Source organism: Nannobrachium achirus (genome assembly GCF_963921795.1).
Source record: "Nannobrachium achirus genome assembly, chromosome: 8".
Lineage (NCBI taxonomy): Eukaryota > Metazoa > Chordata > Actinopteri > Myctophiformes > Myctophidae > Nannobrachium > Nannobrachium achirus.
The window spans coordinates 13,410,742-13,482,830 of NC_137817.1; the positions used below are offsets into that span (position 1 = coordinate 13,410,742).

A 72,089-nucleotide genomic window follows, 5' to 3' on the forward strand; every position below is an offset into this window, starting at 1 on the left:
TTTTCAGACAACATACATGCGACCTGTTGGTCGCTTATCTCCCGATTAGGGAGTCTTAGTAGTCATTTCTCCTGGATTTGGTATCAAACTCCAAAAAAATCACCAGAACACATGCGATTACAAAATGTCCTGGGGGCTTAGGTGGTGTGAGAAGTGCATGCAACCATACAGAGATATTCACTTACAGTAATATTAGTACAGATGGGCCGAAAATGATTTTCGTTTTCTTGTCCATGTTGTAGAACGTTGGTATCAGGGATTGTGCTGTTTATTGTACTTGAGTGGTGTGTATACACTAACACAACAGTGAATGCGAGTCCTGCAGCTAGGAACCTAGACATAAAACGGAGCGTTTTTTGTGCATAAGGATATAGTGCTGTGAGAGCCTACTTCCTTCATGCATTACGTTCTTGCATTACTGTGACTCCATGAGGGTCGTTCTTAATTAGTGGTAGGGATGTGCTTTTCTTTGTAAATTATGGTCCCATACATCTTTTAATTAATTAATTAAGTATGGCTTCTATTGGTTCTATGAAGACCCGTCCTTGCTGGTGCAAAATGGGGTGCAGCAGCCTCCATACCGCACACCCCAGCACTGTCCATTTCCTACTCTGCAGCACAATATTGTGCCCCTGTTTGGTCCAGGTCATGCCATACATGACAGGCAGTGCAACACAACCATGAGAACCATAACCGGGACTATTCGCTCAACACCACTCGCCTGGCTTCCTGTCTTATTAAACGTTGCTCCTCTACATATCCGGCGAGTAGCATTTACTTAAAAGGATGCTTCAAAAGATCAATAGTCCAGGAATATTATCAGAATACCTGTCAAAGCTGTGAATAAATTCCTTACCAAACGATTTCTTCATCAATGTGTTCGTAAAGGTGTCTAATAACATAACATAACATAACATAACATAACATAACATAACATAACATAACATAACATAACAAAGATTGAAATTCCACATCCCTCCCTAGGGCAATCTTTGACAGCTAGGGTAATTCTGGGGGTGACGTCTCATTCACTTACTATAAGGGAGAAAGATTACTCCCCAAAAATATGCTTAAGTAGCATGTGAGGGGTCTAACCAGGTGTTTTTAATTATTCTGAATCCATTGCAAGCATTTGTTTTGCACGAAAAACATCCCCTTGGCCGAAAATGAACCCCATACAACTGTGAAAAGTCACTAAACCATAGCTTTTGGGTCTGTTTTTAGCCCAATTAATGTTTTTCGTGCAAAACAAATGCTTGCAATGGATTCAGAATGAACAACAGATGATTAGTTGAGGATGTCGTGTCATATATCTGAGCTGGCATCTTTCCTCTAAGGCTTGAAACAGTTCTGATTGATTGTAAGATGATATATTGTAAAGTCAAGCACATTTACCTGAATGTGTGTCCAGAATCAATAGCGATGATGAGAAAAAGCATGGTCTTTCATCTTATCCACTTACACCGGGGGTCAGCAACCCGTGGCTCTAGGGCCGCATGCGGCTCTTTAGCGCCACCCTAGTGGCTCCCTGGAGCTTTTTCAAAGATGTATGAAAATGGAAAAAAGATGGGGGGAAAAAATTTATTTTTTGTTTTAACGATTTTTTTTATCGTCACTGTCGGGCAGAAACCTTGTTATCTCCAAGTTTCAAATTTGTATGTTCTTTTTTTTTTTTTCACAAAGTAAAGCCCTGTTTCATCATACAAGAATGACGCACAAAAGTAGTGAAAACAGCAGATCTACAAGCACACAACGCCTCGCGTGCTTGTAGATCGGCTGTTTTCACTAGTTTAGTTAATTTTTTTTGGAGCTGTGTGGAACACAAGCTCCCTATACGTGGCCGTGTGTGTAGGTATGTGGGTGGGTATGTGGGTGGGTGGGTCTGTGGGTCTGTATGTAGCCTGTATGTAGTAACCCTGGGTGACCAGAGAGGTGCTGTTGAGTCTAGCCTGCCCTGAGCATCAACTGCAATACACACACACACACACACACACACACACACACACACACACACACACACACACACACACACACACACACACACACACACAGCTCCACTTCGAACAGAGGTTCGATTTTTAAATGATAAATACAAAACGAAGTTTTGGACATGCACGGTTTCCACCCGACAACTACGATATATAAGGCTTTTATAATTTTTTGCGGCTCCAGAGAGATTTGTTTTGTTTTTTTTTTGGTCCAATATGGCTCTTTCAACATTTTGGGTTGCCGACCCCTGACTTACACCCAACATACTTCGTTGCCCAGGGAACCCCAGGGGCTGTACATACCCCGCTCCAGCCTACAACAAATCTCTTCATCAACAATTGCCGATCTACAAGCTGCCCCACGCTGTCCCACAACATGACGTACTTCAGATCTACGATTGTCACTGAACCTATTTTTTAAGATTATTTGCCCATTATGACATGCCCAGAAAAGGGACACTAGGGTCAAAGCGGTTAAAGTCGTAAAACTGCTCTGACCGATAATTGTTGGGCCATGCAGTTTAGCATGTTAGTCACATAAACTCAGGCACATTTATCACTGAACAGTGATATACAGTATGTTGAATACAGATGCACAGTAGCTCTATGCTGGATTCATTGCACTCTTCAGGATGCGCGGCAGACAAACCCTACATGCAGTCCCCAGTTATTCAGCACCACCCCATACATCAACAGTAGCTGTACGGGCCAGTCGGCAGCAACACAGAGCCCCCAGTGAGTCAGAGAATAGGGGTTGTTGATTGTACTGCATTCTTAAGTTCTCCCTGTGCTATCCCTCCTCTACTCTCTTTGAATCTTCCTCGAGCTCCATCTTTTTACCGCCTTTGTTTTCTGTTTCGGTTATGCTTTTGCTTTCTTTTCCCCTCGTTCTGTCTCTCTCTTTCTCCCATTTGTTTCTGTTTATTTATACAGTCTCTCTCCATCTTCTAAAACCTTTTCTGTTTGTCTTTCCGAGTGGTGCTAGCCGCTCCAACAACTGACAGCGTGTGTGTACTGTATGCCTGCCTGCCCTGTCCATATGTATGTACAGTATGAGTATGGCCTCAGCAGCTGCAATACCGCTGGGTGACCTATAGTTCAATGCTGGTGTGCAGCCTAAGGCACTGCTCACTTCCACTGGGTGGGATTTTCTCTCCAGTCCACCCCTATTTTGTCCTCTCTCTGTCCATCTTCTATCCATATATCATCTCTCTCTCTCTCTGTCTATGTGTAAGTGGTTCATGCCCGATGCTGTTATGAAAGCATAGGGTGATATTAATTGATGTTTGCAGTATCCCAAACCTGCCATCTTGGCAGCCTCTGTGGTGTGTAACTGGATGTACTGTATTCATATACTTTAGTGTACACTATACGCAGGGTTGGATGAATTTGTGCAAGATACTAAAATAACCATAGCAAAGAGGATGTATTGCTTGCCAGTTCTACGACGAGAAGCATTTTCTGTATATCCGCTGACTTGGACAATAACAGCTAAATCTGAGCCAAAGATGATTGATCTCGATGCCAAGGTCATTGGGTCGTTAACATTCTGTCTGTGATCTTCTGTCATATATCAAAAGGTTAAACCAATTCACGTCATTATCCAAGACATGAAGGCTATTGTGGATAGATAATGTTCAATAATTTTAACCCCTATTCTTTAAATAATCCTACAATGGAATGCAGGATAAAGTCCAAGTAGAAAGTTTAGAGAAGCAGGCAGGACAAGGCAACAGCTCACAGGACAGTGAGCATGTTGAGAAAGGTTTCTTTCAAATTATTTCTGGAAATAATGTTACTGTAATACATTTCACTCAAATAATCTAATAAATGATCAAATTATACTGAAAATGTCACAGCATTTGGTAATGTAATTTGAGTAGTAGGCTACTTTTGGATGATACTTTGGATGACATAAAAATCAGTAGAACATGCTCCAAACTTTTAGAGTATGATTTCAACTATGATTTCAAAATTACATATAGGGTGAGATGTCTCACCAAGTCGTTCAAATAATCTTTGAGTAATCAAAACCATGATGCCATTAGTAACTCCTCAATCTCGCACAGGATTTCTCCTGCAGTTACTTGTTACCAAATCTGCAAAGTAACAACTAAAGTTGTCAAGTTAATGTCAAAAGTACATTACCTCTGAAATGCATTGGAGTATAAGTAAAAGGATCAAGAAATGGAAAGTAAAAGTACCTTGAAATTGTACTTAGGTACAATACTTAACAAAAGTATTGTATAAGTAGGCCTACTGTAAATGGTTAATATAATTAACAACTTACAGTAAACCCCAGCATTCGTATTGTGGGGAAAGCTTTCGCAGAAAAGCCCCGAGGGACTCCAGGCCAACCATATTTTTTAATATAAAAGGTTAATTACTTTACACCACCACTGGTTATTGCCCTGAAGGCAGGTGACATGGTTATTTTTCTCACACAGGGGGTTGTTTGTTAGATTATAGGTCTCATGCAGTACATAACCTTTCTCTCATCAGGCTGCGGTCAATTTCAGGAGATAAGAGTTATGGTTTGAGTTCACAGCTCCGCTCACGAGGCATGTAATGTTCCATTAAACTGCTGGATGCAAGCATGCTGCACAAGTTTGACGTAACACTTTCCCATAGAAAGAGAGAGAGAGGGAGAGAGAGAGAGAGAGGGAGAGGGAGAGAGAGAGAGAGAGAGAGAGAGAGGGAGAGAAAGAGGGAGAGAGAGAGAGAGAGAGAGAGAGAGAGAGAGAGAGAGAGAGAGAGAGAGAGAGAGAGAGAGAAAGAGCAGTGGCGTCAGTTCAGAAAAAGCTAAGGTATGGCAACTTGACTGGTGTCTTGCACGCGTGCCTTTGCACGCGTGCAAGACACCAGTCATGTTGCCATACATTTATTTTAAGAAGTACATTCTATTTTTCCCCTCGTTTTCTACGGTTTCTTGGGCTGGATATGGCAGCCTGGAAAGTGCAGCTAAACTGACCTGCGGAACCTGGGAATATACCATTTTGTCAAGATGGGGAGAATACAAGGGTGGAGAATATAGACCTAATTATAATACCTTGTTAAAGTGACCATTTTGTAAAAATGTTGCATTTGTAGTTATTTTACTGTAATTTAACAACATAATAACCAGAACAGATAGACAAAGAGACATTCATGGATTCATATTTAAAAAGAAACTTTTATTTTCCCTCCCTGGACCCAGGGTATGGCAGCTGCATACCCCTGCCATACCCAATTGACACCCCTGAGAAAGAGGGGGAGAGACATCCAGATATCAGAGCTAGAGGAATGCAGAACACTCAGGAAGCAGCGAGGAAGCAGTCATGCTAAGCACATATGGTTCATCTGAGAAGCCAGACGTGGCAAAAAGACCACTGTCTATCTGTTCTGACCTCACATGTTCAGCACATTGAGCCGGACAGAGAGGAGACAGACAGACAGACAGGCCTCTAGAGACAGAGACATGGATAGTGAGGGTGGACTGCATGAGGGCCATAGTGACATAGAGAGGAAGGGATTATTAATGTCCCGAGCAGGGACGTGCAGAGAATGTTAGAGAGGCATGGGCTGAAATTTCTATAATGGCCTTTTGGTGGAAATATCGACAATAGCAGTCCTCCAAGCTCACAACACGTCGCAGTTGGAGGTCAGCTATTTTCAGTGCTTGATACCACACTGAACTAAGCATAAGCAAGTGAATACCGGATCTATGTGGTGTAACAGCATGGATTTCTACACAGAGAGGACAATTCAAGTTCAGGAGAGTTTGGACAAGGCAATTATTTTGAATGCTGCCTTCAGGTATGGCATGGAAAGAGGGAATATGCATTTCTTTCACCACAGTAACAACTGCATTCGTGGTCTGGAGACGGCACTTTTTACAGACAGATAAAAGGGCAGGGGCTCAAGCCCCCTTTGATGTCTATGTGTGCACGTGCCTGGTCCTGAGTATGTTTTTGTGCTAGAGTGTGTGTCTTTGTGCATGTCTAGATATCTAATGGGGTAACAACATGCATTGTATGAATGTGTGTGTGTGTGTGTGTGTGTGTGTGTGTGTGTGTGTGTGTGTGTGTGTGTGTGTGTGTGTGTGTGTGTGTGTGTGTGTGCGTGCGTGCGTGTGCGCTCGTGTGTGTGTGTGTGGTCAATGCCAAAAGCAGATTAGGGTTCTACTTAGTGGAATCCATAAAACCAATTGACAACATAATAACAAACACTCTCAGCAGGGTTCAACTTTATGTGTTCCTCTCTCAGGGTCATAAAAAATGTGCACGTGTGTGTGTGTGTGTGTGTGTGTGTGTGTGTGTGTGTGTGTGTGTGTGTGTGTGTGTGTGTGTGTGTGTGTGTGTGTGTGTGTGTGTGTGTGTGTGTGTGTGTGTGTGTGTGTGTGTGTGTGTGCTCGCTCGTGCCTGGGGGCAGTGGGGGGTACTTACTACTGTATGTTGAGGTAGATTCATGCTGGGAAACAGAACAGAAGTCCATGTTTTGATACTGAAAATACTATCCTTTTCTCTAATGCCCAGACTTTTAATGACCGTATTTAATGTTCCCTTTTTGACAAAAATGTGAATGGCTCCAATCTGAGAGTCTCTGAGCCAAAATGTAATAGTCCATTCATACTGAGAGCAATAATAATAATAATCCTACTATAAATGGGCAAAATCTCTGTGCGTGTGTCCCTGTGTCCCAAATAGTTCTAAAATAGTTCCTAAACGTATCTCGAGAATCGTCTGACCGACCGACTTCAAACTTGGCGTGTGCATCGCTGATCATCAGAGGGAGTGCAGGGCAAAGGCAGGGGAAGACTTTATTAGAAGGTTGCATAGGAAAAGGTACAGTTTCATGACAGTATAGTTCACTGGTCAACTAAAAGGAGATCCTAGTAAGCTTTTTGGCTTATTTACACAGGAAACCTTTATGTATCTCATATAACATTGAATGACAGACGGATAGAACACAGTACTATGCCGTAGATATTGTCAGAAAAAGAAAAAGAAAAAAAAAGCAGTGCAAAAAAGGGTCAGGGGAGCAGCCACCTGTTAGTGGTTTTTCATGGTGATTTTAAAGGATGTTAGGGATTTACACTCCTTTAAGGCCTTCGGTAAGGCGTTCCACATTTTGGTGGTATAGCAGGAGAACGAGTAGCCCGGTCCTCAACGAGCACCAGTCTAATAATACGGGTAATAATAATAATGTCATATTTTTAATGCCCCAACTTTCATAGAGAGGGTTAGGGTTTGTCTACAGGAAGTACAGTAGTGCATGTGTGAGCGCGTGCGCGTGTGTACATGCGCAAGTGTGGTTGTGTGTATGCGCATGCGCATGTGTGTGCTTACTCACGTGGGTGTGTGCATGTGCGTGTGTTGGGATAGTACATTCTGCGGTGGGGACCCCAGACAGTCAAAGTGTTCCACTCTCTGTGTTTGATTAAGGCCCAGTCTGTGAGAACAAACAGCGCTGTTGTCTGTTCCCATTCCTCATCTCTGTGAACACAAAGAGCCAGAAGGAAACACTTGTTTTGTCGCTTCAGTGCAGTGTACAGTACACAATGATGGGACCATCTTCAGTGCAGTGTACAGTACACAATGATGGGACCATCTCCAGTGCAGTGTACAGTACACAATGATGGGACCATCTTCAGTGCAGTGTACAGTACACAATGATGGGTCCATCTTCAGTGCAGTGTACAGTACACAATGATGGGTCCATCTTCAGTGCAGTGTACAGTACACAATGATGGGACCATCTTCAGTGCAGTGTACAGTACACAATGATGGGACCATCTTCAGTGCAGTGTACAGTACACAATGATGGGACCATCTTCAGTGCAGTGTACAGTACACAATGATGGGACCATCTTCAGTGCAGTGTACAGTACACAATGATGGGACCATCTCCACACCGCTTCAGTGCAGTGTACAGTACACAATGATGGGCCCATCTTCAGTGCAGTGTACAGTACACAATGATGGGACCATCTCCACACCAAGCTGCTTCAGTGCAGTGTACAGTACACAATGATGGGACCATCTTCAGTGCAGTGTACAGTACACAATGATGGGACCATCTCCACACCAAGCTGCTTCAGTGCAGTGTACAGTACACAATGATGGGACCATCTTCAGTGCAGTGTACAGTACACAATGATGGGACCATCTTCAGTGCAGTGTACAGTACACAATGATGGGACCATCTTCAGTGCAGTGTACAGTACACAATGATGGGTCCATCTTCAGTGCAGTGTACAGTACACAATGATGGGACCATCTCCACACCGCTTCAGTGCAGTGTACAGTACACAATGATGGGACCATCTTCAGTGCAGTGTACAGTACACAATGATGGGACCATCTTCAGTGCAGTGTACAGTACACAATGATGGGACCATCTTCAGTGCAGTGTACAGTACACAATGATGGGACCATCTTCAGTGCAGTGTACAGTACACAATGATGGGACCATCTTCAGTGCAGTGTACAGTACACAATGATGGGACCATCTTCAGTGCAGTGTACAGTACACAATGATGGGCCCATCTTCAGTGCAGTGTACAGTACACAATGATGGGCCCATCTTCAGTGCAGTGTACAGTACACAATGATGGGCCCATCTTCAGTGCAGTGTACAGTACACAATGATGGGCCCATCTTCAGTGCAGTGTACAGTACACAATGATGGGACCATCTCCACACCAAGCTGCTGACTGTCAGGGGCGTCACAATGGGCGAAAAGTGGGACTGAGTTACTAGGGCCCAAGGTGGAGGGGCCTTAATTAGTTTATACTTTAGCTATTGAAAAATAGCAGATATATAAGCTCGCAGCGTGGCAAGAAAAGTTGTGAAAATGTGTGCAAATCTTTGAATATATGTATTTTTTAAACAAACATTTGTAACTCGAATTTTGCTTCTGGGGGGGTCCCTGGAACTAAATATTCGAGATGGGAAACATAGGCTTTTCAAAAAACCTTAGAATATCCAAAGACTTGCGCAAATGTTCACGATTCTTCTAAAATAGCAGATCTACAAGCTTGCAGCTTGTAGAGCTGCTATTTTTCAATAGTTAAAGCACAAAATAACGTGTAATAATGCATTCCCAGTCTAAATGGGTTAGACCCCCTCCCCCTATGAAGAACATTCATGGGGGGCCCGCAGTGAATCCTTGTACCCAGGGCCCAGGATTTGGTGCGACACCCCTGCTTGACTGCTGCACCATCCTGTGACCCATCTGACTCAATTAAGGGCTTAATCACTTGAGCCCTATAATAGCCTCCCTATTCTGGGGCAAACATGCAGTCAGCGAAATTGGCCAATCTACGAGCTTGTAGATCGGCTATTTTTGGAAAATATATCTGGTGTAGAGCAGGGGTCTTCATCGTTTTTCAGACCAAAGACCCCTTAGCTGAGAGAGAGAGAGAGAGAGAGAGAGAGAGAGAGAGAGAGAGAGAGAGAGAGAGAGAGAGAGAGAGAGAGAGATGAAGCAGGGACCCCCACTGCATATTTCATAGATAGTTTCATAGACTTGTTTGACAGCAACGGTCAACAGTATTTTGTATATGTTTGCACAAACCTTTCATGTGTATTTTCAGGCATTTAAGCACTCAATGTAAACTTGATTTTGGTTCTGTACTTGGTCTGCTCTTTCCCCCCTCTACACCAAACCTTTTCAGCAAAAATAGCTGATCTACAAGCTCACCTTACGTGATTTTTTTTAGCGAAAGTGGTAAAAAGTGGTAAGAAAAAATAATAATAATTCTATCACACAAAGATTTGGCAGCCACCGTGTAGTAACTCTGTCTCTGAGGACCCCCTGTTGAAGACACATGGGGTGCTTTTTGACCGGCAAAGAACCGGTTTGGGTTCTTTCTCCCGCCTGTGGGATGAACCAGAGGTGAGCTTTTCCACGAGAACCGAGTTGGTTTCCGAACTGTAAAAGTTGGTTCAGAACGGGAACCACAAAATCCTCTGGTTCAATCTGGTTCAATCTGGTGGAAACGCAAGCCGGTTCGCGGTTGGTTCGCAAGAACGAAGCAAGGTTCCAAGAAAGTTGAACAGCACTGGTTCTTGAACCAAGGTTCTTTTGGTGGAAAAGGTCCTTGAGTTCGTTCTTGCGAACCGTTCAGAACCAACTTGGTTCTCAGGGGCCTTTTCCACCAAAGAACCTTGGTTCCAGAACCAGTGCCGGTTCAACTTTCTTGGAACCTTGGTTCATTCTTGAGAACCGGCTTGCGTTTCCACCAGATTGAACCAGAGCCATTGTCCCCCAGTTCAGATGGTGGTTCACTGGAAAAACCAAGGATTTTGTGGTTCCGGTTCGGAACCAACTTTTACGGTTCAGAACCAACTCCGGTTCTCGGTGGAAAAGCACACCTCTGGTTCATCCCATAGGCGGGAGAAAGAACCGGAACCGGTTCTTTGCCGGTGGAAAAGGCCCCTCAGTGGAAAAGCTCATCTCTGGTTCATCTCATAGGCAGGAGAGAGAACCCGAACCGGTTCTTTGCCGGTGGAAAGGTTCAAAGAAAGTTGAACAGCACTGGTTCTTGGAACCAAGACTCTTTTGGTGGAAAAAGGCCCCATGGTGTGGAGGGGAAAACGTAGGGGGCCGAGGATAGACCCCTGGGGGACTCCATTCAATAGGGTTTGAGTGGTTAAAACATCTAGTGATGCTGATGTGGTCACAAGCCCGCTCTCTGAACCCAAATGTAATCTTAGTGGCCTAGGGGTAAAATCCCAGTGTAGAACATCCCATCCCCCACCACCACCGATTTCATTTTCCTGCCATTTATGAGAAAGAAAAGAGTGTAATGACACAGCCTTAAATCAGTAGTTCTCACACTTTTTCGTGCTAAGGACCCAAAAATGTATATATATTTGGCCGTGGACCCCCATTTGAAATTGACCCCCAATTTCAAGATGTACAAGCTGTGACCTTATACATTTATACTTTATCTGCTATTTTCGAAAGTGGTTAAAATAATTGTGATGCTGTATTCACACATTTTGCCGGGGTCCCCCTGGAACCTGGGGGTCCTTGAGCAGAACTTTGAGAACCACCGTCTTAAATAACATGCATGTCTCCCCCCTGTGATACAAATCTGTTCCGATTTGTATCAAATCTATTCAGCTTCCCCTGATAAGCCAACCTCAGGTGACATTATTCTCAAGAGGGAAGGCAATAAGATCTGAGAAACAGGACTCTGGTTTTAAAGAGGCAGCAAAAAAAGAGAGAAAAAAAAAAAAAAGAAAAGAAAAGGAAAAAAAAAGAAAAAGAAAGAAAAAAAATAACAGGTCATCTTCAATTTCAGCAGCACCTATAAGAGGAGTTTTTAGGGCTCTCAAATTCTGTTTATTCTCCCGGGAATGTCCTGGGAATGAAGACAGAATGCTGTTCATAAATCCTGCTAATGTTGTTTCCATATAATCCCAATGATCAAATCTATATTTGAATGTCTGAGAAGTCATTGGCAACTGGCCTAAGTCCTAAATGTGTACTTGCTGATGTGTTTGTCAGTAACTTGTTTCATAACAGAGGGGAGCATGGAATAAACATTTGTTTGCAATAAATCTGCTACCAGACTGGTTCCAGGGTTTGTGTTAGTGTTAGACATGATTTGTACCGAAGCAGGCCTTGTAGAGTCAGAATGCTGGATGAACTACTGTAGCTGTACTCTGAACAATGATAAACGTTTTTATTTTTTTTTATCGATGGCTAACAGCAGGTTATGGTCCACAGGGGTGTCGCACCAAATTCTGGGCCCTGGGTACTTTAACTATTGAAAAATAGCAGATATACAAGCTCACAGGGTGGCACTGCAAGCTTGTAGATCTGCTATTTTTGAAAAGTCTTTGAATATTATATATAAGGTTTTAAAAAAAAAATGTTTCTGTCAGTGGTGCTCAAATGTTTCATGTGAAGGACGCGCGGCACTCGGTGAGCTTGTATATCTGCTATTTTTCAATAGCTAAAGTATAAAATAATTAAGGCCCCTTCCACCTTGGGCCCTAGTAACTCAGTCCCACTTTCCCCCCCTTGTGATGCCCCTGATAGTCCACCTAATGTTCAATATCTAACTCCAATACAGTCGTACCTACTGAAACATTTCCAAACTGTCCGAGAGAGGGCGAGATCATTTAGCGACCTACAACCGGGTCGCAACGTGGTCGGTAGTTTTCAGCGACCGGGTCGCAAAATCGAGCGACCGGGTCGCTAAATGGAGCGACCGGGTCGCTAAATCACCGACCGCGGCACTAAAGCGAGCGACCGGGTCGCTAAATGGAGCGACCGGGTCGCTAAATCACCGACCGCGGCACTATAAAGCGAGCGACCGGGTCGCTAAATCGACCGACTGGGACGCTAATTCCATCGACCGGGACGCTAATTCCACCGACTGGGACGCTAATCCAGCGACCGGGTAGGTAAATCCACCGACCGGTGGTCGCTTCCACCGACCTACTAACCCTAACCCTAACCCTAAACCTAACCTCAGTAACCTTACCTCAGTTAGGCTAACCTGCCACGCAACCTCCCGACCGGGTCGCTAAATCACCGACCGCGTCGCTAAATCACCGACCGCGTCGCTAAATCGACCGACCGGGTCGCTAAATCGACCGACTGGGGCGCAAAATCTCAGTAGGAGCGAGATCATTTAGCGACCTACAACTGGGTTGCAACCTGGTCGGTAGTTTTCACCGACTGGGTCGCTAAATCCACCGACTGGGTTGCTAAATCTACCGACTGGGTCGCTAAATCCACCGACTGGGTTGCTAAATCTACCGACTGGGTCGCTAAATCCACCGACTGGGTTGCTAAATCTACCGACTGGGTCGCTAAATCTACCGACTGGGTTGCTAAATCTACCAACTGGGTCGCTAAATATACCGACTGGGTTGCTAAATCTACCGACTGGGTCGCTAAATCTACCGACTGGGTTGCTAAATCACCGACTGGGTTGCTAAATCTACCGACTGGTCGCTAATACCGACCAGGTCGCTAAATCTACCGACTGGGTTGCTAAATCACCGACTGGGTTGCTAAATCTACCGACTGGGTTGCTAAATCTACCGACTGGGTTGCTAAATCTACCGACTGGGTCGCTAAATCTACCGACTGGGTCGCTAAATCTACCGACTGGGTTGCTAAATCACCGACTGGGTTGCTAAATCACCGACTGGGTTGCTAAATCTACCGACTGGGTCGCTAAATCTACCGACTGGGTCGCTAAATCACCGACTGGGTTGCTAAATCACCGACTGGGTTGCTAAATCTACCGACTGGGTCGCTAAATCTACCGACTGGGTTGCTAAATCACCCAGTCGGTAGATTTAGCGACCCAGTCGGTAAATTTAGCGACCCAGTCGGTAGATTTAGCGACCCAGTCGGTAAATTAAGCGACCCAGTCGGTAGATTTAGCGACCCAGTCGGTAGATTTAGCGACCCAGTTGGTAAATTTAGCGACCCAGTCGGTAGATTTAGCGACCCAGTCGGTAAATTTAGCGACCCAGTCGGTAGATTTAGCAACCCAGTCGGTATATTTAGCGACCCAGTCGGTAGATTTAGCGACCCAGTCGGTGAAAACTACCGACCAGGTTGCAACCCAGTTGTAGGTCGCTAAATGATCTCGCCCTCTCTCCAAAATCTTCCGACCGGGTCGCTAAATCTACCGACCTAAAACTGCAGGCAGGTCGGTAGATTTAGCGACCGGGTCGGTCGATTTAGCGGCGCGGTCGGTGATTTAGCGACCCGGTCGCTCGATTTAGCGACCCGGTCGCTGAAAACTACCGACCACGTCGCGACCCGGTTGTAGGTCGCTAAATGATCTCGCTCCTACTGAACTGTCCAGAGCTGTATGGTAGCAGTTGCCATTACATTTTACATACATTGGATCCCAGATTACAAGCACAAATCCAACTGGAAAATGTGGGGAAATAAAGTAATAACAACACAGTATTAACACCAAAGTTATGTAAGGGACTGAATGTGTCGTCCGTCTTTGAAGATTAATCCACTAAACTGCAGCATTGTGCCTTCCTGCAGGGGAGAGAGGGGGTATGTATGGGTCTTTAGCCCCAGATTACCACCACTGTACTGCAAATGAATATGACACTCTCTGATACAGTATGGGGGTATATAATATATATCAAAGTACCCCCTACCCCCAAAGAATATTGCCACATTCCGTATTTTCAATTTCTATAGTTCCTCCCTCTTACAAAGCCCTTGTCATCACGTGTGCTTTACAGTTGTCAGGGACGTACTGGGCCCCTGATTCAGCCCGGGAAAAGGAGTTGGAGAGGCCCTCATTGCGCGCGGGCATTGGCCACGCACCCGATTTTTTCACCTTCCGGAAGCGCCGTGAGGCCCCAAATACTAACCGATGAACGGGTACTGTGATTTTAGGTCTCATTGTTTTTCTGGTACAAAGAGAGTCTAATGACGTTGTATGTAGACCATCCAGGAGTAGTCAAGGAAGCTAGGGAGTAGTGGGCCAGTATTCAGATGATGCTACTCAAAGATTGTCCATTTCAGATCATGAGAGACAAGCCAGTGGGCCAATTACATGAGTTATATTTACTTGGTGGGCCTGGACCGGTCGGGAATGTACCGGCCTTTCGGGAGTTGTCCCGCTTTTCCCAATGGCCAGCATGTCCCTGGTTGTTGTTTATTGTGAGTGGATATAGTAGTGTGTGTCACCTCCGGCTCTCTGAACTACGAGGTGTTGACAGTCAACAGGCCATCGTGACCACAACATGAACCAGACCTGCATGTGTGAATACATGTTTTGAAGCATATATTAATGCCACATAACTCCCTCTCAAGTGTGGTTCTGTTTATTTGCACTGTGAAACGCGACACCGATAAGTGATAACATGAAAGACTAAGGACAAATAAATAGAACAGAGAAGAAAAACGATAACCCTAACCTGTGAAGTGAATTTGATATCACAATCTAAATTCTTGGCTCCAAAACCATTCAGTTAAAATCGTATTTTTTAAGAAAATAATTGAGTGGGTCGAGTGGATAACCAACTTTACAACTAATGGGTATATTGTGTATACCAAATACAATTAGTGGGAATAGATCAGAGGTTTTCAAACCTTTTAGGCCGTGACCCCCAAAATAAACACATTTGAACTGGGGGCCCCCACCCTGACAAGCACTTGGAATTGTAGGTATCATAGCGTTACTCGGTTCCATAGATAAATATTGTGAAAATAGCCAAACTACAAACTTGTAGATCGGCTATTTTCACAATGTTCGCCTCTTTCTTAATTCATATTTGCCAGTTTGGTATTAAAAAGGTCTTGAAAGTCCTTAAATTGTCACTTTATAAATGTGCAGATACCCTGTACACAGTTAAACTGTATGTTGGATTATTCACCGTTGAGTGAGAAAAGAAAATGGACATTAAGCTAATCATCAGGGGACCCCACAAAATAATTTGGGGACCCCACTTGGGGTCCTGACCCCAAGTTTTGAGAACCACTGGCATAGATCAGTAAGCAGCTCTGCTGGAGGATGGGTAGGGCTGAGCCCGTTTCAAGGGCATCTTGCAGATGACCTTTCCAGCCCCGGTTTTACAAATTACGGGTCAGGGGATTTTAAACCGATGACCCCCCCGCCCACAAAGACTAACCATCACGTCATGTTGACTGTCAACAGGTTCTGTCACCACAACATCGTCAGAGGTGTCCTCCTCCATTTCATGACGTCCTCCTGCAGGCACGTGCACACATAGACATCAAAGGGGGCTTGAGCCCCTGCCCTTTTATCCGTCTCTAAAAAGTGCCCTCTCCATACCATGAATGCAGTTTTTACTATGGTGAAAGAAATGCAGTTGCCCTCTTTCCATGCCATACCTGAAGGCAGCATTCAAGAGAATTGCCTCGTCTAAACTCCCCTAAAGTTGAACGCAGCATCTTATGTTGAAAGAATAGCTCTGTGTAGAAATCCATGCCGTTACGCCACATCTCCAGTATTGACTTGATTATGCTTGGTTCAGTGTGGTATCAAGCACCGAAAATAGCAGACCTCCAAGCTCACAACTCGCCCTGTCCGGCCTACGGAACTCGCCTTCGGTTCGTTCCTGCAGCAAGGCTGGCGTGCAAATAACCGTGATAACGCACACCCTCTCGTGCAATATTGCTTAAATAATCAATAGCTATAAAATATAGTCCGTCTGTGTGAGTGTTACTATTTTGGTCAAACACGTTACCTAGGCGTGAAAAGGTAAATTTTGAAAGATTGTACTGATGTTCTAAGAATAGGCGGTGAAAAGTTAAAACTTCAAAGAGAATGCAAACAAACCAAAGTTCTCCACTTAATAGTATTTGGGTACAAACTTTATTAACAAAACAGAGGAAGGCAAAGCATAGCTTAAAGCTCACTTCTACAATACAGAAGCCCATGTTAATAACCTCTGTCTGTCGCTAAAAGTGCCACAAGAGCAATAATAATAATAATAATAACATCCATCAGTGTTACATTTAAATATTAAAATAGCACAGCCACTTGGATATACTGCATATTATATTATATATATATTCTCTATAGACCTTTGCAACATTAAACAGCATCTACAGCAGAACAGCCCTGGTTCATGCTAGTTTTCTTACATTATAGTGCCATCTAGTGCCTCTTCAGCACAGTACAGTTACAGCAGTTAACGTGGTAGTTTAATGAGACACTCTTGGAGAACCTCTGGGACAAATACAATCACTTGACAGTGTCTGAAATCTCCCACAGCAATCTTTAATAGGTACAATCTTCAGCTTGGGTTTGGGATGAGTTCAGTTATTAAGGTTCGGCTGATAAGAAAATGGTTAAGATAACAAGGCAAGGAATTGACTGTAAGATTTTATATGGGTTAGGCACAGTTAAGACTAATACTAACGTCACTGTCTTTCCAAAGTCACCCACATAGTCACTACCAGCTGCAGCCATGCAGAAAGAAAGCTTTTATTTATGCTATACTGTATGTTAGTGTATGAAGTTGGGCTTTTTTGAGCCAGTATTGCAAATACGAGAAGTAGATTGTTCAGCGACCGACTGGATCGGCGAGGGTGAGCTTGTTGCTTGGCAAACTCCCTCTACATTCTGTTAGAAAATGCAGTACAGTGATATAATTTCTATATATACTTTGACTTTACAATACTTTCATAATACCTTTCTCCACAAGGTATGACATCTGTGGTTGGTCAGTTGTTTTTAACAGGCACAGTAGTGCTGCCCTCTGGTGGGGCAGGAAGGTACAGTGTAAGAAAGTGGAACATGAGGCTTTAGAGCAGGGGTCTTCAACATTTTCAGGCCAGGGACCCCTTAGCTGAGAGAGAGAGATGAAGCAGGGACCCCCACGACATATTGTAAAAAATTGTGTCGCAGATTAGAAATGTTCATAGATTTAGAGACATCTTAGACTTGTTTGACAGCACTGTGTCATCATGTTGGAGTGATGTGTATTTTCAGACATTTAACCACTTGAACCGTCAAATACTTTGCAAAGCTCTTTGCCAAAAATAGCCGATCTACAACGCCTACAACGCCTCGCGCTGCGAGGCGTTGTAAGCTTGTAGATCTGCTATTTTTGGCTAATGTTCCACTCAGAATAGGGATGCTAGGGTTCAAGTGGTTAATGTAAAAAAACATTATCCATCACCCAAAGATTTGGCGGCCCCCCTGTATTAACTCTGAGGACCTCCTAGGGGTCCCGGACCCCCTGTTGAAGACCCCTTGCTTTATAGGAAAAAGAGGATGGTGTGTTCCCATGGTGATCGGCGGTAGTAGGTAGGTAGGTAGGTAGGTAGGTAGGTGGGAGGGTGGCGTTGCCTAGGCGACCCCCCACTGCAGGATGCTGGTGTCTTTCCCGCCGGTGGTGATCAGGTGACTGTCGTCGTGCAGGAAGGCAACGTTGGTCACGTGACTGCTGTGGCCACCATATGAGTGGCAGGGAGCCTGGGGGGGCGGGGCAGGTTGGACAGAGAGCAGGAAGTGACAGGTGGGGGCGTTAAAGGAGAACTTTTTTTTTTTTTACAAGGGCTCATATTTTAGATTGTAATTAGAGAAAAGAAAAAGATGTTAAAAATGTTTTCATTTACTGCTTTTTATCGTTTTAGCCAATTTCGCGATTTTGATTTCAGTGGGTGGTGGCATGCATGCAAGTGGCTAAATATGTCTTTTTAGACACAATAAGCCAGCGATTTCTTTATTACTATTTACAGTAAGACTTCTAGCCCCCATAAGGCACATCTGCCCATGAAAGATAGCGGTGCATCTTGGGAATGGGCTTATTGTGTCTAAAAATACATATTTAGCCACGTATTTATGGATTGTATTCTTTGTTTTCTGAATTTTTATTTAACTCCAGAATAATATAATGCTAATGGCTGTGGCTAGCGATTATGGGCCAGGCTAACTTCTGTACAATTAATTGCATATACATTTTCTGTTCCACTTAGGGCAGCGGTTCCGAAATCAATCTCGATTCAATTCAATCTCAACAAGCCTGCGATGCTACACATTGTGAGCTTGTGGATCTGATATTTTCAGTAAATCTTCCCCCAGTGATGCTAAGGCTCAAGTGGTAAATATAGTGCAGTACACTAACAAGTGACAGACTAAAGGACACTCACCCTTGGTAGAGAACAGGGGTAGGAGAACAAGTGCACTTTGCCAAAGTCATCAGCGGAGGCCAGCAGGGAGCTGTCATGTGACCTGCACACGGCGTTGATATCTGTCCCGTCTGCCCCATCTGGCCACACTCCTAGGAGAGGGAGAGAAGGTTTGGGGCATTTTTTTTTTTCAGATCAGTTCAGTGTCAGATAGATAGATAGAACTTTATTGATCACTGTATTGATTATAAATAGAGTTGTCATGGCAGTAAACCAAGGACCTTCCGTTTTCATTCCCTTTCTGGTGGTTGATTTTAGTAAGCTGTGGTGTTTTGTTGTTTTGATCAAACTGGTGCTGTCCGTCGATGCAAAGTGGATCACTTCTCTTCTCTTTTCTAAAACATCTACTACCATTAACCCATTTAGGCGTAGAATTGATTGAATGCTTTAACCAGTGAAAAATAGCAGATATACAAGCTCACAGCGCGGCACCGAGTGCCGCGCTGCGAGCTTGTAGATCTGCTATTTTTGAAAAAGTCGTGAAAATGTGTGCAAATCTTTGGATATATGTATTTTCAAAGCGAACGTTTGTAACTCAAATTTTGCTTCTGGGTGGTCCCTGGAACTAGATATTTTGAAATGGTGGTCCGTGGCCAAAATAAATATCATTTTGGGGGTCCTTCACATGAAAAGGTTTGAGCACCACTGACATAGTAGTCTCTCAAGAACAGACTAACTGAGCTCCATTTAAGTGAAAAGGACCTTTTCTTTGACAATGGCTGGCCAGATTGCTGACGTAGAGACATAGGTTTTTCAAAAAAAGTCTTAGAAGGATTCAAAAGACACTTATAGAATCGGGTCAAAATTCTAATTTTCACGATTTATCAAAAATAGCAGATCTACAAGCTCGCAGCGCGGCACTCGGTGCCGCGCTGTGAGCTTGTATATCTGCTATTTTTCAATAGTTAAAGCATAAAATAATGATACACAAAATGTGTACCCGTTCTGAATGGGTTAACATGATGAATGATCAATCTCTCACAAACACCAAAGGAACATATTGCTGTGCAGAGACCTACCAAAGGTGTTGAAGCCCAGAGTGCAGGTGGAGGTGGCCCACTCCATGTTACGCATCGTGTCCATGCTAGTCACATGTTTACCGGTGGGAGCCTCCCCTGGAAAAGAAAAGAATCAATCCGTGTTCATTTCCTAGACTAAAACTATGACGAAAAACATTTGTCAACTACCTTTTTTCACTGACGTAACTAAAATTACATAAAAACTAAAATATTATGACTAAGACTATGACTAAATATATTGACAATTCTGTCAACAAATAAAAACTAGATAAATGTTAGAGAGGGACTAGTGGAGATCCAGTAGAGTAGACAAGTCATTTTATGCTTGGTTGAGCTTGGCTGTCGCACTCTGAAAATAGCTGGTTGTGAGCTTGTAGATCTGCTATTTGTGGCACACAACTGAATATTAATCAGGCATTATGATGCCATCACTGCCTGCCAAAATACATTTCATCAACTGTGGATTTAGTCAACTACAGTATAATCATATGATATTTAGTCAGCTTAAAACTAAAACTTTTCAGATTACTAAAATATGGCTAAAACTAAATGCATTTTTATCCAAAAGACTGACTAAAACTACATAAAAATGTGCTGTCAAAATGAACACTGGAATTAATGTCCTATTCACCGTGATCTCTATACACACGTTGTGATGAGTTACAACTTTGTATTATAGACCTCTTTCTAGAGCGCTGCCGTGTAGCTGCATTGTTAGCGCACAGCCGCATACACACACACACACACACACACACACGCTTGACACCGCAGTTATGGTTGCCGCTCTGAGAAATCGGTCTATAGAAACGCATCTTTGACATCTCATTTTCCACGCTTCCATGTTTGTGAAACATGGTGGTACTGTACTGTAGCTCATGGTTTCTCATGCCATCACTACACTGGTAATCACTCTAGCATTTCATTTTATTATGTGATAAAAGCCAAACTGATCATTCACCAGCTATGAAAAAATGATCAGGGACAAACTGCAGATGCCTTTGTGCAGTATGTGTGTCCAGCTACATGTATAATTTTTTACAAAAATGTACATCACATGCAAGAGAAGACTTACAGAAGAGGATTTCATAATCTCCTGAGTTGGTGACGAGGTACTGGCTGTCTTTGGACCAGTCAAGATGGGTTACGAAGCTTGAATGGCCCTACAGGGAAGAGGTACAGTAATATCAGCGCCAAATTAATACTCCTGCACTGAGTTCATGGGGGAAATAAATGTCTTGATTCACAAGTATGAATCAGGCTTTAGTGTTACTGGAAACCACACATAGCCAATATAAAGTAGCACACTGTAACATGAATCTAGACTGTAAATTAGAACAATAAAACGGCAACTAATATGTATAGGCATATCTTTCCATTAAACCCTCATTACCATTATAATTTCTCAAAAACTGTCAAAATCATCCTCCTCACTCATGAAAGGACATGACTGCTGCATTCTTTTGTTGCGTTTTGGAAATCCGAAATGCGCAAAAACGTGTTTCAGGCCAAGGAGAGAGAGAGAGAGAGAGAGAGAGCAGAGAGAAATCAACCTTGGTCCGAAACGGGTGGCAGTGTGCAAACGTGGTTGACATAACGTGAGGTAGATTTTTTTTTTTATTAACGACAGCAGAGATATACACATACATACCTATACTAGATAAAGACCAATTATAGTGGTGATGAAAAACTCCATATTGGATGGTGCACAAATGCTGCACACTCAAATGTGGGGCGAATCGATAACCCCGTTCCAACTCCATTTGCAGAGGTAAGGAAATTGGAAGGAGGTTATATTTTAGCAGGTTAGCAGGATCTCTCCAAAAGTTATGATTGGCTTTGTGGAAAGTTTGGTCATGAAGCCAGGAAAAACTGCTTTATTTTTCACAGTGATTGCTCAAAGAGGGGCGTGAAACTTTGGCAGACATTTGGCAGACATTATTGGCCCAATCAAACAAAATGGGCACGGTGGAGAGCTCATTTCCAACCACTGAACAAATATAGTGCTGAACTATCTGACATGTGGAAATTGCATGGTGTTGGAAGGACGTAGAGTGTACTGTATGCACTCTAACTGAAGCAGGCAGTCTGTGTTGAAATATGTATGCGAGTCTTTCTGTGAATCTGTGTCTGGACTAATCTTGCAAAGAGTGAATACTGATCAGCACCAAATGTCTTGCACAGGCTTGGAATTTCGTCATTTTAGGGCCAAGGCCACTTGGCCTTTAGTGTTGTCCATTTTTTTAGGGCACAAGGCCAAATGCCAGGGCAGGAAGGCCATCCAATTAAGACAGGATCTTAAGGTGGTTGCACACTGCTGCGTTTTTCGGGCCGAATATCGGAGTGAATTTCGGAGCACGCAAATAAAAAAATCAACCTCACGTTATGTCAGTCACGTTTGCACACTGCCGCCCGTTTCGCGCACCACTCGGTCCCTTGCTCTCTCTATCTCTCTCTCTCTCCTTGCCCTGAAAAACACATTTCGCAACGAAAAACGCAGCAGTGTGCAACCAGCTTTAGTCCATTGAAATAATTAATTGAATGGGTTAAGGGTTAAGGATGATTTAATAAGTGAAATAAATAATAATAAGGCATTAAGGCCACTATAGCCTCAGGGCATGCTATTGTTTTAGGCCAAAGGCCAAACTGAGGGGCAACGACGGCCATTCCCCCTTGGGATAATAAAGGTATCTATCTATCTATCATGGCCTCCCTGAAATTCCTGCCCTGGTCTTGCACACAGCCGTAAGAAATCCGTTTTACATGTTTGGATATATTTCACTTTAATGTTAAAATGGAAGTGAACAGCAGTCATAAAGGCTGAAACCTTGCCCAAATTAAGTCATGCGTCATAGATATGTCATAGATGATTGCTGACATAGACTGGGCCACATGGAAGCCATGGCGTTATTAGACCCGGTCTTGATCCTAAACACGAGTAGGTGAAAATGTTTACTACTTACGGTACATTTCCCCACACGGCTGTACTTTCTGCCATTCTCTGTCACTGCATAGATGTAAACAAAGTTGTCATGGGAACTGACTGCCAGGAAGTTACCATCTGTGAACAGGACAGAGTAGGAGTTAGTGGTGAGAGGAGTTATTTTCAGACAGATGATTAGAACACCTTTTACAAATAGTATAGTCACAGATGTAAATATTTTAAAAGGTACGTGCTGTCCTTAAAGGCACATTGGCAGAATGATATACAGTAAGTGACATGCTGTACCTGGAGAGTACTTAACATTGGAGATCATCTCATTGCCGTCTGTGTGCATAGAAACCAGATCTCTTGTGTCAGTGTCCAGCACTAACCACCTGAAACAAACAACCAATAACAGTGAATGAGGTACAGTACAGTATCTCCAAATGTTCACAAGCAGTGGCCTAGTTGTAACAGTAGTACATGTACAGTATGTCTGTTGGTGGTAGCAGTTGTTAAAGTATTATTGTATAAGTATCAGTAGTAAGTCATACTTGTAGCAGCAGGATTAGAAATTGCAGTAGTAGTATTTACCCCTGTCTATACTCGACCGAAACCGAAGATTTCGGTCAAAAGGTCCTTTTCGACCAAAAAATTATATCCCTCGCGACTTCTGAAAAGCATTGGACCGAATGAGAGTTTGGAAATTTGCACGTCGGAAAACACAACTCACCAAACTGAACCGAACAAGTATAGACAGGCCTTTAGGAGTAATAGTAGTATTTGGGGAGGTAGAAGTAGTAGAGTGGCCATTTGGAAACGTGATGGTTCCTGATTCAAGCACCTGGCTTTACAGTATGTCGAAGACGCCTTGAGCAAGACAATGAAAACCTAAATGCTTCTGATGAGCAGATTTGTACGGTTGTCTCTACTGTAGGAGCGTGTGTGTGTGTGTGTGTGTGCTCTGCCTTGCCATAACTTGTGACACCCAATGTGCGTTAGCCCACTCCACTTGTGACATCCGTTTGACTTGTGACACCCAAAATTTGGATGCCACAAGTTTTCTTTGTTTAAATCAAGGTATTTTACTCCCATGGTGCTCTGGTGTGATTTTTAGGGTCGGATGTCATAAGTGACATTTTCTTAGATTTGTGTGTGTGTGTGTGTGTGTGGGTTTGTGCTCGTGGACTCCCCTTGGAGGCTGGACCATGCTACTTTTAAAAATGTGGATTTTCCATCATTTAAACAGATTTTCGTCAAATCTGATAGTTAATAATGACACCTGATTTTTTTTTGGAGCTGTACGAGCCCTGGAAAGGGTTTTAAAAATGTGGATTTTCCATCATTTAAACAGATTTTTGTCAAATCTGATAGTTGCTAATGACACCTGATTTTTGATTGGAGCTGTACGAGCCCTGGAAAGGGTGGTTGCCGAAAGTGAGTATACAGCCTCGCATGCAATTTATCGGATGTCGGATGTCACAAGTCATGTCAAGGCAGTGTGTGTGTGTGTGAGAGAGAGAGAGAGAGAGAGAGAGAGAGAGAGAGAGAGAGAGAGAGAGAGAGAGTGTATGTGTGTTGTAAAGCACTTTGGAAACAGAAGAGTTCACACACTACAGTATTTAGTAAAGCTGTTTTTTTCTTTCCCGACTATTGAAAACCAACGTCTGCCTTGAGTTAAGTTAAACGGATGCAAAGGGTTACCTTCCAGTGGTGGTCCCCACAGCCACGACTTCTCCACTAGGATGGAACCCTGCAGACCTCCCTGGGTCCTGCAAAAAGGCCAGATGAGAGGAGAAATTCTTCACATTTGTTTATTTCACTCACATTTAATATTTGTAAGAATGTGGAGGGTATTTATGTTCAGAGCAATCCCTAGACTCAAATTAGCGTGTACCAGCAGTGTGACACTCAAAAGAATGTCCATGAGTCCGTTCACACTGTGATTTCCTTTGTGGAAACAAAGCAGATGTTTTCCCATGCATTTCGACGACCTTTGACAGTGCAGAAAACAACTTGTTGCATAGCAACACAATCCAACAATGCAATGTCGTGCAGTAAAAACTAGACGTGTTCCAACATTTGCAGGACTGCATTTGCGACAGCATAGCAATAGCTAATCAGACTGCCATTGTTTTGCTGTGAATGGGGCCTCACAGTATATCACAAACTGTGAAAGGCAACACGGTCAAATGTGCTTAAAATAAAATAAATGTATAAATAGTTACAGAAGTAACTGTCGGGCAGAAACCGCATTTCAAATTTGGAAGTTATTTTGCAAAGTAAAGCCATGCTTCATCATATAAGACTGTCGCTCAAAACTAGTGAAACTAGCAGATCTACTATGATGCGAAGAGTTCTGTTCTTGTAGATCAGCTATTTTCACTAGTTTAAATCAACTAGTTGTGTTAAATACAAAAAGGAACGATTTTGGACATACAAGGTTTCCACCCAACAACGATTTATAGCATCTTGTCCCCCACCCCGCCCACCTCGATAGTCTTGCTCCACAGTGGCTGGTGGGAGTGGGTGTCCCAGAGGTGGACCTGCTTGTCCTGGGCACAGGAGACAAACTGCTCCATGGTAGGATGGACATCCAAGCCCCACAACTCGTCTGTGTGTCCCTGCATGAGGAGACGACCAGTGAGGAAGAGAAGGGGTAGAGAGGCAGAGAGATCGAATCAAATGAATGTAGAACGTGAGAGAAAGAGAGCGATTGAGAAAGGAGGAGTGACAAACAGAGGGAATCGGAAAGTTGAGTGTAAATGAAGGACAAATATGATAAACAAAAGTGGGATTCCTTTGCTTTAGAGCAAAGTACCAGTGAGATGGTGTGTGTGCGTGTGTGTGGGTGTGTGTGTGTGTGTGTGTGTGTGTGTGTGTGTGTGTGTGTGTGTGTGTGTGTGTGTGTGTGTGTGTGTGTGTGTGTGTGTGTGTGTGTGTGTGTGTGTGTGTGTGTGTGTGTGTGTGTGTGTGGATAAGGCAAGATTTTACTAGGAGATTTCACACATTGTTTTGGTTATTTTCCACTGTGTCCTCGCTTTCTGTTCGGACAGTTTCTTGCCAAATTGCCAAAACCTGTGTATCCAGTCCAGGACAGAAGTCTTAGCCCTGATCGTGTGTGTGTGTGTGTGTGTGTGCATGTGTGTACCTGCACAATAGGAGTGAGTGTGTCCGGGAAGGCAGCCCTGATGATAGCATTCTTAGTGGTTCCTATGAACAACTCTCCTGGTTTGCCTTCGGCCAGAGCTCGCACCGGGCCAAACGACTCCCCAACCTGGACACACAAAAATACTGGTCAGCCAAAACACCCAATTAATGTTTTTTTCTGGAATAAATTGTAAAATTCCTTTGTATACACTTCACCAGCGTTGCTAAATAATAAATGTAAACTTTAGGTATAAATTACTCTGCATTCACGTGTTGTTAGTCAGAACCAGGATAATGAACTATTTTCTATACTCTTGCCTTCCATCTGTTTTACTGTATCACTACCATCACTTCACTGTTTAACTCTCAAATACCTGGAACGCGCCCGAGTCGCGTTAGATTTTAACCACTTTAACCATTATTGTATGCTTTAACCTTAGAAAAATAGCAGATATACAAGCTCACAGCGCGGCACCGAGTGCCGCGCCGCGAGTTTGTAGATCTGCTATTTTTTGAAAATGTGTGCAAGTCTATGAATATCTTTGACCCGATCTTTGACCCGACTACTAAATCCTTCCTCTAAATCAGTGGTTCTCAAACTTTTTCATGTCAAGGACCCCCCAAATTACAGGTATTTAGCCACGGACCCCCATCTCAAAATATGTTGATCCAGGGACCCCCCAGAAGCAAATATTTGAGTTACAAATGTTCGTATATCTGCTATTTTTCAATGGTTAAAGTAGTCAATAATCCTAGGCCTAAATGGGTTAATGTAGTAAAGAGGTCTCTGTTGCCTCACCTCCATCTCTGACTGTTTGCCATAGTCATGGTCCCACAGCACCACACGGCGGTCCTTCCCTCCTCCAGAGACCACCGTGCCATCCTTCAGAACGCACACGGAGAATATCCCACCCTCGTGGGCCCCCGACACCACCTGGCTGATCCGGTTACCACCTGATCAAAGAGATGGACAACCGGAGAAGGTACTTGAAAGTTGTTTACATATTAATCAGTCATGCAATACAAGGATGGGATCAGAACGTTGACGATAAACATAATGGGCCCTATTTGGACGATCTATGGTTCAGGCGCTCTGACCCCCCCCCCCCCCCCCCAAAAAAAAAAAAAAACACTGTTTATATTCACATGAATTGTCAATTTGAGGAACACTTTTATTCACGACTTTTATTTCTGCGTGCGACCCACCATGGTTTGATTTGTTGAATAAGTAGACATAAATTATCCCACTAAATATATATTATATCATATCTATATTCTTACACTTCTTCATTATGTTCTGAAAATTTCCATTTTCCAAACTTGTGACAGATCTAGTGACAGTTCAATTCTAAATCCTGAAATCACATTGAAATGATGGAGGGGTGTAAAGATGAAGGTAGGATGTTTACCTTTGGCCCAGACATAGATGTTTCCACTAGAGTCTCCAGTGATAGCATCTCCATTCTCAGCAAAGGCAACACATAACACATACTTTGGCTTTTCATTTTTCTATAAGGAAATACAGTGAGAGAGGGAGAAAAAGATAAATATACAAATATTACTTAATGCTGAATTATGTTAAAGAATACATTTATTGCGCCAACAGAAGGACACACCTCAAAAAGGCCCTGTCTCTTGGTGAGTGTGTTTCCATCCATGGTCCAGAAGTTGAGGTGAGACTTTCCACATGTGACAATCAGGTTGGCATCCATGGGGTGGAACACTGCCCCCAGCACGGAGTCATTGGAGCACTGGGGAGATGAGAGGGGGTCGAGTCATGCAAGTCTTCCTTTACATTTGTACTCAGGCTGCGTTCACAACAAGTGGACGACAAAGCAACAGGCAAAGGAGGCCAGCGATATGAAGCTGAAAAACTGCAGCAGTGGTTCTCAACCGCAAATTATTTTGGGGGGGTCCCCAGATGATTAGCTTAATTTGCAACATTGTTTTCTCACTCAACAGTAAACAAACCAACATAAAGTTTAAGTGTATAGAGAGGGTATCTGCACATTTCTCAAGTGACAATTTAGGACTTTTCAATACCTCTAAATTGACAAATTAAAAATTGGCCAAATTGTCAAATATTAGAGGCAGAAATTGTGAAAATAGCTGATCTACAGTATATGCTCACGGCATGTAGATCTGCTATTTTCACAATAGAACCGTGTTATACAAAATGTAGTGCCTCAACTCTTAGTGCTCGTCAGGGTGAGGGGTCCCCAGTTATTAAAATATTTTTATTTTAGTGGTCCCCAGTTAAAATATGATTATTTTGGGGGTCACAGCCTGAAAAGGTTGAGAACCATTGCCCTACATGACCCTCCCAGCATTACAAAGTTGAGTTGGACTTCTTTCATCGCTCCAAAGGTGCTGTGAAGCATCGAGCAATCATGTTTTCGTTTCCTAATTCCCACTCCCCTCCTGTCTACGCACAGTTCCATGAATGGAGGAAAAACTCACAAACGCAGTGTGGCTTGAGTAGACAGAAATGTTAACACTCCACACTCCGCCGTTTCTGTAGCCTTGTCCAGTGTCCACTAGTGTGAACGCCAATAGACACTTGATGGACTGTAAATACTGTCTGTCCACTGTATACAGTGATCTGGCTAATCCTACACAAATCTTACATACATAAGTCACAACCTTGCATATCGTAACCATGCCTTAACCTATCTAGTTTCATCATGCATTTTCTCTCTTTCACCAAATCGATTCCATCCACAGTAAAATCCGCAGTGTAATCCATTTGAAACTTCAAGAGTATACCGTACAAATGACATTTGTACGCTCTCAAAGTGAGTTGAATGATTTCACAGTGTTTAACTACATGAACCCTATTTTGGGCATGTACTGAAATAATATTCGAACATTCTGCAAAACATATCAGAGCTGATGTAGATCTGGAATTTAAGAGATTTGGCATTGATGTACAAAAAGGAAAGGATCCCTGGGGGAGGTTCCAGGGATTGAAAGGTCAGGTTACCTTGACGTCAGCCAGTTGTTTCTCCTTCTGCCAGTCCCAAACTGACAGGATGTGATCGTTTGCATCGTCCACAGCACAGAGGTGGGATCCTCCATTCTGTGGAGCAGAGATTTGAGAGATTAACTCCGGAAGAACAAACAAAACACACAGACAAACGTAGAGACCGACCCTCTTATAGATGGCTAGCCTCCTGCAGAGCCACACCATTAATAAAATAATAAATAAAAACATTTAGATCATACTGTACAGTAGCATTATTATCAGATGATACTGGTGGTCCTACTGTATTATATAAATTATTTCTCGTTATTTTAATTTCACTCTGCCCTGCTTTTTTTAATCTTTCACATTCCTTGAGCATGGTAAAAAAACGAAGAAAAAGATAATTGTCTTGCAAATTCTCTGGCAAAGAGTTTTTAATTTCCTGTTAACAGATGTCATGTCATTTATTAAAAGCCGTTTCTGTGGACTGTAGTCTCAACAGCAGAAATGTACTGGGGTGACAACATCGTCGACACAGTCAATTCGGGAAATATTCCGCCGTTTGAACATTCTAATACTGTTTTTATTTTAACCATTAAGAAAGAGAAACTATCATGATCCTTTACAAATAATATATTTAACTAGTATAATATAATAGTTGCCTGAGGAAGGTCCACGCAACCAAAACGCTGCTACATCAAATTATTTTGATCTTTGTTGATGTGTCTACTGCTTTTTGCCTGCCCTACGCACAAGCTTTTAAAAACACTTTAATCTAGGTGTGTGCTTTTTCTTTTTACACAAATATAAAAGTTGTATCAATATGACCTTTAAATGAACACTCAGGCCTTTACAGCGAAGAAGGTGAAAAGGCGTACCGACTTGGAGAAGGCTACACAGGTGACAGCCCTGTCGAACACCCCCATCCCAATCACATGGAGGGTGTTGAGGCTCACAGAGTCCCAGACTCGCACGTGAGGGTTCAGCAGCTAGAGACGGACAAACAGACGAATGAATGAGAAATTAATGAGATTATAACCACTTTTATTTGTCATGGAACATAAAGCAGTACCCTGGCACCCTAGGGTGCCATGATGCCCGTCCAGGGGTGCCGCAGAATAATTTGATAATATTTGGAATTCACCAATACTTAAGTTTAACCACTCGGACCCTCTATGCTCAGTAAAACAGAACCGATATGCATTGTACTTGATATTATTTTTCCATCTATCCCAACTCTCTTCACCAAAAATAGCAGATCTACAAGCTCACAACGAGTCACGTTGTGAAGCGTTGTGAGCTTGTAGACCAGCTATTTGTGGTGAACCTTCCCCCCAGAATAGGGATGCTGGGGTTCAAGTGGCTAAACGTCAAGTATAAAGTTATTTTCAGTCAGTTCTGATGGAAACAGATATTTCTCCGTGACACATCGTATCTCAGGTGGAAAGTGCATATGAAAAAGTGATGAAAAGGTTATTTACAGGGTTTCCTTATGGTGTGGCATACAGTATGTGGTATTACTTAAATAGAAAACTCAGAAAGGAACAATGGAATTAATGTCCGCGTGTGGAATGTTTTTTTCCCCCTGAGGATTGCAGGGAGGCGTGCTTCACATCCATGGAAAAATGCAAAAATAAACTACATCTTTATTTTGTACACTGAATGCAATTGAAATATAATGCACACTGGTAGTAAGCTTGATACTGTGATTTGTAATAGTTTTTTTATCCTCTTTTTGCCAGACCCATGAAATGGGTAGGCCTACATAAGCAAATGTCTGTCCGGGTTTTCTATATAAAGGGTATATATGATGATGACATGATGATGACATGCCTACAAAAGGCATGATGTCATAAATGATGATGACAGACAGGGGGTCTGGCACAACCAGGTTGACCTGGTCTAGTTTTAAATGAATTTGTATTTCTTTAAGACGTTCAGGACCTCTCCAATGTACCAACCAGTAGGGGTCAGTAGTGTGTAGGGACTACAATACAAGCTGACTAACAGGAATTGGCGGAATGACTAAAAGGCGAAAAAGATGAAAAAGAAATAATAAAAAACAGGCTGGTCAGGTAACACAGGTCAAAAGTCCTTACCGACTGAATTGAGTGAGAAGATAAGTAGGCAGACATAGACGTAAGGGGAGAAGAGAGGGTGTGTCGTTATTACAATGGTGACTGAAACATGATTCAGAAGGCGCAACCTGTTCCCTTTAACTACCTTGCCGTCTTTAGAAGTTCCTGCCACTTGCCCCGTTGCTATGGTGACCATGTCTGGATGCACGCCCAAGCTAGTGAGAAGAGAATAAAAAGGTTTAGAGTACTGTAGAGAAGATACCAAATACATTATTCACTGTTTACACACCTCCCGTAGAAGGGAATGAAAATAGCAAGTGAAGACTACCCATAATGATTCTCAAGCTTTCCAACACAACAGCAATTACCTCCGCCTGGCAGAGACTATGTTTTGGACCCTGTGACTGTCCGCCCAACTGTGAGCAGCTAATCTCCGGCACCGCTGGCCCGATGGACGTGAAACTCCTTGGATGCCAAATTTTTCGCATCAGCCTTTTATACCACCAGCAGGAGGCCGATTTTTTTTTTTATATTACTCCTACATATGTCGTCCAAACATCACGCGAATCGGTACATACCAGTAAGACTCCCTAATCGGGAGATAATATAACCGACGAATCTCACTAAGTCTGACCTCACAAGCCCCATATTTGGACACGAACAACATATAACTCCATATATAGAGACATAGCTGCTGACATCAGTATGACATCACACTGCTGACATCAGTATGACATCACACCATACACAAATGACCCTTATATAAGACCGGCATTATCTACCGACAGATTAGAAGCAAGCAGGATCTCGACTCTGACACAACTCATCGGCTCATAAGCTGGTTCTCCCTCCATATATGGAGATAACCGACGAATCTCACTAAGTCTGACCTCACAAGCCCCATATTTGGACACGAACAACATATAACTCCATATATAGAGACATAGCTGCTGACATCAGTATGACATCACACTGCTGACATCAGTATGACATCACACCGTACACAAACAAAGGTGTGACGTGTGACCGACCGACGGACGGACGGCCGGTGGAGGTTTTGATACTAAACTGCGACCTAACGGTCGCAATTATATCGATATTCGATAGTCTTGTGATCAAGACAGATCCGTCAGACTTTTCAATTCCATCCTTATTGACAAATTCCAAACGTTGCTGCCCCACAATAACCTACCTGACCTGGCAGACGCCTGTGCTCTGCCTTTTCCTCTAAAAAAGTGGTTTGCCAGAGACACATTGTGTGTGGCACACACAGAAATTCCTTAAATGATAGTATATATAGATAACTGTATCTGTGTTCTGCTGTCCATGTACTGTATGAAATGGGAGCCAAGGAGAAAAACTATTAAAAAAGTCCCAGTTTTTAGTCAATGGCTGGTGACATAATGTGGCATCTCTAAGGGGTCGTTTGAGCACAGGAAAAACGCTTGTAAGGAATGCTGTGATACTGTAAATAGCAGTGGAGAGGAACTTGAGCTTATCCTAATTTGTCCTGACTGTACAGGTAGTTCACGTTTAAGAAAGAAGTGTCTGCATTCTAATGTGACACAATGCATAAACAAGGGCCGCAATAATGGCTGCTACTGTAAGGGAAAAGAGGAATTCATTTATTCCCTGTAGAGAGATGAGTATTTTTCCCATAATTCCCTGGAGACCGAGAATGTTTATACCCTAATGAGCACGTGTCGGCCTCTAGTCCCAGATGATGTCAAATCTGATCATTTTATTAAGCTCTTGTAAACGACCACTCATCAAAAACAAACAAGGAAACTATTAAAAGAAGAGTTAATGACACTAGGTCACATAATGAGTTAAGCGGTATGCTTGACAAATACCAGTAAACCATTCATAGACAAATAGATGTGTATGTAATACGTATACACAGTATGTATGTACAGTATGCATACACTGTAAGCATTTATCCATGATGCATCCATAATTTCTTTTCATCCATTTGAATGGTACAGTAGGTATTCATTCACAAAACATTTAATGCACTGTATGTTCTGTTCATACTCAAACCGAATATGAATAGAAGAGTACATATTTACATGGATAGGTCCTCTGATGTACAGTAGAACATGACAAAGAATCTACACAATACAGCCGTTGTGCAGTCACTAATCTGTTCATTATCGATGTCTGAACAGTCCTCTACAGTACGTGTGTAATAAAAGTTGAACCTATATTACTTTCCCTCTACTGTAAAAGTCAAAGTCTACAAGAATGATTTGCATAACCAAATGTCATATTTAATCCCTGTGCCATCTCACTCAGAGGAATAACATGATCAGTAGGCGTTTGTTTAAAGAGTAGGTGTAGCTGACAGTAAAACAGGATACGAGTTGCCACATGTAAATGTAGGATTTGAAATCATACGGCACGTTATTTCTGTCTCCTAAGTGTACGTACACCTTAACTACGGTAGTTCTCTACAGCCACAGAAGCTTTTACTATAATGCCACAGTGTCAATCTGTTTTTGTTTTGCCCAGCTTTTGAGATATTTTTAATTAGGCCTTTAAATTCCCTGAGGGACAAACTGTAGGCCATTGGTGAAACTCCTCCATCCTCTCCAATCTAGGGGGCTGCCTGAGAGACTGAAACTAAAAGTTCTGTCCACACCACCGTGCACTATAACTACCATAATATCCACCACTGTCATCGCTATAGTAGTATTGTGGATGTGGACTCTGCCATCCACTTGAATTAGATCTTTAAAACACTATATTCTTAGTTATAGATATAGTACTTGGTGTGGATGGTCCGTATGGCAGGCATCACCTGCTGCTGCTACAGTATATAATCGTTTAACTGTGTTCAACGTGGTGTCCCTATTTGGGGTGTTTTCTTCTTTTCTTTTTTAATGTTACAAAACTTAGTAGGGAAAATATCCGATCTACAACCTCACAACAACGCATTGTGACATGTTATGAGCTAGTTTCATGAGACATCATACAAAATGTTAAACATACAAAAAGTATAAAACAGGGCTTACAGTTAGTGATGAAATGTCTCAGAGTCCTTACTCCGAACATTTCACAGGTTATTCCCACCACCACCATCTCACCATTTGACATCGTCGTTGTGGCCCAGGTAGTGTCTCTGCTGCTGCTCCTCTGTGTTGTACAGCACCACCACAGAGGCGTTGAAGTAGACGATCTCTCCCGTGGGCAGTAGGTAGAGGTTGGAGCGACAGTCGCGGCCTCGGTAGCCATAGCTGCTCAACAGTAGGGGGTTAAGGAGCTCAACAGTGATTAAAAGGCCAATAATACTATTATACTAATTGATCATTATTAAGTCTGTACTTTTGAGCTGTTAAACCCAAGCTCACTTTCTACTGAAGGATTTCAACAAGTGCCACAACACATTTTAACCCTGGCATCCTAATTTTGGGAATGACATAAGCAAAAAATAAATCATGAAATAACATAATTGTTTTTCTCAAAAATAGCTTCTCAATGTGTTCCATAACGGACACATTGTGACATTGTTGATCAGCTATTTTCTTTTTTTTGTGGTAAAGTAACAGTCCATTTTAAAGCCTGATCTTATTTTATTACTAATGAACGGTTTTAATGGGGGTTTGCGCTCTGCGCTTCAGTGAAAACCATTGAACAATCATTTCTTGCCAGTTGTAAACGGTCCTCAGCCCCCCCCCCCCCCCCCATCTCCTCCTCCTCCTCTCACACATGTGAAGGATACACCCACTGCAGTTTGAGTTTTTGGTCCGGCACCGCCACCTTCTGGTCCAGACTGTAGCTCTCCCTCTGATCGTCTGGCAAATGCATGGTCACGGGACGGCCCCGCAGGAACATCCTCACATAGCCATCCTCTGGAGAGAGACAGGGAGGGAGGAGAGAGGGGTGAGGGAGGGAGGAGAGAGGGGTGAGGGGGGCAGAGAGAGATGTGGAATATGGAGAGCAAAAGTAGGATTTGTACAGTTGCGTGTAGGGCGGTCACGATTATTACATAATTGTCTAATCGCAATTATTTGACATAATCGCTTTCATGTTGAAAAATGTTCATATTTTTCTTTTGGAAATAGCAGATCTACAAGCTCACAACGCGTCACATCATGGAAATAGCAGATCTACAAGCTCACAACGCGTCTTGTAAATCGTCTATTTCCACCATCAACGTTCTTTTTTAAGTATTGTGTGTTGTCAAAAATGTCAGTAATTTCTTTGTATATTTAGGTTATGTGTCATATCTACCATGTGCAACTTCAAAGCCTAAAAGCCAAACAGAAATGTAATTGTCAACGACAAAAACACAATTAAATCGTTAATCGCAATTATTTGAGTGACAATTAATCGTCATGTAAAATGTCATAATCGTGACAGCCCTAGTTGCGTGCTGGCATCATGCACCACAAATAGCAATATGAATCAATTATCTCCAATGCAATCTAATCCCTTTTCCCTCAACAGCTCCCATTACCTGAGCTGTAGGCCTACAGTACACTTTTGTGAAGCACTGGCTATTTATCAGATGTTCTCCAAGCAACACACAAACAACAAGGAATATGAAGACAATTTATCAAAGTAGTTTGCATACATGGTTCAGTGTGGGTATACTGAATCAGATAACAACACTCACTCAACTCAACAATCACTTAACAACCACTTGTAACTAGTATTGTGGCACGATCGAGTTACATATGAAGTTTCCATATTGTATGAAACCCTAGCCTAGGCCGATATTGTCATTTATTTTCTGATTTAAGTTAAAAACTACATAAAAACATGGCAGGTTGATGAAAGAAATGCAGCTGCAGATCATCATATTAATAATGGGTGTGTTTGATTTAAGTGTGTCAATACCATCTATGAATGCACATTTGGCACACACATTGCTCTGGTCACAACTAATTCTAAAACCCATAATTAATGTTATTAGCTGCAGTTACATTGCTTACAAGCCTTAGCCTGACACATTTCTTATCTGCTGTAGTTTTAACCTTTATTGTAAAACAAACGATTCCCCTGTAACCACAAATCGTTTTTATACTTTTTCTGCCTTTATATTATCTGTACAGTGGAGAGTGACAGGAACCAGGGAGAGAGAGACTGGGAGTGACACAGAGCAAAGGTCCCCGGGCTTGGGAGTCGAACCCGCGACTCGCTGTCAGACTGCTTTTTTTCCTTTCTTTGCCAATAATGACATGCCCAAATGTGGGATACCAGGGCTTAAGTAATGAATAAATCCAATCAATCTGTTACTTTGCAGACATTCAGACCATGCCACTCTGCAGTGCATCAGGTACACAGCTCTGATCAAGAATAATGGCTTGATGCAAAGAGGATGATAATAACATTTATACTCGTTAGCTAGGCTGTGAGGGGTGATTGGCCTTTTGGAAATTCAATTAAGTAAATTGAATGAAAGAGATCAGAGACTGCACCGCATCGTTACAACAAATAACTGATACAGTGATGGATGGTTTTCAGACTCAACGTGCTGTTGTCTTCTGTTGAATGTGTAGATGCTAGCAGCTGTAGCTGTAGCTGTACAATGAACAACTTGTGCACAATACACACTCAACACAGACTGTGGACCAAAATTCAACTCACCTGCATTGAGGGAACATTCTTTAGATTTGCTGAAACAGAAAAAAAACAAAACATTAGTTTGTTTAGTATATCTGCATGTCAGATGTCAGTGGCATAATCAGTTGTCATCATCCATATCCATATGTATCATTATTCTAAAGCATCAGTGAGTTCCTGTAAGGTCTTTAATTATTTACATCTACCACAGCTAGAGCCCTGTACACAGTACAGTTTCCTGACCATTGGGTGCAGGAAGACATGGGTGATTCATACTTATGTTATGAATCACAGACTGAAAATAGCAATCTACAAGCTCACGCCGACAGGTGTCAGCAGGGGGTGTCAGCCCGTAGGAGTACCGTACATGCAGTGAAAAATATCTGCCTCTTCGCCCGGCTTCCCTCCCCTGACCACAGGGGAGACGTTAGACAAAGGCGGATGCACCATGCTGGATTTGAACGCACAGCCTCGGCAGTGGTGGGCAGCTACTTTACCACTGTGCGAGCACCCCAACCCATCTTATTATTTTTTTAAAGATTTGTTTTGGGGCTTCTATGTCTTTATTGATAGGACAGTAGACTGACAGGAATCGGGGAGCGAGATGGGGAGTGACACGCAGCAAATGTCGCCGGGATCGGGATTCGAACCCGCGACATGCCGCCAAGCATCAAAATCCATGTGGTATGCGACTGGACCACTAGGCCAGAGGGTGGCCCACCTATCTTATTCTGTGCTTCAAAGATGTAGAACAGTAACTGCACATGTAGTGGTATTGAGAACAACAGATTAATACAGAAATGTATAGTACATAATTGAATAGACACGCACTGGGTAGGCTATAGTTTGATAATATGAAATCTAAATACTTGTAACTGTAAATACACAACAAGTACCCTACAGTAGTTAATGAAGTTTGCTTTTTTTTAAGGCTGTATTGTTTAAGCTCTTCTTTTTTTCCAGCTCATCTGAATCTGCCAACCACCCCCAAACAACCAAAGGATCTGGTGCAATGCCAAATATCGTGACTGGCAGAGATAACATGAAAATGGATGGAGAGCATAACATACAGTATTACAGTGGAGTAGAGAGAGAATGCAATGCAATAATGTGAAGAGATTGTGAGATACAGTAGAAATACAGAGATAGATGCAGTATAGATAAAAGACAGGCAGTCAAGCAAATGGGCAGTCATTTATATACAGTACATTTATAAACCAGAGGGTTTATAAGAAGGAATAAATACATGTGCCTGTTACTCCTACAGCAGATAAATTCTGCAGGTAGATCAGCACTGACCCAGATCTAAACGTATACAGCACTGCATGCATTTAGTGCTGCCTAAGGAAGAACACTGCAGTAGTTTAAAACTTGTACCTACTGCTTTCTATGTCCCTGGCTTCTCACTGCCTTTTTTTTCTGATGGGCTGTGCATTTATTACTTCAATAAATATCCACAGTTTTTGCATCCGATGAGCTTCCTGGTATTATATGGTTGGTTTATGGCCTGCTTGGAAGCTCTTTGTGTGGTGTTACTGTTGTCTGCCAACATGTCTGTGTAATGCTATTTTTCATATCTGTCCAACAATGCTCGCATGAGACTATAAATGATAAGAACAGATAACACCATTAAGACGGCCTAAGGGCGAGAAGCGACCTCGCCCTGAAGGGCACAGAAGCAGGAGTTCAACTATGAATCTGGCTGGTCGAGTCATCATTGTAATGTCAGAACAGGTCAGCTACTGTATATCCATATCTGCAGTCTGTGAGGTCAGATGTAGAGGTATTGGCCAGCTCCATATATGGAGATGTCATGGCCATATATGGAGTGTGACATGAGGCGTGACGCACGGAAGTGCTTGCTTTTCATACTAAATGCCACCTATGGTCGCAATAGGTGCATGTAAGAGTGAATGAAAATGACAGCACTGTGTGTGTGTGTGTGTGTGTGTGTGTGTGTGTGTGTGTGTGTGTGTGTGTGTGTGTGTGTGTGTGTGTGTGTGTGTGTGTGTGTGTGTGTGTGTTTGCCCTATACAAGAACAAAAGATGCCGGTATGTATGCTGGCTGCTAGTAAGGCAGCTACACAGCCAGATACTGTAGATAGTCTGACCATGTTTATTTCTAGGCCAGTCAGTTAAAATGCATCCTGCCATTTCTTGTTACCTCATCAGGTTGCATCAGCTAACTTGCACAGGCAGCACTTCCTGAATCAGTTGTCTTGTCGCTCAATCCAGACTCCAGGACCCTGTGTACACGCTGACAAGTCAAGCTGTACATCATGTTCTGTCAGCGTTCTGTATGGGAATTCTCACTATTCTAAACTGTGCACAACTCTGTAACTCATGTTCTGTGAGGAATGCAGCCAACCAATCAGAACAAGTCAGAATGCTGTCATCCAGTCAAGCCTTTTCAGCGTGCTGTCAACCAATCGGGCCTTTCTCAGGCTGTGGATGCGCTGCCTCAGCAGGCAGGTTGAAATCACCATGGTGACAGGAGTAAGATATAAGGCTACTTGAGATAAGGGATATGAGCAGACGGTTTGTTCAGTTCAAACACTGGCACTGTAACTATAGTGTCCATAAAAGTCAACAGATGTGACCATCTACACGGAAACCCATCTGTTGAGGAGGCAAAACTGACATGTGTAGGACAAAACCTCCAGAAATACTGTGATTATATGCAATTATGTGCTAGCCGTTAATCACATATAGTATACAATTTGAAAATGTCGACACATGTGCTTAAACTGTGGGCAAAACAAAGGTCCCCAAAAGGAATTCCAGGTTTTTCAGTGTCATCAACTTGTAAAACAGTTACAAGATTATTTGAACTTACTAACTGCATTGCTGATAGACATTGAGAGAGCAATGCTGCCATGCTGGACACAGTACCATTGTGTATATCTATGCCTCACATATGCTTTAATAGTTGATCTGCTGTGGGAACGTCTGATCTCAAGGCTTTTAAACACAGGGCAGACTGTAGGATCTGTAGTCTCGCCGAGAACAAGCAGGCAGGGTGTCGGCCCTTTGGAATAGCCACATAAAGGCCTGCCTGTCTCTCTAGTGTGTGTGTGTGTGTGTGTGTGTGTGTGTGTGTGTGTGTGTGTGTGTGTGTGTGTGTGTGTGTGTGTGTGTGTGTGTGTGTGTGTGTGTGTGTGTGTGTGTGTATGTGTCTGTGTGTGTTCTTCCAGGAGGAGTGGTGTGTTTCTATCCAATGAGGCTCTGCGAGGGATGCTGAGCTACTAATTAGTGCAGAGCATACTGGATCAACTGGCAGCACAACAGAACAAAACAGGGGACAAAAAAAAACTCCATGGATCCAAACACCCGGTTTCTAGAGAGACAGAATGCAAAGCAGACAAGCTCTTTTCTGCTCTTTTGTGTTTTGTACCAGTTTATGCAACACATTCTCTGCACGAGTGCACTCTAAAAATTAGGCTTTCATTAAGAGATCAATAGAAAGCCATTAGGCACCTTAGGATTCCACAATTGGAAAAAAGATTAGGCCTATAAATTTTAATCTATACCTTGACCTTGAAGAAGTCACACTGTGTATTTTCAAGCTGTTCATATAGGCATCATCAAGGTTCACTTGAAACGGTTGTTACACAAAACATTATACTATGAAAAATCATTCGATTTCTGAAGGCCTTTTAATTGTGTTCACTAAAGTGATTTAGTGACCAGTGACCACAATGAAATTAACCAGGCAACTGGACTGGATTATACTACACTGTGTTTTATCTGAACAAACAATTTCATTCTAATATTTCATTCTTCAAAGTCAGAGGCATGTACTGTACCGGACGCTCTTACACAGTGACTTAGAATAAGTTAATTATTTCCCACTTTACAACAGATTCCATAATTACATTCCTTATTTTACTTCTCAAGAGTAAAAGAACATCGATACCCTGGAGAGGGTGGCCTGCGGTAATGGAATCTAAGACAATTCCATTTTCATCCAACGAACCGGCGCAATGAAGCAAATGGATGTTGTGGCCTGAGTGCAGCCCAGAGGGCTGTGGCCTGCTGCATTGGAGATGTCCAGTCCATTATGGCTTAAGTACTGCAGAGCAATGACTAGTGGTCAAATGCATGGAGACCCTCCCATCCCTCACCATTCCTGTCACGAGTCACGACGTGCCTGAATATACAAAATGATGACCGTGATGACCGTTGCAGAAGGAAAGAAAGCAATGTGGCCACACAGGCACACACACCTGCATACAGTAGACAAGTTGTGTTCCTTATTACTGTGAATTAATCTAGTTTTGCATTAGGCAGCTGCAGGATCAGACTTGCATTTCAAATGTATTTGCTACGGGCTAATCCCTTTGTGTCATCTCTCAAGAGAGAGACATGAAACCCAGAGCAAGAGATGAAAGAGAAGACTAACAGAGGTACTACGTACATATAGATCATCAAATTTCAGTGACATCTTGTCCCCTCACTCCCCTGCAGCAATGATATATGAACTGTTGCTTTCTAAATCAATATACGCAGGCCTATTTCTCTAGTGAGGGAAACATGTAGCCTGATATCTATTACAAAAAAAGAAAACCCAGAGGGATAAATACCCTAAAGTTTAACTGTTCACTCAGTAAGTAAGATATGACTTCGGGTTTGCTTGCTGCAATGAAAATACTACTCGCTCTACAACTAGGGGAATACGTCCTACAAAAAAGCATGTTGTCAACTTGGGGCTCCAATCAATGATGTTTCTAGTTTCTACTGATCCCAACAGCATGCCAAACTAGCTCCTGGACACTTTGCCTTTGTCAATCAGTAAGAACCTGTACATTAAACTACAAGACAAGAATGCTGAGTGCTACAGTACAATATGTGCAGACCTTCTTTCTGCCTTTCTGTTTGTAATAACATTTCTGAATTGTTATGTGTGCGTTTCTGAAAATGTTTGTGTGCAATTTAATTGCGTGCCTGTTCAAAGACAATCGAGTGTGCGTGCCTGTTTGACTCTCTAGTTAACTGAACACAGATGACATTTTGGTTTGCTGCCTAACCACTGTAATTAGAAGAAAAGCTGCAGGAATCCAGACCATGCAAAACAATGAAACTGGTAAAAGACCGTATTTACTAGGGCACTAAGAGCTACTGGCATTAAAATCTGGAAAATAAATGCCTCTTTCAGGAATGATCATTATACTTTTAGACCTTATGAGTCAATACAAATCTTTTGGAGTATGAAAGCAATTTAAATGAAAGCTTAGTAGCATCTACTGTTATTCAACCCATCTTTCAGCACAATATTTGGAAAAATGTAAGTGCATAGCATACTACTACTGCCAGCCATAGTTCAATTGAGGTTTTTGCATTATTTAACCAGTTTTTGTGCTACTGCCCCACCCAACTCAAACCCACCGATAAGGAAATCAAGCACAACCAAAAGGTTTGCGTGACAAAACTGAGCTATAAAAAACAGCACACTTCCTCAGAATATAGGGAAACCAAAACCAAACAACCAAAATGAATTACTTCAGTTAGTTAATCACTAATTCTGTTGCTATCAAACTCCTTCTCTCAAGCTTCATACTTTGGTACGTTGCTGTATAACTTAAACACATCCATGTTTAACCTATAAGCATTTTTTATTCTATTGAGCAACATCAAGCACATTCAAAGTGAATAAAATAAAGTACTAGTGAATAGATATTTAGCTACAATGCATGAAAAACCTAGCTCTGCTCCATACTAACACTAAGGACCAAAGCTAGAAAAACCATATGGCTCACAACATTCTACTCGCCCTGTTAAAGCATCTCTTTACCTTCTCTTCATGGCTGGAATCTTCCGTTAGGCAACAGTTCGCAGTAGTCAAAGCAGGTTTTGAGCAGCCAGGACTGTCCGAAACCACAGCAACAGACAGACTTCCTTGTTGGCTGAACTGTAAAAACTTTTAGCTCTGCCTGTGTTCTAGTTAATCCAATCAGAATGCAGTTCCCGGACACAAGCCACCCCCACCTCCCTCTTTGCTAAACACACCCACGGAGTGAAATTTGATTCTCTCAGCAAGAGAGGAGAGGAGGAGGGGAGGGGAGGGGAGGGGAGGACTGGGGAAATTGAAATACAAATTTAAATAAAATAATAAGTTGGGAAAGGTAGTAGGTGTCACAGTGCTACAGCTAAAGGAGTAGTCCATCCCCAAAATGACTTTTTTTCTATTGATTACTCGTGCCATGGAGACTTTAATAATAGTTTTTTGTTGCATGTCGACACATTTTTGATTATATAATACATTTACCCCCATTGATTCCAGATGAGGACCCAAATGCATTTGGATCCCCATCCGGAAACAAAGGCGGTACATTTATTGTAATCAAATTATTGTCTTAGGAATGCGACAAAAAACAAAAAAATATATTATTGAACTCAAGTCTCCATGGCGTGAGTAATCAATAGAAAAAAGTCATTTTGAGGGTGACCTACTCCTTTAAACTACTAATAGGACATCACTGTATTATTACTTTATCTGGTGTGCAACAGACGTTAAGGTGTGTTTGCGATTAGCAAGCAACCATGGTCTGTATTCATTTGACTGTAAAAGGATGGACTTTACACTGTCCATTAGGCCTACAACCAGATTGAATACAGTATGTCACATTTAACAAGGCATGGCAGACAGTCCATTACACTGATGCATAATTTAGAGTGACGTGCAAAACTTAGAGAAGGCAAATTATAGAGTGCTGAGCAGTGGATTTTAGACAGTTACACACAATGAGTCATTTTTAGATTGACACAAATAGTAATGTGCAGATGCAGATTCATCTCTTGCCTCTCTCCTCTCTTTCCTCCCTTGCTCCCTCTATCTCCTTTCAATCTCTCCCTGTTGCTAACCTTTTTGTTGTGCATTTCCATCTTTCCTTTTTCTCGCTCAGTCCCCCTACCCCATCCACACACTGTGCAGTGTAGACTGATACACAAATGCACACACGCACACTAAATTATTAAGCCCAGATGAGAAACTAAAAACCATTGTGACACAAAGCAGCAGGCATCCATGTCTTTCATGACACCTGTTTGTGTTGTTTGTGTGAAATGCATGAACCAGATGATCCTGAGCATCAGACAAAGAGTGTATTGTCTTTACAAACCCTGGCACATTTCTAATCTTCATTGCAGACAAAGTGGCGTCTGAATTTGAGCTACTGTGCGTGCAATAGATAAATGAAAGGCTACATAAATACTGTATGGCTACTGTACATACATACTGTATATCCATCTGTGGGAACAATCATTAGCTCGGCTAGACTGTCTAATTTTTTACACTGAGAGTAAAAATAACATAATAGATGTTACTGTGTAGGATAGGCAGAGTGACCAGTAAGTTCATTATGACAATCATGCATGGCCCTCCACACACCTGCTGCCCACTTCCCTAAGTCCAAGAGGATATAAATATACCTTTGTTTTTTGTTTTTTTGTTTTTTAAACTTTGTTTATTTGATTTTCAAATGAAGCATTTAAGGCAATAAAGTGGTACAACAATAAGAGTAGCTGCTTCTTTTTGTACAAACATCAAATATACAACAGTGGTATAAGGGTTGCAATTTTTATAAATATACCTTTGTGACATGGGGACAGATGGTGAGTGTGAGTATGTGTGAATTTGTGTTATGGCTGAAGTAGATTCTCTCTCAAGTGCAAGGCTCTATGCATACACGCCATTTTGTTCTACTTCCGGGTGTCTTTCAACTTCCTTCACAGGTGTTACTGATGATACTAATGAAGGGTCTGTTTGATTTATTTTACAGTGGTTCTTTAATTTCAAGGACCCCCATAACTCAGTACAAATGGAATCAACAAATGGAGGCAAATGGACCTGCAAGGGTCCATTTGATTCCATTTGTTGATTGTCAGAGTTACACACCTGTATGGGGACATTTGGAACCCACTCAATGACACTTTGAGACCCACTGGTGTAGCAGAGTGTTTCCATAGTGAGCCAACATGCACAATATCAGCACCCTGACTCTGTTTGACCAGAATGGAACAGACCCTTCATTAGTATCATTGGTAACACCTGTGAAGGAAGTCGAAAGACACCCGAACAAAATGGCGTATATGCATATGCATATATCAAGGAAATTGATTTTCTTCATAACCCACAAAAAGGGGACATTTTAGTTTCTTTAAAAACATCTTAAGAGAGCAATTTAGATAAAATATAAAGAATGTGGGGTTTATTCTTATTCTGCACAATGCAGTTTACTTGTCAAATGGGTACGTCTGAGTGAGTTAGTGTGAGCCTTACCTCTTGCCACAGGTGGAACTACTGGAAGACGTGGTGCGACTTCGGCTTTCTCCTCCCATCTCCCTTTTCACCAGCGTAAGACGCTCTATAGACATACTCTTCCTGAGAGAAGAGAAGAGAAGAGAAGAGAAGAGAAGAGATGTTGTTAATAGAAATCATTAGTGTTATAATTCATCTCTCATTTTCTACAATGATTACTAATATTGTTGATACAGAAAATGTACCTAAAAGCTAAAATATTGCCATTAAATTACATCTGTAACCAATCACGTGCCAGGGTCTATTTCCTCAATTTGAGTGAACCTAATCTCTGAAATAAATGTTTATTTGTTCATATCAAGTCCTTAACTAACCCTTTGTAAGCCACGGGGAGCCCCTTAATGTTAAAACCGTAGTATATCGCACATCCCAGCAAGGAGTCTCAGCCACGCCGTACTTTCCCGGACTTTGTCATTAAAACCGGAATAAATGATTTTGATCCTAAAATCGGCGATCGTCTAACCTTCCCTAGTCACCACTCGTGCATTGATAGCTCATGCACGGTCTGACATGAAGCAGAGGTGACGTCAGCTCCTTTCCTTCTCCAAGGCTACTCCCAGCCATCCGTTTGCTGTCTGTACACTAGTGCTCCTACCGCAGCCATGCTTGGGGCTATGCTAGCGAAAATTTTCAGTTCTGTTCTTGAGTCACACATGGATTATTTGCGGGGACATTTACGTGAACGGATCGCGCACGCGAAACGCACGGGGAGATCGATGATCGGCCAAAACCCCCATTCTATCCCAACGGAGATCGAGAAAATCACGGTGAGCTAATGACCTGGGGAAAAAAAAGAAAAGAAAAAACAACGGCGCTGTCCAAGAAGGAGGGGCGGCGGGCTCATGTTTATAAACATAATATTATGTCTCAGATCACAATACAATAATAGAAATTTCACGGCTAATCTACCAACCACCATTCTATTTCGGACGGCAAAGTGTTAAAAGTCAATATTTAATTTAATCACACTATGCCGATTAGTTAAAACATTTTCATACATTTGAAAAAATTACTGAAATATTATTTAAAATGGTTTCTTTCTTTAATATTCTTTACATTTTAAAATCTTTTCCCATGGACCACCTGTAATCATGAAAAGATAAAAGTCCCCACACAGCTTTGCGAACCATCGTGATTACAGGGGTACACACCTGTAATTATGCCATGGACCACTAGAGGGCCACTGGCTGAAAAACATGTATTTTACTGTATACCTCTTTATGGACTGCAGCACCTCCTTCTTGGGGGACGAAGGCGAGGAGAGAAGACGCTTCTGTTGGACATATCCGTTACTGAGGGGTCTGGAGGGGAGCGCCTGCAGAAGCTGACGAACTTTACAGAGATCCATAAAGAAAGAGCATATTAGTGTTATACAGACAGGAGCCGACACATTGAGCTAGAGATAAGATATGATAAGATAACAGTAAGACATGATAAGATAAGACCTTTACTGATTCCCGTGGGGGAATTCAGGTGTATCCTGTGTTAATGAAACACAGGATAGGTACAGTACAGGTAGAAGTGGAGAGATAGGAAGATGTATTTGTTTTTTCAAGGGGGGGAAAAAAAGAAATATACTCAGTGAGGGACGTGCTGGCCATTGGGAGAAGTGGGACAATTCCCAAACGGCCGATACCAGTTCAGGCCGAACCAGGCCGGTCGTTAAGAAGGAAAAAAAAATCCAATTTCCAAAATCCACAATTATCTTTTTACAGGGTAGCAGCATATATAATAATGTCACAAAGCAGCATGCACAGTGTGTGTGTGTGTGTGTGTGTGTGTGTGTGTGTGTGTGTGTGTGTGTGTGTGTGTGTGTGTGTGTGTGTGTCTGTGACATGCTGGCCAAGTTGAGCACAGCTGCTCGTCGCTGCCCCTCACACACAATAGCCTTGTGTCCTTTACAGTCTATGCTTGGATAGACTGGAATGCTCATCAATACTCAATCTTAAATGTAACCTTTGTGTGTACTGTGTACCTTGCTGTTGTAATCGCCAATTGACCAAAATACAATCCATGTGAGTTCCAATAGATAAGGGTAGCGATGTCTGAGTGGATGTTTTCAACCCAAATGTGCATGTTACAATATAGCCTTAAGTCTATGCTTGACACAGACACATATCTCTCGTCTTGCTTGGATAGCCTGGAATGCTCAAAATATACTAACCTTTGTGTGTACTGTGTACCTTGCTGTTGTAATCGCCAGTTGACCAAAATTCAATCCATGTGGGTTGATATTAACTGCAGCTGTCCCTAAATCGGGAGGTAAGCGACCGTCAGGTCGCATGTAAAAATCGGCCTGATGGTGGCGCTAAATGTGACAGATCCATGTTGATGACATGACAGTAGACATACTGTGTACCGCTTTGCATGATTTTCGGGCAAAATCTGTAGGAGCAGTGTCCAAAAATGTGTTTAAAAGAAATCGGCCTGATGGTGGCGCTAAATGTGACAGATCCATGTTGATGGCATGACTGTAGACATACTGTGTACAGCTTTGCATGATTTTAGGGCAAAATCTGTAGGAGCAGTGTCCAAAAATGTGTTTTGCACGAATCGGCCTCATGGTGGCGCTAGAAGAGTATTCACTCCTATAATATACTTTAGGACCTAAAGTGACCTAAAATGTGCTCTCTGGCGTGCAGCCGTGCTTAGAAAGCCTCTCCGCCTACACTTCCCAGACTGAATTAGGGGCCCAGCATGTCCCTGATACTCAGATTCTGATCCTAGTGTCAAAATCCACTGCATACATTTACACATGGACTGACTGAGTTAACGTAAGGTATAATTCCATAAATAAGCATAATGTACGTACAATCTATCACCAGTGAGAATTTATGCATTACATACTGTATCTACATTACAAAATGTATCCTCAACAGGCATCGTGGTTCAGTAGTATTTGATTCCAGAAGTCCATTTGCAAATGTGCCAGAGTCAAGCAGGAGTCAGTAAACAGAACAGAACAGATGTCTTGTGGGTCAGGCTTGGTTGTGGAGCCTGATGGCTCGTAAAGTCGCTTTGTTTTGAGCTGGTGCAATATGTACGTATATCGTCACTGTCGGGTGGTAATTATATTTATATATTATATGTTATTATTTAGTCAAAAGGCCCTTAATACTTTTCATTGGTTCAAAAAATCCACAGATGTTTTAAATCCGCTATTTGTGCTCAAGCTGCTCCTTTTTTTTTTACATTACAGTATGACAAAGTAGGGCATTGATGATGATGAACAAAACATCAAAGTTGGAGATTTTGTCCGACAGCAACAACATGTACAATATGCCCATTGAAAATGTTGTCAAAAGGCCTCTGTCTGTCCATGTAAACCGAGACAAACAACCCAGTACTAATCCAGTATTTCACTAGCTTAATGAAAAGACTGAAGAAGTCTGATGTGGTGATTACCTTTGGTAGGCGGTGCTGGAGATGAGGAAACCACAGGCCTCCTCCCAGCAGCTTGTACCCCCAGTGCTCCGGAGCCCAGGCCCTCCTCGCAGAAGCCCAGGCGGCGCAGGGCATCGGCCAGCGCCGCCTTCAGCAGCTGGATCTCATCATCCTGGAGCTGAAGCCTCTGCTCCAGCTGGGACACGCGGTCCTCCATGTCCATGTTGCTGCTCGCTGACACCGTGTCATCTGGACCACGAGGACAGACAGGAGGAGAAGATTAGAGGAATGTTGAGTTAAAGGAATATTGCATCCCGTCCAGAGTTGAAAAGCTGCAAGATAATGGCAAATGTGAAACCTTCCTTGTTTACCCTGCAAGCCAAATGACGTCATGATGACGTTATGATAACGTCCTCCGGTGACTCCGGTGACGTTCAGAACTAGGCCAGATCACAGCCTATGTGGGGATGATCTTGATGTCATTACCAGGACGTCATAGACTTTTTTGTTTGGCAGGATTATTGTTATTGTTTGTAATGTTAGTTGAAATATGAGCATGTAAGGTTATATTCTGGGACATATCTGACTAGTTATGATATTTATCTGGGATGGAGTGGTATCGACTCACAATATCTTTGACTGAATACCTCAATATCAATAATGTGACAGTGACAACAATATTTTGGGGAATTACTTTTGGAGCTTTCACAAGATATTTACACATGCAAAGATTTTGAGAAAAAACAAAAAAGGTTTTCACATTCTTTGTATATATAGTATATATAGTCTTCAATGTTTTCAGTCCAAAGACCCCTTAGATGAGAGAGAGAGATGAAACAGGGACCCCCCTCTACATACTGCATAAATGTGTGATGCAGAATTTCATCGATTTCATAGATAAATTCATAGACGTGTTTGACAGCACTGATGATCAGTCTATTTTAGATTCATGTTAACGTTTATTTTCAGACATTTACCCACTTAAATAAATTGTCAATATTTTGTAAACTTGACCTTTCACTATGTACTTGGTCTGCTCTTTTTTTTAACCTCTACACCAAACCTAAAATGGCGATCTACAAGAGAGCTTGTAGATCTGCTATTTAAGTTCTCCTCAGAATTGGCAGCCCCCCTGTATTAACTCTAGGGGTCCCGGACCCCCTGTTGAAGACCCCTGCTGTACCGTATGTTATGTGAAGCGATTGTGTGGACTAGCCGACACCAGCTGGGGATTTCTGGATCGCCACACACCACTCCACTCCTTCAGGGTAAGGAGCTCTGCAGTAATGCTGGCTCTGCTGACACCCCGTAGTGTGCCCACATACAGTACTGTAGGTGGTGGGCCCCCTTCCCCTACTAATTGCGCCTTGGGATGCTTGGCTCCCACAGTATCAGTTGGCTCGCCATCAGTAGTGTCTGACACAGTGTCCAGCCAACCACATCCTTCTCTCTCTGCCCCTCTCCGTGACCCTTGGGAGGCCAACATAGGGGTCCCAGCCTCTGATGTGGTCCATGTGACATCGAGTGCCATTTCATGGCATTCTTGTGTAGATGGGCCTTTTCTTGCTTGTATGACTCAATAATAGTCTACAGTATGTATGTGAAATGTTATGTGTGATTCAAACTTAAATTATTGCCATACATTGATTATTGCCATACATTGGTACATAATATAACTAAATGCACACTAGGGTGACAATATTGTCCCAGGAAATGTGTAACGATCCTCATTTGAAACAGTGAAGGTCTTTTCACACTGCTGCGTTTTTCGGGCCGAATATCGGAGTGAATTTCGGAGCGCGCAAATAAAAAAATCAACCTCACGTTATGTCAATCACGTTTGCACACTGCTGCCCGTTTCGTATTTATTTTCGGACCAGGGTTGATTTCTTTCCCGATTTTTGAGTCCCTTGCTCTCTCTCTCTTTCCTCTCTCTCTCCCTGGCCTCCGGATTTCGGATCTCCAAAACGTAACGAAAACACGCAGTGCGGTGTGCAACCAGCTTTACAGTACATTTCAAACTAAGTATTATGGACCGTGCAAACAAAATGGTACCAAAGAGGAGCTGCTAACAAGGATGCTGACAGACAGGCTCTGTTCTCTTAGTGTTGAGCAGATGGTGTCCTCTTACCATCTCTTCTGACCTTCAGCTTTGTTTATCAATTGTAACATAATCACTGAATGCATAAGGAGGCTCATTTAAAAAACAGATATCCACAGCTTTGAGCATTCATTTGCCTTATTAAATGGAAATCCCACTGTGGGCAAACACTCATGTTTAAACAATTGTGTGTTTAAACAATTGTGGGCCAACTTCTAACTTAGCAGGCACATAAAGTAGATGAAACTGAAGCATGTGATGCTATTAGGCCAAAACTTGTAATTCTCTCTCTCTCCCTCTCTTTCTCTCTCTCTTAACAGATTGATCTGTTTCCCTGATCTCCCCACCATGCCCAGTTGCCCACGCCCCACAAGCTCTCTGTGAGATTACTTTCATGGCAATGAAGTTGAACAGTTTCCAGCCTAATCATGCAGCAGCCTCCCACCATTACATCACTGCCTCAGCCAGATTACTGACAGCGCTTCCTGTTGTAGTCCATTAATCTGCAGCCTGCCCATGTCAAAGGATTACAATTTAATACAGTCAGAAAATAAAACAAGATAGAAAAGCTGACCTGACCCTATGTTCTAATTCTAAATGTGTGGCTGCATTCCCCTCTCCCTGGCAGAACATGTGGCGAGTTTCATTCTATAATGCAAAATGTGACATTTAGCTCTTAACCCTCTAAGGCCCACGGTTGTAATATTACAACGTTTGTATTTTATCCAAAAAAAGGTTTAAATCATTTTATTTTAGCTCCCCCTACCACCTAAACACCACCATTGGATTCTATTGTTTAGTATTACAATGCCATTGGCCACAATATTTGCATATAAATACCCCCCACAGGGGCTGACATTCACACCCGCCACACCCGCTGAAATTCCAGAGTTTTGACGAACAACATCTCACTTTTTCATGGAAGCTATACCTCACAAAAACATAAGTAAAATGCCTGTACTATTTTTTTTGGTGATCATTAGAATGTCTAGAACATGTACATATGTTATTATTGTGAAAAATATCCCCCATATGTAAATTAGAGCATGATTTATGATTTATGATTTATGGCTATAAAATCTTACAAAAACATTTTTTTGAAAAGAACATTACATTTTCCTCTTAACTCATTGAGTGCCTATCCCGAATTAGTTCGGGATATATTATCGCATCCCAGAGTGCCTATCCCGAACTAGTTCGGGATATTAAAAAAAAAAAAAAAAAAAATTTTTTTTTTTTTGAAAAAAATTTTTTTTAAATTTTTTTTTTGGACCCCATCAAATCTAGTGAACATGATTTCAATCGCGATTTTGCATGTTCCACCCCCATACAACCCCATCTAACATACAGGGCAGCCATGTTTGTTTACATAACATGTAAAACATAATGGCGATTATCTCAAGAATGCCTGAACGGATTTCCAATCGGATTTTTTTGTTTGAAAGCTTTGAACAAACTGCACAAATCCACTCCAATGCAATCCAGGATTGCATTGGATTTTTTAGAGCTCATTCTTCTCTGTTTTTTTCCCATGCATGAGGTGTGCAAGGTTTAATCATGGCTAAGTTGACGAAAATAAGGCTTCTAAAATGCTTGGTAGCCAATAGCTAACTTCAAGCTAACTTCATCCTCTTCCTGTACATGCACAAAGGAAAGTGTTCAGGCAAGTCATGGCTGCAGGGCTTCTGCATATACCAGCATATCTCTATGGGATTTTCTATGGCCACTGGGCGCCCTCTAGTGGTGAAAGGGGTGGCACTAAATGAGTTAATAGGACTCCTACAACACCATCTGATTTTTTTCAATTTTTTATTTCAAGTATTTCTTAATGCGGGCCTTAGAGGGTTAAAGGACAATTTTGGTTTTTTACAACAAGGGTTCATATTTTAGGTTGTAATTAGGGAAAAGAAAAGGTGAGTGTTAAAATGTTTTCATTTGCTTCGTTCTATTGTTTTATTGCGTTTACCGTGCTAAAATGTGGGGCAAATATAAATATGTATTTTTAGACACAATAAGCCAGCAGTTTCTTTATTGCTATTACTGTAACACTTCTAGCCCCCATAAGTCACATCAACTATGAAAGGTTGCGTTGTATCTTGGGAATGGGCTTATTCTGTGTAAAATGACATATTTAGCCACTTGTACGCATGCTCCCAGCCACTGAAATAAGAATCTCTAAAACAATAGAAAGAAGTAAATGAAATCATTTTAACACTCATCTTTTATATTCTTTAATTACAATCTAAAATATTAACCCTTGTTGTAAAAAAACGAAGTTGTCCTTTAATATTCCAGCACATATTACGATCACATTGTACACCTACTGTATTCAAAACAAAAAAAGAAAGTTTGTATCACAGTGAAACAGTGACACACAGCAGCTATTTTGCTTACGTCATACTCAGGGCAGGGAGGGGGAAGCTCTTAGGTTATACCGGACGGGGGCTTGGAAATCCTACCCTGTTAATGTGTTACTGTACTATCAATCACACACGTCACACTCAGTCAAATGAGCCTCAGAGGAGCTGGAGCTGGGACAATGGGGAAATAAAATCACACCCCTGTTGAGATTTACATAGCCCAGCTTCCTAACAGGATAATCCGATAACATCATTCTGATTCAAATCTCTCTCTCTCGCTCGCTCTCAAACGCAAACACACATTTTCGTGACAGCCTTCATTCTCAATGCCAAGAGAAAGAGTTAGAACAAAAGAGAGGGTGAGAGGGGCAGGATTCACCTTCATCTACTGTCTCTACGGTCAGTAGAACACACTTTGGCAATGAAAGCAAAGGCAACATCTATTTTATATTCACAAGGTGACACATGCACACACAGTGTCTGTCCCCACAATGTTACAGAGGTACTGCAGACACTGCAGAAGCCATGCTGCATACTGCACAATGTACATTGTGAAATAAAGTTGCCCTTCTTCTGCTCACTCATCAAGAGGATGGATGGTATCCTAACAGACGTGCCAGGTTTGATTCCTGTCAATGTGCCCAAAAGTAAAACCTACAATACGTTCTGATTAATAGGACCCACCCTGCATCAAGGTCAGGTATATTTGCTAATAAACCAAGTACAATTACACCACAGAATATACAATACATACGCTACTGTCAGGACACAAAAAGAACCACAAAGAGAGAATGGGGGGTGGTACAGTATGCTAGAAAGGGAGGGATAAAGGTAAAGATAGGAGGAGACAGGGGAAGAATGGTAGGGAGGAGGAGAGAGGAGAGATGTGGAGGGTGGTGGTGGGGCTGCAATAATTCATGGTTACTGCAAATCTCTGCACTTTAGTTTCCATAATTATTAATCAATCAATTCTGCAGCATTGAAATCTTTTAATCTTTAACATTTCATTACGTTTAGAATACGCGCTGCAGCAGTACTGTTAGATGAAGGGCGATAAAAGTGCAGCAACATAATTGTCATTGTGGGCATCATCAAGCCAGCCTAGGATGGGGGGGGATAGATGGAAGGGACATACAGTAACTGTACTAGAAAGTTATGAGGATGAACTAACTGTTCATGTATATGATGCTATATAATAAAACTGCAACACAACTGACAATAAAAGAAGAGTTAAAAAAAAGAAAGGATAGGACAACCCCAACAATGACAGAGAGAGAGGGGGAGAAGAGAGAGAGAGAATCGTAGGGCCAAAAAGCAGTGGGCTATGGTCAAATTCACGGTGCAGTGATGCTCGATTTGCCTACCTGTCATTCTGCCACAGAACTGCCTAGTCACTCGTCCAGTCAGTCAGAACAATCACTCATTCAGTCAAACAGTCAGTCAAACAGTCAGCTGGTCAGTCAGACGGTCAGCCACAGAGGCTCCCCTTGAGAATTTCAGATCTCCAAGTGCTTCCTCCCTCCCCCTTCTCTGGCCAGTGGTCCCTCGCCCACTCTCTCTCTCTCATCCCACTCCCTCCTTCCTGAACCACGCCTCTCAGTACATCTTACTCTAATCCCCCCCGTCCTCTATGCATTCACTCCTTCCCCTCCTCCTCTCTTCTATCAATTCCATCCTGCTTCCTCCTCCTCCTCTCCTGTGTGTTGTGAGCTGTAGGCGGAGAGAGCCCAGGCGGAACGGGGTGGAGTTTGGCTCCCGGCCAGGCACATAATACAGCATGCATGTACACATACACACACACACATACTACAACTCATGAACACACAAATGCATCCACGTGCTCTCTCTCACACACACACACACACACACACACACACACACACACACACACACACACACACACACACACACACACACACACACACACACACACACACACACACACACACACACACACACACACACACACACACACACACACACACACACACACACACACACACACAGCAGAATCAGCACAGCCAGGCACTACCAGGAAGTGATACTGCAGATACTGCCTCTGAGATCAATGACGCGCGGGCACAGGCGCGCACACAAACACACACACACGCACGCGCGCACGCGCACACGCACACGCACACACACACACACACACACACACACACACACACACACACACACACACAGAGTCCATAAATATACACAAATGACCCAAATGCCCTTACTGCAAGTAAAAGCATGCAGAGAAAGTAAAGTCTTTCAGGTTCTTTTTTGACCATCGTATATTAGTGAGCTCTAAACTTTAACCACTTTCTTCATCATATCTATTTTTGGAATAAGGAAGGATGAGTACTCTGAGGTGTTAAAGGAGACATGACCAGAAGGTGGTGCTGATTGATTAATGTGACAACACAGATAACGGAGGGAGGGAGATAACAAAGAGACACAGACAGAGCGACAGACAGAGAGACAGAGCGAAAGAAAGAAGTAAAAAGGGTAATGCTGAACTGAAAGAAGTTCTAAAAGCAATGAGTTCTAGTTAAAGATCAGGAGTTGTGCTCTTGGAAGATGAACAGGTGCTTAACACTTTATCACCATCCTCCTCCCAGTCTCTCCTAACCTGTTCTCTGCTTTCACTCAACTCGTAAGCACTCCAAAAATCTATTCGGAATAGACATGATCTATCGCTCGATTAGCACGAGAGAGAGAGACCTCTGTCTATCCACAAGTTTCCAACATCCCATCGTGCATTGCGCAGAAGTTGGACGGAGCTTCCGGCGCCGCAGCCAAGTGTGATCTACAAGCTCACAACGGTTGCATCTGCGACGCAACGTGAGCTTGTATGTCTGCTGTTAACCGGAAGTGTGGTGCAAAAGAATTCTCCAGTAAATTCCCGCAGAAAGAGGTGGATAGTCACTGAAGTAAATATTGGAGCCATTCTCCACAAGCCGCATAATGTCTGAGAGTGAAAAGAAAAGTACTAAGTACTGACAACGAACAATGTTCACATGTGATGACTGAGCACACTTAGGGCGGGAGGTGTCTACCATTTGAACTAGAGTACTACAGTGATGTCAGAAGATTGGGAAAACAAAACAAAAAAAGACACACCACCTTCAGGAACCACTTGTATCTCTACCCTCACTATAAACAGTATTGAGTGTCTACTGTATATTATCCAAGGTAATGCAATGGTATCGATACACAATGTATATACCGGTACCAACTATGGAGGCTTGGAAATTGTTTAATTCACATCGTTTCACTTTCACAAAATTACAAAACATGCAGATAAGATGTGGCTAATGCAGACACTGAGGCTGGAACCAGCAACCAAGGGGACAACGTAGCTGTGCAGAGGTACCAGACGGAGGACAACACATTCATATCAAGGGCAGAGACGATTCGACCCAGATTACAACACAGGAACAACAAATCCAGGTCGGAAGTAGAGACGCACTGACCCAGACGCGGAAACATCATACAGCAGGAATGGATACGGACTATCTATTCCTTGTACGGCGTCGGCCGCAGTCTGGTTTCAACATAATAGTGGGAATTGGTTGGAATCAGGGGGTGTTTGGCACATTAATCGATTGCATTGTGAATAACCTGGTATGGCTCGTTCACATTGAGTGTCTCTTTACTGAAACACCTCCTCCTCTGACCCCTGCATCCAGGGGTGTCGCACCAAGTTCTGGGCCCCTGGGTACAAGGACTCACTGCGGGCCCCCCATGAATGTTCTTCATCGGGGGAGGGGGTTGAACCATTTAGATTGGGAACGCATTATTTTGTGCGTTAACTATTGAAAAAAATCAGATATACAAGCTCACAGAGCGCGCTCTGTGAGCTTGTATATCTGATTTTTTCTGCAAGCTTGTAGATCTGCTATTTTTGAAAAATCTTGAAAATGTGTATTTGAATATTTCAAATCCTTCTAAGGTTTTTGAAAAACCTGTGTTTGTATGTCAGTGGTGCTCAAACTTTTTCATGTGAAGGACCACCAAAATGATATGTATTTGGCCACGGACCCCCATCTCAAAATATTTAGTTCCATTCCAGGGACACCCCAGAAGCAAAAGTTACAAATGTTCGCTTAAAAAAAACATATTCAAAGATTTGCACACACTTTCAAGACTTTTCAAAAATAGCTGATCTACAAGCTCGCAGCGCGGCACTGTGACTGAGCTTGTATATCTGCTACTTTTCAATAGCTAAAGCATAAAATAATTAAGGCCCCCTCCACCTTGGGCCCTAGTAACTCTGTCCCACTTTTCCCCCCATTGTGACGCCCCTGCCTGCATCTTCTCTGTCCACCCAATCTGTCACGCGCACACTTTCCCCAGCTGCTCCTAGTGTCCAGTCCCATGGTGGGTGTTCCTGCCAGTGTGAATCCGAGGAGGATTAAACATTTATTTGTTTTTGTTGCAGGGTTTCTTTTTACCTCGTCTTCATAATAGTGTCATTCCGTTCTGGATTAATGGAGAGACATGGTTCTGTTTTTCTTATGGTTTCTTTTAAAAGCGTATATCGCATGGTGATGTTTTAGCTTTGTTCAAGAACAAAGCATATTTGACATCAACTCAAGAGGTCTAATACTTGGCATGAAAGCGAAACTCACTGTGTATCAAAGGTCAATCCCAAATGCTTAGATGATTTTTATGGTCCATGTTAGTATGCCTGTGTTGCGCTGAGTGCAAGATAAAGGCCCTAGGACTAGAGTCTAAAAGCCCTGTAAACATGGCAAACAACAGCAATGGTAATAGGGAACATTTATTCAGCCAGTAGTTGGAGATTTTACCTCAGTCTGCTCTGAAGACAAACAGTGTACGCCACATAGGCTACAGTAGATCTGCAGGTGCAGACGCTTCAAAAAGATGGCATGACAGCCAAGTGATTGAGCTTGAATGAAATGTACAAGCAATTCATGTCAATAGAATAGACCAGGATAGTCATTTTCTCCTAGTGGGGTTGAAAGGAGAGTCAGCCTTACCATTGTTGCAGTATTGTAGCAGCAGGTTAGTGCTGTCATACAGGCTCCCACATGAAGCTATTCTCTCCGACATTCTCCCCTCGTCTCTGTCTCTTCTGTACGTAGACGTGGCTACAGGTACAGGTATAGGCTGCGTCCTCCCGAGCAGTCTGTCCTGTCTCGGTTATTTCCCTATGGATGGACGGTGGTTATTTCGCCCCCCTCTCCCGGGTCTTCACCACATTCACGAACCCAAACACTTTTGCGTCCCTTCGCTCCGGTTCTCCGGCTTCTCCCCCCTCTCTGCATGCACTCCTCTTCTCTCTGTCATATGGCGAACCTGGGCGACTAGCCGACTACCGTCTGTCTACTCCGCTTTACCGCTGTTACTATAGCTTATGGTTTCTTTTAAAAGCGTATATCGCATGGTGATGTTTTAGCTTTGTTCAAGAACAAAGCATATTTGACATCAACTCAAGAGGTCTAATACTTGCAGGGGTTTTACTTGATACTTGTGGGTACTTTTTAGTTTGAGATCTCTAACTCAAACATTCAGTGAGTTACAGGCGCTGAAGGAGAAGGTGTTACAACCCTATGTGAAAAAAAAACTTGTTATACTGCATTGCAGTAACATAACATTAACCAAACACTTTCTGACTAAGACGTTAAGAAGACTAGTTCAATAAACCATTGTGTATGCTTACCACCAGGCTCAACCCCAAATCCACGGAACGTAGCGTAGCAGGCTGGTACCCAGGCTAGTCTACCACAGTGTACCAACTATCTGCATGCATAGGCCTACAAATGGCATGAAAGCGAAACTCACTGTGTGTGTATCAAAGGTCAATCCCAAATGCTTAGATGATTTTTATGGTCCATGTTAGTATGCCTGTGTTGCGCTGAGTGCAAGATAAAGGCCCTAGGACTAGAGTCTAAAAGCCCTGTAAACATGGCAAACAACAGCAATGGTAATAGGGAACATTTATTCAGCCAGTAGTTGGAGATTTTGTTTGGGACCTCACCCAAGTGTTGTGATGGACTGTTGTTTTGCTGTTAATGTTTCCACTATGTTCCTGCACTCCTGTCACATGCAGTGCAACAAAGTGAAATAAAGTGAAATAAGTCCCAGTCACCTGTACAGGGCCTCTGTTCTTTGGATTAGGACAATACGATGAGCGTTGCACTAACATAGTGATGTTGACACACACACACACACACACACACACACACACACACACACACACACACACACACACACACACACACACACACACACACACACACACACACACACACACACACACACACACACACACACACACACACACACACACACACACACACACACACACAGTAAGACTCCTCAGTGTTAATGTACATAAACTGAACAATGTACAAAATGGGTCCGTTTGGTTACATTTGTACCCTCTCATAGTTAGCCATATTAACACTGGCGATGTTACTGTGAAGCCAGCCAGGGTGAGTGGGGGTTCAATCATCTGGGACATGTCACACACAGTGTAATACTTTTTCGGTCTTTGTTGAGGCTATGTTGATAATAAGAACAGTATAGTTAGAACTGTATAATTAGATGGATCCACGGGTCTGCACTGCAGCCACTTTGGAGAAATTGTACAATGCAATGGTCACGTGTTCTGCACTTGGAAAATAAACATGATAAATAATGAAACACTGTGACCCCTCGCTGTCTCTCCACCTGTCAACTCAATATGTCTGTCTGTCTTGTCCATCTGTCAGTCTGCTCTTTTATTTAGACTGCTGAGATCCAATCTGTCTTGGATCTATCACTGTCAATATACACCTAATGAGAAATAATAATTTTGTTCATTTGCATGGAACAGAAAGCATTATTAATCGTAATCTTTTGGATCACAAAATATGCTTTGGTTGTGCTAATATACCAGGGTTGTGGTCAGTGCACATTTACTTCTATGAATACAAAATTGCAGATGACACTGAAAACTAAGCAAACAATTAGTCCTTGATGTCACCCGTCTCCAACCCCAGTACAAACAACTGTGTTTGACACAAAGTAAAACATATTTTAGTTTGAAACCTCAACACTGCAACGACTGAGTGACATGACACATTCAAGGAAAGAAAACGTAATCCTCTAATTTGCAAAACTGTCACTGTTGATGGCACTTATCTCCTGGTTGCTGAGAGCTATTTGCATGCATCCAAAGCTGCCCCTGACAACTACAGAGGCTGTAAGAAAATATAAGAGTCTACAGGTGGGAGCGGGCCCAGGGGGATTTCCTTCAGAGCTCTGGTGTCAGTCTATTAGTGTAAGTACATCACAGAATGCTTTAGTTCAGTGGTTCTCAACCTTTTCAGGCAGCGGCCCCCCCAAAATACTGGGGACCCCCCCATCCTGACGAGCACTAAGTTGAGGCATTACATTTTGTATAACTTGGTTCTATTGTGAAAATAGCAGATCTACATACTCACAACGCCTCGCAAGCATGTAGATCGGCTATTTTCACAATTTCTGACTCTAATAATTGACAATTTGGCCAATGTTTAATTAATCATTTAAGAAGTGTTAAAGTCCTTAATTAGTCGTTAGAAATGTGCATAGACCCTCTATACACATGTATACTGTTGAGTGAGAAAAACAATGTTGCACATTAAGTTAATCATCTGGGGACCCCCCAAAATAATTTGGGGACCCCCATGGGGGTCCCGACCCACAGGTTGAGAACCACTGCTTTAGTTAGTGGACCAAGAATATACAAATAAAAGACTGAGAATTATGCATGATATCTCTGCCATTGGTTTCTTATAATTAAATGCATTTTCAGTTTTTAAATGAGTGATCATTCATAAACCTGATCATAATGAGACCAATATGGGCTACAGCTACTGGTAGGATACAGTATCTGCAAAATGAGCATCAGACTGTTTAGAGATGGGCTGATTCATACTGTAATCGCATGCCATATCCTTGTCACTCTTTTTAATTTGCACAATATGGGCTATATTAGTCCATGACGAAATATAACAGGGTGAGCCACGTGAATAAATATGACCGTCTATGAGCAGGCTTGTCAACTCTCCTGGATCTCCCAGGAGTCTCCTGGATTTTGACCCCATCTCCTGGCATGCTCCTGGATTGGCAAATCTCCTGGATTTCTCCTGGATTTGGTATCAAACTCCCAAAATTCACCAGAACACAGGAAATGACATCTACTATGTTATTTTTTTTCGGGGGGAGGACCCCCAGACCCCCCGCTTTAGAGGTGGGGCAATGAATGCAAGAAAGATCACACACATATTCACTTAAGTAATGACTTAAAAATTTGAAGTCATCATTGCGACCGTAAGGTCGCAGTTTAGTATGAAAACCTCCACCGTCCGTCCGTCCGTCCGTCCGTCACACACGTCACACCTTTGCCCTGCTCAATGTATACGTGTAACGCCTGATACTGAGGTGATGTGTCACTGTGACATCACAGATACTGAGGTGATGTGTCACTGTGACATCACAGGTGAGATTGCAGTGATGTCAGATACTCAGAGCAGGGATCTCCATATTTAGGCATAAACAGGTGACATCACAGTGATGTCAGATACTCAGAGCAGGTATCTCCATATATGGGCATAAAATGGATTCTGTTAGGGATCTCCATACTATATGGGCATAAAAGGGATTAGTGATGTCAGATACTCAGAGCAGGGATCTCCACATATGGGCATAAAAGGGATTAGTGATGTCAGATACTCAGAGCAGGGATCTCCATATATGGGCATAAAAGGGATTCAGATGGAGATTCAACTTCAATGAGTAACAATGGCAAACTGTCAACTGCCCGTATGTCTTGATAATTGGTAAAACAAACTTTTGGCCTATTTGTGGCTTATCATCACATCCAACCATCTTAAGATACTCAGCTAGTGGGGAATGCTCTCTTCCCTGGTGAGAATTGCCCCTTTATATAGGGCTTGTTTGTGTATTGTATGACATCACGCCACATCATCAGCTGTGGACTCTGTGATGTCATCGTATCTCCATATATGGCCATCTCCGTATATGGAGATATAAGTCGTCCATGCCCAGGTATGGGCTGGTGAGGTCAGACTTTGTGTGATGGGTAGGTTATCTCCATATATGGAGATTCAACATTCCAGGTGTAACTATGGCTGCCCGTATGACGTGAGAGGTGGAGGCTGTGATATTTGTGGAGATAAGCGACCAACGGTCGCTTATCTCCCGATTAGGGAGTCTTACTGGTTAAATCCTTTGGTTCAGTCATCAAATCTGTACACCTACATTTGGCATTTTAAGGCTGAAATTGTACCCATGCTAGTAAAGCAAGCCTGATAAACGTATAAAACATGCACAAAATTCACCAGAACACAGGAAATTACATCTACTATGTTATATTTTTTCTGGGGGAGCACCCCCAGACCCCCCGCTTTAGGGTTGGGGGCAATGCATGCAAGAAAGATCATATAAATGTAATGACTTAAAGATGAGAAGTCATTCACCTACATTTGGCATTTAAGGCTGAAATTGTACCAGTGCTAGTAAAGCAAGCCTGATAAAAGTATCAAACATGCACAAAATTCAACAGAACACAGGAAAGTATATATCTGTTAAGAGGTTTTGGGGAGAGGACCCCCAGACCCCGGTAGGAGAGTTCCGTGCACCCCCCAAAAAATAAATCTCCTGGATTCTGACCGTCCAATGTTGACAATCCTGTCTATGAGCAATCCAAAACAATATTTCTGTGGCCATCCTCCTAACCCAGCAAGTTCAGCATTAGGCTACCTCGGCTCAGCCTGCTCTGAAGACAAACATAGTGTACGCCCAGTGCCGGATTTATATGACATGAGGCCCCTGGGCAAGGGGAAATAAAGAGGCCCTTGTGCGCGCGCGAAGTACCGCATACGCGAAGTACCGCACACGCGAAGTACCGGATACATAGAGTGGGCGGGCTTTAGACTGCACTAAGCTTTCAGAGCAACTACATGCAGTGCGGCGAGCAGAGCAGAAGCTCTCAATGTTAATACCATAATAAAACAAAATGTACAGTAACTAAACACAAATATCACTTTATTTGGATAGCAATACTTTAAAATGTCATCATTAACTCATTCAGGGTCTTTTCAAAATGGCTTCCAAGTTCCACACCACCTCCCTCTCCATAGACTTCCATGTAATTAATAGTGCACGGATCATGCACCCCCATGCCTAGATCATGCACCACATGTGTGCACACTGTTCACAGCTTTCAAACAAAAAAATCCGAATGGAAATCCGTTCAGGCATTCATGAGCTAGCAGCCATTATGTTTTCTTGAAATGTAAACAAACGTGGCTGCCATGTTTGAAAGATGGGGTTGGTATGGGGGTTAAACATGGAATTTCGTGATCATGCCTACTAAATTTTTTGGGGTCCAAAAAATTTTTTTTGAAAAAAAAAAAAAAAAAAAAATTTTTTTTTTTTTTTTGGAGGCCCCCCACCCCCCTGAGGCCCCTGGGCACGTGCCCACCCTTGCCCAATGGTAAATCCGGCCCTGTGTACGCCACATAGGCTACAGTAGATCTGCAGGTGCAGACGGTTCAAAAAGATGGCATGACAGCCAAGTGGTTGTGCTTGAATGAAATGTACAAGCAATTGAGTCAATAGACCTATAGGTTCATTTTCTCCTAATAGTGGGGTTGAAAGGAAAGAGTCAGCCTTACCATTGTTGCAGTATTGTAGCAGCAGGTTAGTGCTGTCATACAGGCTCCCACATGAAGCTATTCTCTCCGACATTCTCCCCTCGTCTCTGTCTCTTCTGTACGTAGACGTGGCTACAGGTACAGGTAGGCTGCGTCCTCCCGAGCAGTCCGTCCTGTCTCGGTTATTTCCCTATGGATGGACGGTGGTTATTTCGCCCCCCTCTCCCGCGTCTTCTCCACATTCACGAACCCAAACACTTTAGCGTCCCTTCGCTCCGGTTCTCCCCCCTCTCTGCATGCACTCCTCTTCTCTCTGTCATATGGCGAACCTGGGCGACTAGCCGACTACCGTCTGTCTACTCCGCTTTACCGCTGTTACTATAGCAACAGCCTCTCTACTGCCACTGGTTGGTCAGCCATTTGAAATGGCGTAATGAAAAAAATACTGCAGAAATTGCTGGTATATAGCCTACTTATAAATATATATATATATTTTTAAATCGTTGTGCTTCTATAGAAAAATGTCCGAAGATATTAAACAGCCGGGTATTGCTTTCCTTGTTTCCTGTAGGCCTGCACAGCTGAATAATTGATTGTGGAAACGTGTGTATGACACCACCTGTCGCACGTGTTCCTAATAGTATCAATATCACGTGTTATAGCCTATGCCAAACAACAGCATTGTGTGACTGCAGCAGAAACAGCACAATACGAGGACCACAAGTTGGCTCTATCTTCTAAACCGTTGGAGCTACACATTTTCTGAGGTGCTCAAAATGTTCAGAATACGACATAAGTTTGCAACATTTGTCATTTCGATATTTTATGAGACAACTATGAAACGCTCAAACTGTCAACTTATTATTGTCCAGCTAAGGGCCTTAATTAAGCACCAAATTTGTACCGGATGTAACCCAGGGCATGCTAGCTAATGATTTATGAAGGGTGCCTAGTGACTCTCGGGGTCATCATTGTGGCCATTGGCCAAATCCAATATGACCGCCATCTCAAGACAGTTTTGGCTACAACTATTGAATCGATGAGTTACAAAATGCAAACTTGCGGTCTGTTTCATGTTTTTTGACAATTTAAAACATGTTTAATGCTTATCTTTATGATTGGGTGAATCTCAACCTCTATCTTGCATAGCCTATTGCAAAGAAGATGGCATGTATCTGAACCTGCTACACCATCAACATGTGGAACGCCCTTCCTCAAGCCCTAAAGGAGAGCAAATCCCTAGCCTCCTTCAAAATTGGTATGAAAAGTCACCTTCAGACAGCTGCTACCCGTGACTTGTAAATAGACTAAGCCCCCATGCCCCCCCCCCCTTTTTATTATTCTTTTTTCTGCCTTTGTATTTGATGTTATGTTTTTGAAACTGATATTATCCTAGATAAAGTACTATGTTCTATCCGTCTGTCTTTCAATGTTATATGAGATACTTAAAGTGTGGTTCCTGTGGAAATAAGCCTCGGCTTTCTAGGATCTCCTTTTAGTTGACCTTGTACCAGTGATTTGTACTGTCATGAAACTGTACTTTTTTCTATTGCAAACTTCTAATAAATTCTTCAATCAATCAATCAACATTTATTTTACTACCTTAATCTTTGCCATTTTTGGCAACCCTTGTGTCTATTATATGCTTCTTGAGCATTAGAAATACATTGGCATGCTCAGATTTATGATTGAATATATCTCGAGCACTTAAGATTATTACAAATATGGTGACTAATGTATGATGATACATTATTAGGCCTACATGTAGTTATGTAACAAAGTTTCATCCAGATCAGGTATAGAGTTGTAGGAATGAGTTAAGATAAAACTGGAGAAAACAAACAAATGAAACGATGTATCTTACAGATGCAGATTGAAACAATATAAATGTAGACCCAGCCAGTATAGTATTGTGTAACAATGTTCAGCACTTTAGTTTATACTATCATCTATCTATAAATGCGAGAAGTTTCTGTGTGTCTGTCTGTCTGTCTGTAATCCGCGTATCTCGAGAACCGTTCGTCCCACCGGCTTCAGATTCGGCACGCGCGTTCCCCGCCGCGGCACGGAGTGCAGTGCCGGGTCTCGACCCGACCCGACGCGCGGTTTTCCCGAACCGGCGCGAAACGTTCGGAATCTCCTTATGCGGGGTTGATTGTTGACATCAGGCTGTTCCGGAGGAAATCGGCGAAAGCTCTGACTCATTGTGACATCACTTCATAAAAGGCTCTGACATCACGTACGCCACATGAGTCAACAAAAAATCTCTGTGAGTGTGTATGTATGTATGTAATCCGCGTATCTCGAGAACCGTTCGTCCCACGGGCACGCGCGTTCTCCATATATGGGCATAAAATGAATGCCCCCATATATGGGCATAAAATGGATTGCAGACAGACAGATACAGATATCTCCATATATGGACATAAATGGACAGAGGCAAACAGATGGTCAAAGATCTCCATATATGGGCATAAAATGGACGCAGACAGACAGATACAGATATCTCCATATATGGGCATAAATGGACACAGGGTCCTATGACAACAGGTATAATGAGGTTTGCATTAAAGGGGGAACCGGGAGGCACAGACGCGTTATTGGAAATGACACCCGAGCTCCAGGCGGAGCCGCTCGATTGTCCATGACACTGCAAGCGGCGCGCAGGCCAGCGGACCTTGGGCCGCTGGCCGGCCGCTTGGGCCAGGGCCGCGCGGCCGGTGGAGCGCCACGCGAGTTACGAAGCTGTGGTGAATGCAATCGTTATATTTATGCCCAGGCCATAAGGCCTGGGCAAGCCCACGATAAACGCCCTGTCCAAGCGACTACAATGGAGCGCTCCCTAGCTCCGCTTCAGCCAATCAAAAGCTTCGGTGGGCGGGGTTTCCCTGGAGCTCGGGTGTCATTTCCAATAACGCCAGACAGATACTCCATATATGGGCATAAAATGGACGCAGATAGACAGATATCTCCATATATGGGCATAAAATGGACCCAGAACTATAACTGCAGTGATCTCCATATATGGACATAAAATGGACGCCGACAGACAGACAGACAGATACAGATATCTCCATATATGGGCATAAATGGACACAGGCAGACAGATGGTCAAAACGGGTCCTATGAAAACAGGTATAATGGGGTTTGCATTAAAGGGCGGGGCATTCATTCCCTATTTACATTGTTCCGAGTTGGCCAGGTTGCCGACTAGACAAAGTGTTATATCAGGCTGAGTGCGCTAGGCCTACACCACATGCAAAATTATGACTTTGAGCGCCCACACACACATTCTGATATAAACATAATATTGTTCAAATTCTAAACTGTTTTGAGATGGTGGCCATATTGGATTTGACTACAATGATGACCCCGAGAGTCTAAATCATTAGCGCATGCCCTGGGTACATCTGGGGCAAATGTTGTGCTTTTACACTGCTTAGTGCAAAAAAAAAAAAAAAAGAAAATCCCTAAGGCCCTGGACAATAATAAGTTGACAGTTTTTAGAGTTTCTTAGTTGTTTTGTCATAAGATTTTGAAATGAGAAATGTACAAGAACAGTTGAGATATTCTCTCCTAAATTAAGTGCATACATATCCCAGCAAGCACGGTCAGGACCTGGACCAATCAGTGACGTCTCGATTGGGGCCAGATCACAGCCCATATAACCTCGCCCATCCGGAAAGCCTGGTGTTCGTTCACAACAGGCCATTTGGTTTCCGCCCAATGCGGAAACTACTAGAAGAAGCGGCGTTGCTTTGATTTGGTTCCCCCTGTTTGTTTCCCCAATCCCTATTCAAATGCTCGAGTAGCCTAGTGCAGTCTTGCCAGTCGCTACGAGTTGGACTAAAAGATGCATATACTAAACTATTTTTTCAAAAGCAAAACAAGGAGTTTATTAGGTAGGTCCCTCGTCCTTGAGCGCATTATTGAGGGAATTATTTTGGGTTAAAACTGTTTCCGGTGGATAGTTCCGGCAAATTGTAGTCCTTTGAGTACTACAACATGACGTGTTGTGGTTTCCGCTCCAGACTGGTTACAACCCCGAAAAGTGAAGTGGTCCCAGGCTACAGCCCATATGGGGATGATCTTGACGTCATTACCAGGACGTCATATGGACTTTTTTGTTTGACAGGATTTATGTTGGTTGAAATCAGGTGATATTCTAGGTCAAACAAAAAATCCTTATGACGTCCTGGTAATGACATCATAGGCTGTGATCTGGCCCCAATCGAGATGTCACTGATTGGTCCAGGTCCTGACTTGCTTGCTGGGATCTTAGCCAGGTCCTAGACCCCCACCTTCACTTAATGTGCCCCTCAGGTTAATATCGGAATACTGATATATTCTCAACTCCCCGCGTCGCACTGTGACGCGTTTTGAGTTTGTAGATCTGCTATTTTTGCATCTTTAGTATGACATATAGTAGAATGACAAAGTAAGACATATGCAGCAATATGCAATGTGGCCCTCTGGAGTGAGTCTGGAAATATAGTGGCCCTCTCCATCATTAAAGTTGCCCACCTCTGTCCTAGACTAATAGGCCCACTCGTTACTTATAAGGAGTTTGTGACTGTCAGTCGAGTAAATGGAGAAGAAAACAGTGATGGACTTCACAATTACTGGCAGCTCAAATCTATCTAGCCTATTCTGACACACCGGCCATTATGGCGAAAGGAAAAAAAAGATATAAAGTAGGCCTAGCTAGCTATAGGTAGGCTACAACTGATTTGTTGGGATTTTTTTATGTTTATTTGAATGGATCGTATTTTACCTCTTTAACAAAGAAGCTGGAAATATGGAAATAACTGCCGTTTCAAAGATCAGGAAACACCATCGGCTATATGTAGGCTATTTCTATGACCTCCTGGTAAAAATAAGATCAGTATAGATTTTTAATATTTTTTGGGGTAAATGTTCCATTAGCCTACTCAATAAGGTCCTGGTCAGTTCTGAGATGAGCCAATCTGGTTTGTTTGGGCTGGCTGGCTGGCCAGGGTGGTCTATGGGCTACAGCTGATTTTATGAAACCAATAATGGAGTAGGCTGACATCTAAAGGCGATTGCATGATACTACAATAGACTACTATGAAATGTATGTTGATAGACCTATAGTGTTTAGGCGAGTTGGTATTTTCAGTATAGGCCTAGGCTACTATGTTTTTATGAGATTACTACTAAAACTTGTTTAATCTACAATGGAGTGTTTTGTTTAGACTACCAGGAATTTTGAATAGGCCTACAAATAAAACATAAACAAAGAAAAATAAACAAATCCGATTTATCTAATTACCGTATTCACAATGGGTGCATAAATAAGAGTGCATAGCCTATTAGTAGTCCAATTAATCAGCAGGAGATAAGCATACAATCTGGATTGGTGTATGCTTTCTCTTTTCATGATTTCCCCCCACTTTTGTTTAAGCTTATATAGTTACCATAAGATAAAGAAATTACAAAAAAAAAAAAAAAAAAAAAAAACTCTTATAACCAATGAATAATTTTAACCAAATCCAAAGTAAAATGATGCATTATGCACAAAATAGCGCCCTATTCACGGCCCGCCCACTCAGCACATTTCTCAGCAACAGTTTAGAAGGGTAACAGATATTGCTGGCCAACAAATCATTATTTCGAACGGAAAAGTAAATTATAATGCTTTTTACTATCTTGTGTTCTTGATCATGCTAGCCGTATTTTATACTGTAATATTCGGAAATTGCATTACATTTGTGATTTCTGTGTAAACTCGGGCTTTTAGCAGGGTTTTACCATGGGGTTTACCTTCTACAGGTATATACTGTATATCTATGGTTTTGTTTTACCCTTCAAAACGTGACTTCAGCACCAGGAAGTTGCAGAGTGGGCGGGCCGTGAATAGGGCTAGTGGCACTGGCAAGCATGCCTTGTGCAAGGCTCTGCCTTGTGCATGTGATTGTGCACATAATCCACATAGCCTACTTTCACTTCTTGGTCGGCAGTTGAATCAGTCTGTGTAATGGTGGTGTAATCAACTGACGTAGATAGAAGTGTTCACAGTTTCATGATATTAACAGGAGGATTTTTATTCAACTTAATATTTTCCCCATAGTTGCAATTTTTACTTCAGTCAATTGTGCAGTGTTCCTTTAAGAGAGCGCACCCGGCTTAACTTTTGTTTCACTTTCGTATAGGCTTCCCAGCTGTGTCGGGGACTCGGGGAAAATAGACGAGAAACATCATCAAGACAATGTCACGGACTGACAGTGACAGTTTGGAGGTATTTGTACTTTACTTGATTATTATTATACAATTTTCAGTAGGCCTTCTTTTACTTCTACTCCACTACTATGTCGCTGGAAAGAAACTCGCCTGGGCTGATGTGTTATGCCTTTTGATTGATTGATTGAGGTATTGAAGTTTTGGATAGGAAAAGTTTCATGACAGTACAGTTCACTGATTCAATGTGAACTATAAGGAAACTCGGGTAAGGCAAGGCATATTTGTTATTTTCCATTGAGATCCTTAATATCCTTATATACCCGTAAACTATGCCTAAACGGTTAAACCTAACCTTATTCCTAACCTTAACCTCAGTAAAACGGTGCCAAAACCTAACCCTATTCCTAATCTTAACCTCAGAAAGATATGCGTAATCCTACAGTTATTTTTAACCTTATTCTCAGTAAAATAAATACAAGAATATAAATCTCTTTCCGGCGACTTTATACCGGTTAGCTTTGAAATTATAGCAATGTTTCTCAATGCAAGGCATTGTGAGCTTGTAGATCTACTATTCTCAAAAGAATGTTATACATTTGTAAACCTGAAATGGGATATTCTGCATAATGAGTACTTTTACTTTTGCACTTTTACTCAAGTATTTTGAATTCAGGACTTTTACTTGTAGTATTTCTATAGGCTATTGAAGTATTGATTTTTACTACTATAAAACATTTGAGTAACCTACTTTTTCCACCACTGGACGACATACAGCTCAAGAAGGCCTGGAAGCCCTCCGGTAAGAATCCAAGGCACAGGCCAAAGGCAGCCGGGGAGAACGACCCAGAGGAAGCCAAGACCTGCCAGCTGTTTAGGCGCGTGCGCAGCATTCTGAACAAGTTGACCCCCCAGATGTTCCAGCGGCTGATGAAGCAGGTGACGGAGCTCACCATCAATACAGAGGAACGTGTGAAGGGAGTCATCGACCTCATCTTAGAGAAGGCCATATCTGAGCCCAAATTCTCCCAGGCCTATGCCAACATGTGCCGCTGCCTTATGACGGTAAGACCAGACAGGACTTAATGCAGTATAAGACTCTCTCTATCTCCCTGTGTGTGTGTGTGTGTGTGTGTGTGTGTGTGTGTGTGTGTGTGTGTGTGTGTGTGTGTGTGTGTGTGTGTGTGTGTGTGTGTGTGTGTGTGTGTGTGTGTGTGTGTGTGTGTTCCAGACAGACTTTCACCTACAGTACAGTAGCCTTAATAATCGCTTCATCATGAGTACTGATCATGATAATCTAATAAGGAACAATTGTGTACTCGAATCAGTAGATCTACAAGTTGCATTGATAACTTATAGTTATTGGCTAGTGACATTCTGTCCTATGGAGTGAGGATTAGATTGCCTTATGATTTACAAGCGGCCCTACTGAATCTGTCTCCCTGCATGGATATGTATTTGGAGCTGCTGTATTGCAAATAACTATAGTTTACACTTAACCACCTGGTAATCTAGAGATAACTTTTACCCTGCCCTGCAGGGGGCAACCACACTACAGCACTACTACAGATTAGACTATAGTACTTGTCCAACTTTATTCCATCCATCCATCCATCCATCCATCCATCTCTCCCTTCCTAGATAAACTTTATTTTGCAGCGCTACTCCTCCCACAGTTTTGGCACGCAACTGAAGGCTGGGCCATTATGTCAAATCGACCGGCTCCTTCGGAAATCGATTCCTTGCATTTTGCTAAAAGATACGTACGTGGTGTTAAGCGCAACATACTGTTACACTATGTACGTGGCTAGATACCTGGGACTATGACATAGTTTTTATTTTGTTTTTGTTTTTGTGGCTGTGTTGTTGTTTTTTGTCGAGATCCTACTTCTATGTGAAAAAGAAACTAAGAAAAGTCATACAAAAATTACATAGGTTATATAGTTCAATTTATATATACATACATATATGTGTTTGTGAATTCATTTTCTCAGTTAACTTTTAAAAAACAATACACTTTTCCCAAATATGGGACAAGGACGGAATGGTTAGCACCGCTCGAATAGGGACAAGGACTGATAGATACTGATAGAGAGATTGTGTAAGTGTGACTCGCCTCAATGCAACCACACTACACTACATCTTTCTAGTGTTTAACCTGAACTGGAAAACAAACTACATCCCCCTCTATAAGAGCATGGAGAATGACATGATATTAATTATGGAAATATGACATTTAAACATTTATGTAAATTTCATTCATGTAATTGTGTATTTGTGACAAGCCTGCATTAACTTTACCCAGTGGCGAGAACAGTGCGCTTGATTCTACCCAGTGGTGAAAATGTGTGCTGCAGCACAAATTGTGTTGTGTCTGACAGAGCCTTTATTGCTCAACTAACCTGTGTAGCTGTATGATAACCAGCCTTCTCCGTGTCTCTACCCTCCTCAGCTCAAAGTCCCCACCACAGATAAGCCGGGGATCACTGTGAATTTCCGCAAGCTGCTGCTCAACCGGTGCCAGAAGGAGTTTGAGAAGGACACGGACGATGACGAAATATTTGAGAAGAAGCAGAAAGAGCTGGATGCTGCCCTGGGGGTAAGCACCTGTTTCCTCATGACATTGATGTGCCCAGCAGAGACAATAAGTAGTATCGTTAATTGTCAGAAAGAAGAAAAGACAAAATGCTTTTTTTGGGGGGGGGGGAGTGGAAAAACTGGTGA

At 42.5% G+C, this 72,089-nt stretch overlaps 2 protein-coding genes across 3 annotated transcripts in view; one reads left to right on the forward strand and one right to left on the reverse strand.

Moving 5' to 3' along the window:
- Window positions 1-16,300: 16,300 nt before the first annotated feature.
- Window positions 16,301-45,950, reverse strand: eml2 (EMAP like 2). Of its 2 annotated transcripts, XM_080732206.1 has the most exons (20): window positions 45,873-45,950; window positions 44,620-44,721; window positions 36,366-36,394; window positions 34,495-34,624; window positions 33,860-34,009; window positions 30,919-30,988; window positions 29,574-29,684; window positions 28,714-28,809; window positions 27,347-27,481; window positions 27,140-27,239; window positions 26,530-26,684; window positions 25,732-25,857; window positions 25,073-25,204; window positions 24,285-24,352; window positions 22,887-22,975; window positions 22,621-22,718; window positions 20,733-20,820; window positions 19,661-19,756; window positions 18,603-18,733; window positions 16,301-17,925 (listed from the first exon to the last, which is right to left on the reverse strand). In XM_080732206.1, exons 2-20 carry the CDS (start codon window positions 44,712-44,714, stop codon window positions 17,800-17,802), a joined length of 2,025 nt encoding a protein of 674 aa, XP_080588332.1. In that variant the 5' UTR covers window positions 44,715-44,721; window positions 45,873-45,950; the 3' UTR covers window positions 16,301-17,799. The 2 variants fall into 2 exon arrangements, with proteins under 2 accessions (XP_080588332.1, XP_080588333.1); XM_080732207.1 differs by lacking the exons at window positions 44,620-44,721; window positions 45,873-45,950 and adding an exon at window positions 42,133-42,223.
- Window positions 45,951-69,346: 23,396 nt separating this feature from the next.
- The window catches only part of LOC308289927 (eukaryotic translation initiation factor 4 gamma 1-like), a gene marked incomplete at its 3' end in the record, with an annotated part of 9,738 nt that continues 6,995 nt past the window's right edge, over window positions 69,347-72,089 (forward strand). The window contains exons 1-3 of the mRNA XM_080731708.1: window positions 69,347-69,426; window positions 70,143-70,430; window positions 71,818-71,964. Of these exons, the coding sequence (XP_080587834.1) occupies window positions 69,397-69,426; window positions 70,143-70,430; window positions 71,818-71,964 (465 nt within the window). The 5' untranslated portion in view covers window positions 69,347-69,396. The remainder of the gene's footprint in view (window positions 69,427-70,142; window positions 70,431-71,817; window positions 71,965-72,089) is intronic.

Bases quoted from the DNA above. Each gene is read 5' to 3' on its own strand.
- eml2 (XM_080732206.1), bottom strand. From the start codon at position 44,714: ATGTCTATAGAGCGTCTTACGCTGGTGAAAAGGGAGATGGGAGGAGAA. The intron at 27,240-27,346 runs GTGTGTCCTTCT...ATTTCCTTATAG, and splicing joins AGAGACAGGGCCTTTTTGAG to AAAAATGAAAAGCCAAAGTA. The intron at 25,858-26,529 runs GTGAGGCAACAG...TTGTGTGTCCAG, and splicing joins GCAAACAGTCAGAGATGGAG to GTTGGGGAGTCGTTTGGCCC.